Below are 72089 nucleotides of genomic sequence, written 5' to 3'. Positions count from 1 at the left end.
TTTCTGGCGCCGTTGCCAGGGAGAAAGAGGATTTCTGCAAGGGGAGTCTCTCATCTCCAATATTTTTACTTTGTTATAATTTGCTTAGTCTACTTTATTTTGTTTTATTTGCTTCATTATATCAAAAACACAAAAAAATAGCTTACTTTTATATATAGCTGTCTTTATATCTAAAACACAGAAAAATTAGTTACTATTATAGCTGTTATTTCTGTTGCTTAGTTTTAATTTTGCTAAAATGGGTTCCGCCGAAAATACTAAGTTGTGTGACTTTACTAGCACCAACAATAATGATTTTATTTGTACACCTATTGCTCCACCCGCTTCCGAAGCAACCTTCTATGAAATTAAACCTGCTTTGCTAAATATTGTTATGAAAGAGCAATTTTCTGGTGTTAGTACTGAAGATGTCGCTTCTCACCTTAATAATTTTGTTGAACTTTGTGAGATGCAAAAAATATAAGGATATACATGGTGACATTATTAAACTGAAATTGTTTCCTTTCTCTTTGAGAAGTAGAGCTAAAGATTGGTTGCTATCTTGGCCTAGAAATAGAATAGATTCTTGGGTTAAATGCAAAGATGCTTTTATTGGAAAATATTATCCTCCTGCTAAGATTATATCTTTGAGAAGCGACATAATGAAATTTGGACAATTTGATAATGAACATGTTGCTCAAACTTGGGAAAGAATGAAATCTTTGGTAAAGAATTGTTCCACTCATGGACTGACTACTTGGATGATCATAAAAACTTTTTATGCAGGACTAAATTTTCTTCAAGAAATATCCTGGATTCAGCTGATGGAGGTACCTTTATGTCCATTACTTTGGGGGCTGCAACTAAATTACTTGATGATATGATGATAATTTATTCTGAATGTCACACCGAGAGAGCTCCACAAGGTAAGAAGGTAAATTCTGTCGAAGAATCCTCCTCCTTGAGTGATAAGACTGATACTATTATGTCTACGCTTGTTAATGGTAAAGCACATGTTGATCCAATAATATTCCGTTAGCTTCTTTGGTTGCTCAAGAAGAGCATGTTGATGTGAATTTCATTAAAAACAACAATTTCAATAACAATGCTTATAGTAATAATTTTGGTAGCAACAATAATATGCCATATCCTTCTAATAATGGTAATGCTTATTTCAATTCTTATGGTAATTCCTACAACAATAATAAAAGTGCACCCTCTTATCTTGTAGTCATGCTCAAGGAATTTATTAGTAAACACATTGCTTTCAATAAAACTGTTGAGGAAAAGCTTGGCAAAATTGATATTCATGCTTCTAAAGTTGATAGCCTTGCTCATGATGTTGAATTTCTTAAACTAAAAGTGTTACCTCATGATTTTAAAGAAATTAAAACTTTGAATACCATTCAAGTTAGAATTGATGAAAATGTTAGGATGTTAGCAGAATTGCATGCTAGGTGGAAAAGAGAAGATGAAATTGCTAGAAATAATAATTTGACTAAAGTTTATACCATCACCACCACCAGTAGTAATGAAGTTTCAAATGCTAGCCACTCTCCTACTATTAATAATAAAGTAAATGGTGTAGGAAAAGTCCCCGTTCCTTCTACAAAATTGCCTAAAATCACTGAAACTGCTCCTGATAAGTGTGCTGAAATTTTTCGAAGTATGGGAGACAAGATTCATTTTACCTTTGATAAAAATGAGTTTGATTTTGATGATTGCAATATCTCTGAGGTAATTAAGTTCTTACAAAAGCTTGCTAGAAGTCCTAATGCTAGTGCTATAAATATGGCTTTTACAAAGCACATTACAAATGATCTTATGCAAATGAGAGAGGACAAATTAAAACGCGAAGCCTCTATTCCTAAAAATTTAGAAGATGGCTGGGAGCCCATCATTAAGATGAAAATAGATGGTTTTGATTGCAATGTTTTATGTGACCTTGGTGCAAGTATTTCTCTTATTCCTAGAAAAATCTATGATATGCTTCAATTGCCACCGTTGAAAAAATGTTATTTGGATGTTCATCTTGTTGATATTGCTGCAAAGAAACCTTTGAGGAAAGTTGGTAATGTTCTTATTATGGTTAACAATAACTTGGTCCTGTTTATTTTGTTGTTTTAGATATTGAATGCAATGTTTCTTGTCCGATAATATTGGGAAGACCGTTTCTTAGAACTGTTGGTGCTGCTATTGATATGAGAGATGGGATTATTAAATATAAATTCCCACTCAAGGAAGGTATGGAACACTTACCTAGAAAAATAAAGAAGTCATCTTATGACTCTATCATTAGAAAAAAATATGATGTTGATGTTTCTTTACTTGATAAAACTTGATGCTCGCATTTTTACTGCGCCTAGCTGAAATGCGTCAAAGAAAAGTGCTTATGGGAGACAACCCATATTTTATTTACAGTAATTTTTCTTTTTGTTGAGTCTTGGAAGTTATTACTACTGTAATGACCGCTCCTTATCATTTTTATTTCCTTTTTGTGCCAAGAATAGCCTCTAATAGGAAGAAAGTAATGTTTGGGGAAGTTGCTGTCCTGAGAACAGATTCTGTGCTGTTACCATAAAATTTCGTATAAATAGCCAGAGCGGAATTTCGAGCTGTCATTTTTATGCATATGCGCCAGCTTATTATCTAACTTTCATTAGTTGACCACTTTTCGAGATAATAATCAAAGGATTTTCAAATAAATCGATCTTTACCTGTTGTTCTGTGTAGACAGATTTCTGCACTATTTGCATTTGCCTCTTTAAATCTCTTTCTTTTTTTAGTTCTTTTGGTCAAAGAAATTTTTGAAATGTTGCTACAGTATCTTATGTTTTAATAGATGTTTGATATATGTTAGTACTGCACACAAATGGATTTGTTTATTTTGATTGTATTAATGCTGCTAATGAAGAATTGTGTGAAGTTTTTGTATGAAGGAAGTTTTCAAGTGTAGGGAAAGAAGAATGATGTGATGGAATGAAGAATGGAAAAAAGCTCAATCTTGGGGATGCCCCTTTACCCCCAAGACATATTCAAGAGGTACAAGCTTCAAAGCTTGGGGATGCCCAAAGTATCCCCTCTTCATCAACAAAGCAACAGGTCATCTCTCTATACGCTATATTTTTATTGCTTCATACGCTATGTGTTGTTCTTGGAGAAATTTTATTTTTGTTTTTAGTTTAGTTTAGTTTTATTTGCTATATCATATGTTGGATCCCGGCACATTTGTTTTGGAGAAAGACCCGCTCCTTTTTAATTGCATAGAACGCTCTAGTTTTCACTGTTATTGTTCTGCGAATGTTCTAGTTTTTCGGTACTGCGTTTAGCTCTTGTTCTTTCACTTGAATTTTATTCAGAGCACGTTAGTATTATTTATTTGTGTATGATTATCTCTCTGGTCCATATTATATTTCATCTGTAAGAGTTATTTTAAATAAGTTGATTGGTGTTGGATCCGAGTAAAATATTTCATGACTATAGTGATGGAAATGGAAGCTTGTCTAGACTGTGGCATAGACTTTGGCATGTCATATTGGATGTTATTCTTATCATATTCTTAGTATTTATTGTTTTAGCATGACTTGTTTCAAATGGCTGAGAGTGCATAATGTGCCATTGAAAGAATCATGTGTTGTTTCTATCATAAGCATAATATTGTGGTATTCTCCTTTGATGTTTTATTGGGCTGACTTGGCGCATGCTTATACCATGTTATGACTATAACCAGTCAACTAAAGCCTCTATGATCATTTAGTTTTTGATTTGTAATATCACTTTATGCTTTGATTGATAATGTTTTGTTGCTATGCATGATTATGGCCATTATTGCTCTCTTTGTTAGTCGCTTCCAGTCTTTTTGCTAGCCTTCACCTGTACTGAGTATGAGTTCTACTCGTGCATCCAACCACCAAAAACCAAAGTGCCAATTGTGTCCACCATATATACCTATATGTGGTATTTCACCGCCACTCCAAAGTAAATTGCTTTTGTGCTACCTTTAAACTTTCAAAAATAATCACCTGTTTTGTGTAAATTATAGCTCATGGGAAAGTAGTCTAAAAACTATTGTGGTAGGTATTATGTCCTATGCATTTTTAGTTCTTATAAGTTGCTTGTTGTGTGATAACCATGCTATCATGGGGAACACCATCAATATGCTTTTGTTGAATATCATGTGAATTACTATGCATGCTCATCATGTTTGAAGTAAGGGAGATTTACCATGAGTTGCAAAAATTTAAGTATGCATATTGTTAGAGAAGAACATTGGGCCACCAACTAAAGCCATGTTCACATGGTGGAAGTTTCAGCTGGGCAAAAGTCCAAATATATGTTGTCCTTGATTTCCCGGTATGGATGTCCAAAAATTTAAGATACATCAAAATTGAGAAATCAAATGAGATTCATCTCCTAGGACCTTTGTACAGGAGGCAAGGAGGTACCCCTTTGTGACACTTGGTTAAAACATATGTATGTGATGAAAATCCATGGAAATCCAAACTAATTAGGACAAGGTGTGACCACTATTGGTATATTATGCATGAGGCAAGTAAACTTATAGGAAGTAATTATGCATAAGCCATACTATTTATCACTACCGTTGGCATGAGTAGCACCTCTCAAAATAAATATTTTCAACACTCCCATTGCTTTCAAAATAAAAAGCTCTAGCACATGGGTAATCCCTGCTTCCCTCTGCGAAGGGCCTTTCTTTTACTTTCATGTCGAGTCTTCATCTTCTACCTTATGCACCGATTAAGAGAGCATAGTTGTCATTCTTAGTGCAATGTCCATAGTACCAAAATTATTATTGATTGATTCATGATTGTGCTATTGCTTGCTCTCAAATTAATTGTATCTAATCACCCTTTAAACTTTGAAGGTGTTCTTGCATTTATGTTTTGCTATTCCATAAGGACATGTTGAGTACTACTTTATTATGTTTACTCTATGATCATAAACACACAGTTGCTTTCAATGCACTACTATTCATGATCCTTTGTTTGAGTTACTCTTCATGTTATAACATAATTGCTAAATTCAAATGAATCATATATATCATGCCTATGTTAGAGTACTTAGATCCCAGCTCACAATGCTTTACATGCTTGATCAAGATTGTGTTGGCTTCATGTCACCTTAAAAATTATCTTTGTTATCACTTACCTACTCGAGGATGAGCAGGAGTTAAGCTTGGGGATACTGATACGTCTCAAACGTATCTATAATTTTTTATGCTCCATGCTTGTTTTACACCAATTCATATGTGTTTTTTACACTTCGTTGCACTTTTACATGATTTTCGGTACTAACCTATTAACAAGATGCTGCAGTGCCAGTCCCTGTTTTCTGCTATTTTTGTATTTCAAAAAAGTTGTACAGGAAATATTCTCGAAATTGGACGAAACAAAAGCCGAAGTCAATATTTTATCGAAACAAAGACGAAGTCCAGAGGGGGGACGAAGAGGCGCATTAGGTCGGCCAGACCTATCCTAGGTGCGGCCTAGGCCTAGCCCGCGCCTAGGGGTGGTCTGGGCCCACCAGGTGACATAGGCATCCCCAATGGGCCTGCCGATAATAGTACCCGGGGTTTACTGAAGGCCCACTACCCGAAGAATAAGAAGACTCGGAAGCCCAAGATATTGTTAAGGAAAGCTAGAGTTGTAATAGGAAGCATTATTTGTAATCTTGCGGGAGGAGTTAGAAACTTTACCGGACTCTGTAACTTGTACAATACGAATCCCTCGGCTCCGCCTCCTATATAAGGGGGAGCCGAGGGACACAAAAAGCATCGAATCATTGTTTCTCAAACCCTAGTTTTCATATTCGTCGAGTACTTTTCAGCTGAAACCTTCGAGATCTACTTGCCCTCTACATCCAACTAAACCCTAGTCTACAATCCGTAGGCATTGACAAGTTGATACCTTGTCAATTGGCGCCGTCTGTGGGGTTTAGAGGCGACAAGGAGCTGATCTCGATGGCACGTTCAAGATCGTCGACTTCATCAGTAGCAAGCAACATCATGGACAGAGGTAAACAGATCGAAACTGGTCTCGTTGATTTTCTTCCTCACCGCCCTCCCGTTTGGATGCATACGCGTATCTGGAGGAGCCCATGAAGATGACGTTTGGAAAATTCCACTTCCACGTCGAGAAGAAAGGATCGTATCGTCTCGAAGTTCCGATCTCGTCGGGATTACCAGCGGTTGGTCCTAATTTCTCAAACTCAGTATCATCCGTCGAGTCAAGCAACAAGGAGATTTCGTCGCCACGCTTCATCGGCAGCAGGGCAAGTGAAAAACTCGCCAAAATCTTCAGCGACATGTCCTTCGAGTCATCGGCGGACTCCTATATAAGCGATGATTCGAGCGACACCGATAGCTTCGACTTCATCGACAAATCCATCTCTATTGGGAAGGTCTTCACCAATCTCTATGATGGTGTCACCAAACCAAACAAAGCAAAAACTCCAAAATATCACCAAGTTTATGCCATTGGAGAAGCAAGTCGCGATCAAGAGGAAACATCAGAGGCTTTCGACGATTTGGGAAACCCCTATGTCGATCCCTCAGATCTAAGGAGAGGTTTGGGCACTAAATATGTCGGGCCCACACCACGTGCCAGAGTTCAACTTCCACAAGCAGCCTAGGATAGAGCTGCGAAAGCTTTGGATGGCTCTGAACCAATGGAGACAACTGCTACAGTCGAATAACTGCAAGCTTATCAATATAGACTCGCCCGAGCTGGAAGAGAGTTGGAAAAACAGACAGCTGCTTTGAACAGAAGAAGGGAGGCAGCTTCTGCATCAAGCAGGCGACGAGCGGAATTAAGTCGACACTCAGAAACTTCGGGAGATAGTCACAGAGAAGCTCGGAGGAGAGCAAGATCTCGGCTGCAAAATATACCGGAAGCCTAAAGAGAGACTCTAATCCAAAACCTCGACATGTCCTTTATGTCAATCGACACGAGGGGGAATATCATCCCAAAAACACCGGAAGCAGGGTACATGGCGACACAAGCTTTCATCTTAGCGTCCAGGCCACCTCCCGGAGATCCAAGAGAAGCGTTGTACAACATGGCCATGGCAGGATGTGGAGCCATGGGAGCAGCGTTCACAGCCACACCTCCCGAAGGAACTGCAAGGCAAAATAGTCCGAGACCTACCGCAAAGACCTTTGCAAGATCCACCAAGAGCAAGTGGAGCCAGGGACACAACAACTCAGGCCAGAGTTGATAGAGCGCGACAAGAAAGAAGGGAACGTCGGCATTCACCAGAACTTGCTGAAGAGGACATGTGTGGACTTCCATGTTTCACACGACGGGTCCGAAAAACTCGAGTTCCATCAGGATTCAAGCTACCCGATAGTTTCAAGAAATTCGATGGCCTGCAAGACCCCGAGGATTGGCTTGTGGATTACCTCGAGACAGTAAAATTGATAGGCGGGACCAGAGCGACAGCCATGCAGAGCATCCAGATACATCTGAGCGGAGCCGCCAGATCATGGATAAAAAAGCTTCCCCCAGGTTCCATCGACAGCTGGGAAAGTTTCGAGGACGTATTTATCAAGAATTTCCGGTCAACCTGCAAGAAACCTGCGACACTAGAGGAGTTGAGGTCATGTCGACAAAAGCATGATGAATCAATGAGGAAGTACATCCAAAGGTGGAACATCATCAAAAACTCGGCAGAAAATATATCTGACGAAAGAGCGATAGATGCATTTGTTGCAGGAGTTCGACGAGGAGATTTCGTGGAGGACTTGGGGAGGACAAACCCAAGAACAGTATCAGCTTTAATGGAGATAGCAAACAGATGGGCATATGGCGAAGATGCGGTACATAACAAACGACATAGGTCCCCAGAGGAAGATCGCAGTCGAAATTTTCAAAATAGACGTCGATTCCCCCGTCAATTTTCAAGTTACGATGCACCTGGCCAAATATCGGCTGGCTTTCGGGGAAACAATGGAGGAAACAGTAGAGATGACTACCAGAGAAGTAATGCACAGCAAGGCGACAATAGAGATAACAGGCAAAATAGCGGGCCAAGGTTCCAGAGACCTTTTGTGTCTCCCGAAGAGATGATGAACGGGCCGTGTCAGATGCATTTCTTTCTCAATAACAATGGAAAAAGACAGTCGGGACACTTGCAAAAGGATTGCTGAAATTTCCAGGCAATGCTAAGATGGGCAGGACATGCAAATGCTCAGGCAGCACACAGAAACCCTCAAGGACCTAGGAGTGAGATTCACTTGCCACCTCCTCCCGCGGTTACAGACGAAAATCGACATCAACTCAGAATAGCGGCAGCACCTGCTCCACCACCCTACGTCGATCCTAACTCTAACGGAGCGGTCTCGGTGATTCAGAAAGGCAGGCCATCCAATAGAGCTCAGAAAGTAATCTCGCGACAGGTGTTTATGGCAGAGAAGATGCCACCACCAACAGTCGAGTACCTTAACTGGTCAGGGCAAGATATTGGCTTCACAATAGCTGATCATCCACAGCAAGTTCCTCGACCAGGGCAGTCAGCACTGATCTTACCACCAGTAATTGCGGGATTCGATGTATCTTGAGTATTCATAGATGGCGGCAGCAGTCTAAACCTTATGTACGCAGATACGGTAAGGAAGATGAATATTTCCCTCGCAAATTTGAAACCAACCGACACACGTTTCCACGGCATCACACCAGAGAAGCCAAGTTACCCACTGGGGAAGATCAATCTCGACGTTCAGTTTGGGACCCGAGAAAACTACAGGATCGAGAGGTTGGAATTCGAAGTTGTGGATTTCCCGTCGCAGTATCACGCTCTGTTGGGGCGACCAGCATATGCCAGGTTTATGGCGGTACCACATTACACGTACTTGCTTTGGAGGTTACCTGGACCTAAGGGACCAATCACAGTCAAAGGAAGCTTCGCGCTAGCCGATAAATGCGACAAAGATTTTCATCGACTAGCAGAAAATTTCGGGATGCAGGCAGAGTACGCAGCGTCAAGGCTCATGACTGATTATGATGTGCTGCCAGACGTAGGGAGGCCCAACAAGGAATCAACTTTCAATACAGCAAAAGATTCTAAGGAAGTGCAGATTCACCCGATAGATCCGAAGAAAACAACATCCATCGCAACAAACATGGACCTCGCATAGGAAAGCGTGCTCGTCGAGTTCCTCCGTGAGCACTGGAAAATCTTCTCATGGTGTCCAGCTGACATGCCAGGAGTACCCAGGGAACTTGCCGAGCACCACCTAAACTTGGATCCTATTGCGAGACCAATCAAGCAACCTTTGCGGCGTTTTTTGGAACCAAACCGCAAAGCCATGCTGTCAGAAATTGATCGACTTAGAGAAGCTGGTTTCATCAAAGAGATATCTACTGAGGCCACTTGGGTAGCTAACCCAGTGATGGTGCCGAAGAAAAACACGAAAGTCCTTCGCATGTGTGTCGACTTTACGTGCCTCAATAAACATTATCCAAAGGATCACTTTCCCCTCCCAAGGATCGATCAGATTATCGACTCCACAGCAGGATGTGAACGTATTTCCTTCTTGGACGCATATTCTAGTTACAATCAGATCAGATTAAAAGAAGACGACGAAGCCAAAACAGCGTTCATCACACCGTATGGCGTATTTTGTTAGAAAACAATGCCCTTCGGGTTGAAAAACGCGGGAGCAACATATCAACGGATGATGCAGAAGTGCCTAGCAACACAGATTGGGAAAAATGTACAAGTGTACATCGATGATGTCGTCATCACATCAAAAAAGGGGGCAACATTAATCGAGGACTTGAAGGAAACTTTCGACAACCTTGACAAATTTTGTCTCAAGTTGAATCCGACGAAATGTTCTTTCGGCGTCCCTGCAGGAGAACTTCTCGGGTTCCTAGTTTCAGCAAGAGGGATTGAAGCAAATCCCGAAAAAATCCAAGCTATCGTAACAATGAGGAAGCCAACAAAGTTGAAGGAAATACAGCAGTTAACTGGGCGAGTCGCAGCTTTAAGTAGATTCATCGCCAGGCTGGGAGAAAAGGCGCTACCATTCTACGCCCTAATCAAACAAGGAGAGAAGTTCCAGTGGAACGAAGAGGCAGATAGGGCCTTCGAGGACCTCAAACGGAAAATTTCGACACCACCAATTCTAGTGGCGCCAAAAGAGAAAGAACCGCTCCTGTTATATATTGCGGCTACACCTCAGGTGGTCAGCACGGCACTAGTTGTCGAAAGAGAAGAAGAAGGAAAACTCCATGGCGTGCAGAGGCCAGTATATTTCATCAGCGAAGTATTATCGCCTTCAAAATAGAGGTACCCGCAGTACCAAAAGCTAGCATATGGAGTATTTACAACCGCAAGAAAATTGCGCCACTATTTTTCGGCGCATCCGATAATAGTGGTCAATGAGGCGCCTTTATCCAACATACTCAATAATCCAGAAGCTACAGGCCGTGTCTCCCTTTGGGGAATAGAACTTTCTCCTCGGGACATCACGTATGAAAAAAGAAAGGCAATAAAGTCACAAATTCTACCAGACTTCATCGCAGAGTGGATGGAGTTGCAAAACACAGGACCTCCGGATTTATCGAGAACCTGGACTATGAACTTCGACGGGTCCAAAAGGTTAGAAGGAGCTGGAGCAGGGGTAATACTCATATCACCTGAAGGCGACAAATTGAAATACGTCCTGCGGATGATGTTCCCAAACGCATCTAATAATGAGGCAGAATATGAAGCCCTTATACATGGGATGAAGATGGCGAAAGCCTGTGGCGCAACTCGACTAAAAATATTTGGCGACTCACAATTAGTAGCTCAGCAAGTCATGAACCAATGTGATGCGGTCAATAATAGCATGGTGGCGTACAAAGAGATGTATAATGAGCTGGAGAAGCTGTTTGACGGATGCGAAGTAAACCATATCAGTAGGCTGAGCAATGATGAAGCCGATGTTCTTGCAAACATCGGGTCGCAGTGCCTCGCAATTCCCCCAGGTGTGTTCTGGGAAGAAATAACAGAGAGGTCCACGAAGCCGAAGAAACCAACAAAGAAAGAGAAGAGCGAGAAACCCTCGGGGGCTGTGAAAGAAGCATTGGAAGAAGAAGACGAGGAACAGGATCTAGTACTGATGGTACAAATCCCATGGATGCAAGCGTACATATCATACATCCTAAGAAAGACAATACCCGATGATCCAGTTGAAGCAAGGCGAGTTATTAGGCGATCCAAAGCTTTCACGGTGGTCAAAGGGGAGTTGTACAAACGCAGTATTTCGGGTGTGTTACAAAGGTGCGTCACACCTGAAGAAGGAAGGATAATTCTGAAGGACGTACATGAAGGAGTATGTGGCCACCACGCGAGCAGTCGAGCTATTGCAGCCAAAGTTTTTCGAGCAGGATTCTACTGGTTGACAGCAATTGAGGACGCGAAGGAGATAGTGCGAACTTGCGATGCATGTCAAAGATTTGCCGCAAAACCTCACTCTCCGGCAGCAGAATTAATGCCAATACCCTTATCTTGGCCTTTTTCTCAATGGGGTCTCGATATGGTGGGAAAATTACACAAAGCTTCGCCAGGAGGATACGAGTACATGTTGGTTGCTGTTGACAAATTCACCAAGTGGATAGAAGCAAAGCCGATAAATTCACCAGATGCAGCATCAGCAATAAAGTTCGTGAAGGGCATCGTTTTTCGATTTGGAGTACCTCACAGCATCGTCACAGACAATGGCAGCAACTTTACGTCAAAGGAGTTCAAGGCGTACTGTGCAGAGGTAGGCATCAAATTGCACTTCGCGTCAGTTGCACATCCTCAAACCAATGGTCAAGTCGAGAAAGCCAATGGCATCATCTGCAATGGCATCAAGAAACGCTTGTTAGGACCACTGGAAAAAGCTCGACATACCTGGCCAGAAGAGTTACCAAGTGTGTTATGGAGCATCCGAACAACACCGAATACAACAACATAGGAGACCCCGTTCTTCCTAGTCCACGGAGCAGAGGCAGTACTACCGATAGAGATAGAGCACGACTCCCCCAGAGTCACAGAGTACAATGAAGAAGTATCCAGGACAGCTTTGGAAGACGACGTCGATGCACTCGACGAAGCTCGAGATGAAGTATTGTCAAGGGTAACTAAATATCAGCAGGACCTGAAAAATTACCACAGTCGACGTTTGCGACCAAGATCCTTTCAAGTTGGAGACCTAGTTTTGCGACTCAATCAAGAGCGTACTGAAAAACTCGAGTCACCATGGCTTGGCCCTTACGTCATTACGGAAGTAATCGAAGGAGGAGCGTACAGGATAAAAGACAAGAAGACAGGGGTTCCCGAGAAAAACCCCTGGAACGTGGCACAGCTAAGGCGTTTTTACGCTTAGCGTCAAAATATAGTCCTCCTTGTAAAAATAAATGTACTGAAATGCCCGCGAGTTTTCAGACGCACTCTTTTCCTTTTTCGGGGCACCGAGTGGGGCCGAGAAAGGTTTTTAATGAGGCGGGCTCGCGGTGCTGCAATATAATAAAGATAGTGGAGATACACTTCTTATTCTTCGACACGCCCGGGGGCTCAATGCCTTCAAGTTACAAAATATATACAATATAGATAAACTAGACTTACCGAAATATTTCGCCTTGGTACAAGAATACCTCGCCAAATAGAACATCGGAAGCTAACAACCGTAAATATAGCGTACTCATCAAAATATTATTGCTTTGGTCTGAAAACCTCGCAACAAAAATATAGAACGTCACCACCAAGACACTCGGAGGCTCATGCCCATTGATAGCAAAATATATATACCTTCTCGCAATAAGAGAAAAATCTTTGGGATAACAAAATAGTACAAGCTCCAGCCAAAGGCTCGGGGGCTAGACGATCAAAAATAGAAACAATACATACTTACAGAGCTGACAGTTTTACAATATAGATCATGTGTACAAAGACGTATCAATGGTGAAACTACAGCAAGAAAAAAGGAAAAACCCTCAATGGATACCTAGCACATGGTCTATGGTTATTCGTTCATTGGAAGGACGAGTACTGTGCTCGGCATAGCTACCCTTCACGAAGAACTTAGCATCCATCCGAAGAAGTTCATCCATCAAATCTTCGGCTACAGGAGTCACCAGATCATCAATCTTGCTCATGTTTCTCTTTTTCTTCGACATTTTAGCCAAGCACATGGGAACGATTTGATTCATAGGAAATTTTGGATAGCAAATCTTTATCATCATCATAGCAAATCTTGCGCCAGCAGAAAGTTGAGCCCGCACAAAGCCATGGATTCGAGGAGCATCTCGAAATTTTTCCATTAATGCAGGAAGAGTTTCTGGCATCTTGTTGCGAGGAAACATGGTTCCATAAACTAAAAATAAAGTCTTCGTACAGAAGTCAAGGAAGTCACGGACCTGAGCCGCGCGATCTTGGAATCTGACAATTTGGCGGGTACGCTCAGGAGTAACCCAAAAGTTAGAACCATGTTGTGCAGCCAGTCTGAGCAGAACATCGGCTCGAGCTTCAACACGTTGATCTTCGGCAGCAGTATCCAAAAATGAGCCTGGTACAGCAAATAAATTGATAAGGAAGGAAAATAGCAAATATAACATCCAGCATGGTTATGAACAAGAAACATACCTGTCATGTCCAGGCTGGCGTCAGTCATTAGCTGAAGCATATAATTTTCTCGAGAGGAAGCTTCGGTAGCCTCAGCAACAGCAGCATCCTTTGCAGCAATGGCTTCTTTTGCTTGTTGAAGGGCAATTTTTTCTCTCTCGGATGCTTGTCGAGATTGTTCCATCATTGCAAGAGTTTGTTTCTTCATGGATTGGAGTTGCTGGCGCAATTCTTCCAAATCTTGCGACAAATGTTGTCTTGAAGAACCTTCGATAAGGTTATCATTGACTAGTGTTTTCTTCGAGAAGGAGGAAGCAGGAGAAGTATCGGCAGAATAAGGATTGACAGAGTAGTTATCAAATATCAACTGGAAAAGAAAACACCAATATCAAAGGATTGCACAAGACAGAATTCCATTGATCTTCAAGAAATTTACATGGATATTACAGAAGGAGTTCTTCAAAAGGACTACTAACGAAACCGTCGCCAAAGCTAATATGGCGACAATAGCTAAAGAAACAGGAAAAATAAAAAGAAGGGGCATTCAACTAGACCTCCGGATTTGATGAGCTAGGAGTTGAAGATGGCTTGATCCCGAGATAGGACAGGATTTTCTTCGTGTTGGGCTTTGCCGCCTTGATCAACGATCGCCATTTTGTCTGCTCTATTTGTTCTGTGTCACCTACTTTCGCCCAGTCGATAGTTTGTTGGCTATGTTGTCGTCAGAAACCCACCGGCGGGCAGCGACGGGCAACACCGTAGAGCCGGGAACAACCTAGAGCTGCGGCTGGCTGAGGTCCCTCCGAGCGACGGCCCGCAAAGCCTTCTGGTCACACGTCCGATGCTGATGCAAGGGCGTGCCACCTGACCTATACCTGGTCAGGGAGGTGATGGAGATGCCTCGCTTAGTTTCCTGCATGGCATACACGTAAACATTAAATACGAGCCTCGATCGGCTCTCAGGTTATCCTGTGAATCGGCTCAAGGAGCCGATCCACCCATGATTCGTACGGGGTGCACGAATATATGGTGGTCCTGCTTGATCAAGATAAAGCTAATGAGATCTACGACGATTTAGGGTTTTCACCGCATAATCGGATCATCCTACTCCAGGTTGGGCCTCGCGGCCACGCACGGTGATCGTAAGCCGATCCTAAACAAGGCCTAAAAACCAACACGAAGTTGATCCCCGGAACATCCTGTTTAGGACTAGCGAACGACACCCTACGCGCCGCTGGATCCTCCCCCCCCTTTGTAAGGCCTAACTATTGCAGATATTAAACTAATCCTTGTAGAACAAGGAGCAATCGTAACGGATCAGATCTACTAAATAATGATCAAGCGGGGTGCCGCCCCCACACCTAAGATAGGTGTGAGGGCGGCTAGACATGCAAGGGTCGCACTACGATAGCATGTTACGCGAAGAACTATGCTAACCCTAACACATCTATGATAACTACGTTGCTCGCCATCAACAAGGCTTCGATCGAGCAACGCATGAACAACGTGGAGCTTGTGCTGCCTAGATCGCAAGATGCGATCTAGGCAGCATGTCGCTTACCGGTAGAAACCCTCGAGACGAAGGAGTTGGCGATGCGCCGAGATTGATTTGTTTGGTTGAACGTTGGTTGTTGTTTATTCCATAAACCCTAGATACATATTTATAGTCCAAGGGACTTTCTAACTTTAGACGTGCACCTAACCGTGCACGGGCAAAACTCTAACTAATCGACACGTAACCTAATATATTACAGATACAAGGGCAAACTAGCCCAAACTCAGCATAACAGGCCGATTCACGTAATTCTTCCATGTATATTTCCTTAAGTCCATCTTGATCGCGGCCCACCTCTTGACTCGGTCAAATTCTGGTGATAACACATGCCCCCCTGGTTTTGGAATTGGTAATTCCAAAATCACTCTGCTTTCCTTCGTCGGGTCATGTCGTGGCAGAACCGTTGCAGTATCCTTCATCATGATGCCTTGCCTTCTCAACTTCTCCGCGTGACCTGGCAGTTTTTTTTTTCTTTAGGCACCACTTCCTCGGAAACTGCTGTGGCATTGAATTTCCACTATATCCCCTTTTATTTAACCGCTATGAACAGTTCTCCTCTGCATCTCCTTCGCATTAGCACTCCAAAAGCCCTCCTGCGCCACCATGTCTTCTTCCTCCTCTGCTCCATCGGATCTTTCCAGCCAGTCCTCCCCTTCCTGTGAGCCGACGCCAGAGCCGACCCAGGAGGAAGTCCACGCGGCGAACACCCGCCGCGCCGTCGAAGCTGGGGAGGAGTCCAGCCACGACTTCTCCGTCTGGTCCGAGGACGATAAGTCCTCGACCGACGGGGAAGGCGACCTCCGCTTCCTCGCCGTCGGGGAAACGGAGGAGGAGAGCGATGACGATCGCTTCTCCTACGACTTCACCTCTTCCGAGGAGGAGGAGGAGGAGCAGGAAGAGGAGGAGGATGACACCTCCTCCGACGAGCCGCCAGCCAAGCGGTTCTGCCCCTGGCCGGGCAACCTCAGCGACTTCGACAGCGACGATGATGCTGACGAAGAAGATGAGGACAATGAGGGCCCGGTCGGCGGCCACTGGAGCGACGACGAGCCCGTCGGGAGCAGCGCCGACAGCGGCGACGACGGCGACGATGAGGGCAGCGACGGCCCGTAGATAGGACCTCTAGTGTAGGGCCAGTAGCAGTAGATGGGGCAATGTATCCCCTAGTATTTCCTTTTGAGAGCAATCAGCTCTTTATGTAAGAAATCTCGCCTATCAATGAAGAACTTTTCCCCAATTTGATTTTGCCGATTTCCTTTGAGCTTAATTTAGCCGATTCCCTCTCATACTGACCTTGCCGATTCGCCCCCTTTGCCAATGCGTAATGAGCCGATAGCAACGCATCAGTCCTTTACAATTCTCCCTTCAAATGATGATTTTGAAATCTGGTGGATAATGTAGAATCTTCAGGGAAGCTTTTGAATTCTCCCAACCAAACCTCATGGTCTTCTTTAGCACTCATCATTTGTGAAGAAGGTTGCAACGAAAGATCAGCCGATGGTATCCCAATCGGCTTCTGAACAAAGCAAAACAGAGTATCCACCAGGCCTGCTGCCCCCCGAGCCTTACTCGAGGCGAGAATGTCAGAGAGGATGCGCCAAAACCGATCACCTTTCTTCCTCAGACAGCCGATACACCCTTTTTGTCAACACGGCTGAACTAGTATCAAAGATTGGAAATCCTCGACAAGAAGGTTCAGGAACCCGGATCGGCTCAAAACAGCTGAAGAAGTTCTCATTGTTTTACTCCACGAAGAAGCAGAAGGCCCCCACAGCTCAACTGGATTTGGTGGAGATCCGGTAAACCTCGCATAATTGCACTAGAGTCGATGGCCGCGCATCGGCTGTCCCAAATTTTTTTTTTTACTGGCCAATTTTCTCCTATCGGCCCCAATATTTCGCTGCACACATGTTTACACACGTTTATCTGCACATGTTCATCTGACTGTATGCCCCCCGAGCCGATTCTGTCAGGGAATGGCAGATATCGGCTCTGTAATTCGCACGTCGGCTCCTGATAGGATCAAGGACGAACACAAGCAGAACATGTGGTGAGGATAATTTTGGCCGATCGCTAGAATCGGCCTCCATATCTATTGAAGTGTTGACTGAAGGTTCTGTAATGCTCCTTCATAATTTTTTGGGGCCGATCACAAGGATCAGCCTCGCCCCGTTTGCTCATTGGTTTAATCTTGCTACTCGGTCAGGCTGGTGGAAACCAGCCCAACCTTTGACTTGATGCGCCTGCTGTCGTCCACCTTGAGTGCATCGTAGAATCGTGGTGCACTAAGCTCCGTCGGAAGGACGAGCACCATGTTCGTACCAGCCGATGTTTCATCATCGGCTTTCCTTTGCTTGGGGCGCCACTCCATTTTCCGTGGACGACCCTCTTCGTCCAGGGTTCGCTGAACTTTCACAGCCAGATCAGGTCGTGCCTTCCTTAACGTATGCAAGTATAACCTTTCGGCTTCCTCCAGGCCGCGCAATCGCTGAACCCTGCGCTTTTGTGAACGGCTGAGTCCGTCAGGGCACCACCTTGGCCGGTGGTACCTGTCTTCTTCTTCTTGTCCCTCGTCTTCGGAATCCTCGAGATCTGCCCACCGAGGGGACTCAGCACGTTTGCTTTGTGGCGGGAGAGGCCCTAAGCGCCTGAACACAGACACGTTGGCTGCCTCCTTCTTCTTCTGGTTGCATTCTGGGCAATTGCCGATTGTGGGCAATCGGCTCATTCCTGAATCCCAGCAGTGTCTGAAGAAGGGGCAGTCCCAGTGCCTGGCGGTGTCATCTTGCTCCCTTGATTTTTCTATGGCACGGCGCTCGTGCTCCTCCTCCTCATGATCATGCCGACGATATCTTCTGGCTTCTCTAGCCAGACGATCTCCTTCATCATCATAGCTGGACCGTCGGCGTTGGTCATACTGACTTACATACTTGTTGAGGAGGTGATCAGAGAGGGGTCGCTGATATCTCATGTTCTTCACTTCTCCCTCCGTGACGTAGCGCTTGCCATCATGACGGAGCCGATCGCGTGGAGCGGCCTCCTCTGTGTCCTTGCTATGAGAGCAGCTGCCCTCGTCTCCATCTTTGCCAGAGTGGTTCCCAGGTCCTACCATGTTGATGCTGAACGAGGATCCTGGCTGGCAACCTTCAGGGTAAGTGCACTCCACCATGTTAACGGCAGGAAAGGGCTGGGTGTCGACCTTCATGGCGTACTGGTTGAAAATTAGACGCCCTTTTTCTATCGCTGCTTGGATGTGCTGACGCCATACCCTGCAGTCGTTGGTGGCATGGGAGAGCGAGTTGTGCCATTTGCAGTATGGCTTTCCGTTCAGCTCTTGCACCGTGGGGAATTTGAGACCTTCAGGAATCGTCAACTGTTTCTCCTTGAGCAGGAGGTCGAAGATTTGCTCAGTCTTGGTCACGTCAAAATCAAATCCCCTGGGTGGGCCTGGTGGCTTTACCCATTTGCAGGACACGGGGGTTCCTCCCCGAGTCCATTCAGCCATCGCTACCTCTTGGTCTCCGCAGAACTTCGTCTTCCTCTCGCATCGACCAGGACTATCGCACGCTTGAACTTGTCTTGGTACAGGTCCGGGTGGCGCTGTTCATATGCCGATAGTTTCGAACCATGTGCGCCATGAGGGATATTCTGCTTGGGAGGCCATGTCCTTGAGCTGTGTTGCAAGGCCTGCTACCGCCAACTCGATCGCTTCTTTTTCAGCTTATACGAACCGAATAACATCGGTTCCTAAGATTCCTAAAGCGCTGGATGTATTCTCGTCACAGTTTCTCCGCGCTTCGACGTAGTTGTGCTAGATCGGCAATGCCGGACTCGGAAGCCTCGAATGGTACCGCATATGGAACTGCTCTTCCAATCGCTTCCAAGTCCGGATGGAGTCTGGTGGCAAAGAGGTATACCATCCGAAAGCCGATCCCGTGAGGGACCGGCAGAGGAGCCTCACGCGTAGTTGATCCGACACCGAAGCCGGTCCTAGTTGCGCCAAATATCGGCCGACGTGCTCGATGGAGCTGGAACCATCGATCCATCGAATTTGGAGAAATCAGGGAGCCGATATTTAGGTGGCAGCGGGATCATCTCGTAGTCGTCGGGGTACGGCTTGGAATAGCCGATTGCCCTCCTTTTCGGCACCATGCCGAACTGGTCTCTCAGTATGGTACTGATCTGATCCGCTGTGCTGGCTGCAGGAGTTGAATTCTGAAGATTCGCCGGGGTGGCGTACTTAGCCAGCCATGTTTGCTTTTCTAACTCTGAGCCAACTGCAGGAGCTGAGCTCTGGAGGTTCGTCGGGGTGGCGTACTTAGTTAGCCACGTCTGCTTCTCAAGCTCTGTCGCTGACGTCCCTCCTGTTTTCCCGTAAGTCCCTGATGTTGTGGCCTGGTTTGTGAGTGCCCAGTTGCCACAATCTGGCACATACGTGCACGTGTACCCGTGAGGGATCTCCTTAGGCGCCTCGGGCAAGAACTGGTAGTCACTAGGGTCACCACCAATCTTGTAGACGACGAATGCCGGTGTAGCCGGCACTTCTGGTGCTGCCAACGCATATGGCAGCGGTGGACGGGACTGGAGTGGCAACTCTCCTTGATGCGTCCCGAGAGCTGGTCCTGACGGCGAGTACTGGTGCCTCATGATCTCCTGGATCACGCGAAGAGCGACACGCTCCAACGTGTTGACCAGGTTCTCAGAGTGACGGTGTAGCGAGTGAGCCACCAAGTAGTTGATCTCCGCCGCAGGGACTGGTGCGTTCCTCCGACGGGGCAGAGAGGTCTATCCCATCGAGTGCACCTTGCGGTGAGAACCCCTTCCATCTCGATGCCATGTGAACGGGTTCTCTGAAAAGAGCCGATGAGGTCGGCTTCGAGGGTGACTTTGATCTCGTCATACCTCTTCTTGAGCTCGTCGGGCAGCTCCTCGTAGGTGACTGGCGTGCCGTCCGCCATCTCAGATGTAGATGGCGATGTGGTTGATGTAGAAGCTTGTCCCACCGGGCGTGCCAGAATGTGTTGTCGTCAGAAACCCACCGGCGGGCAGCGACGGGCAACACCGTAGAGCCGGGAACAACCTAGAGCTGCGGCTGGCTGAGGTCCCTCCGAGCGACGGCCCGCAAAGCCTTCTGGTCACACGTCCGATGCTGATGCAAGGGCGTGCCACCTGACCTATACCTGGTCAGGGAGGTGATGGAGATGCCTCGCTTAGTTTCCTGCATGGCATACACGTAAACATTAAATACGAGCCTCGATCGGCTCTCAGGTTATCCTGTGAATCGGCTCAAGGAGCCGATCCACCCATGATTCGTACGGGGTGCACGAATATATGGTGGTCCTGCTTGATCAAGATAAAGCTAATGAGATCTACGACGATTTAGGGTTTTCACCGCATAATCGGATCATCCTACTCCAGGTTGGGCCTCGCGGCCACGCACGGTGATCGTAAGCCGATCCTAAACAAGGCCTAAAAACCAACACGAAGTTGATCCCCGGAACATCCTGTTTAGGACTAGCGAACGACACCCTACGCGCCGCTGGATCCTCCCCCCCTTTGTAAGGCCTAACTATTGCAGATATTAAACTAATCCTTGTAGAACAAGGAGCAATCGTAACGGATCAGATCTACTAAATAATGATCAAGCGGGGTGCCGCCCCCACACCTAAGATAGGTGTGAGGGCGGCTAGACATGCAAGGGTCGCACTACGATAGCATGTTACGCGAAGAACTATGCTAACCCTAACACATCTATGATAACTACGTTGCTCGCCATCAACAAGGCTTCAGTACGAGCAACGCATGAACAACGTGGAGCTTGTGCTGCCTAGATCGCAAGATGCGATCTAGGCAGCATGTCGCTTACTGGTAGAAACCCTCGAGACGAAGGAGTTGGCGATGCGCCGAGATTGATTTGTTTGGTTGAACGTTGGTTGTTGTTTATTCCATAAACCCTAGATACATATTTATAGTCCAAGGGACTTTCTAACTTTAGACGTGCACCTAACCGTGCACGGGCAAAACTCTAACTAATCGACACGTAACCTAATATATTATAGATACAAGGGCAAACTAGCCCAAACTCAGCATAACAGGCCGATTCACGTAATTCTTCCATGTATATTTCCTTAAGTCCATCTTGATCGCGGCCCACCTCTTGACTCGGTCAAATTCTGGTGATAACAGGCTATCAGTGACCAAGGCAACAGTGCTTTCAACAGCAATCTTCATGTTCTCCTGGCGCATCTTCAGTCCAAGATCTTCTGGTGGATTAAAGCACTTGGCAAGAGCAAGGAAAGTTGCGGGTTCCTCTTTCTTCGGGAAGAAATAGGGGAAGAGTCGCGACAACTCTGCTTTAGCTTGATCAATGCCCTCGCGTGCTTCGGTTCCATGAAATTCAAGGAACGAAATGGTGTCAAGAAGAGGATCGTTGTCGGGATCTTCAAGTTCAAATTCTTGAGATGTTTTACCTGTCAAGATAAAAACTTATTGATCAACAAACGAGTGAAGGAAAGAAAGCCGAAAGAATGTGAAGTGGTTCAGATACTTGCTGACAAAGCGACGGTTTTGCGACCTTACGCGCTTAATGATCGCTTCCTCGCGAGCAGATTGTGCGGCTACATGCTCGCTCAGCGAAGTCTCGGCATCGTGAAGTTTCTTCTTAAGATCTTCGACACCAGCAGCATCGGTCCCTTGGCCTTGTCAGCCTCTTCTCTAGCTTGAATAGCATCTGATTCGGCCTTCTTACGAGCCTCTTCACTTTGCTCTAATTTTTGAGCAAGTGCATTGGCACGCTCGTTGGCCTCCGCCAGTTTTTCTGCCAAGGAAAAATTAAACTTAGTTAAAAACATCGACAACGAAGGAGTAAGAAGGCAAGGGCAAAAATAAGCAGCAAGGCATTACCTTCAGTCTTACTAGCATACTCACGGTACCCAATGAATTGGGCACCGATGCGAATAAGCTCTTTGATCATAGGCTGTCAAAGAAGGACAAAGAAAAAATGTCGATATGGGAAAAAATATGATGGCACAAAGAAGCAAACAGAAGAAATATAGACAGTGACAAGAAAATTAAGAACTTACATCATCCAAGAGAGGGTTAGAGGAGCTACTCAATTGGAGAGTAGGATCCGGGATTGTTTCAATCCTTGCCCTTTTTGGTGAAGGGACAAGGGGGCTTGAAGGAGGAGTAGAAGCGCCGACGTTTTGTTGAGGAGGCGAGGATTCCTCTCCATCAACTGGCGTCTCCGAAACAACTAAAGTATGTGACGTACTCGTTCGAGCAGCCACATCAAAAGCTGGTACTTCTTCCGCATCATCACTGCGATTAAATGTTGGCAGCATAAAAAGCAAGATAGACAAAAATCTTCGAGTACAAAAATAAAAATAAAAATAAAAATAAAAAGAGGTGACTTACGAACTGATGAGGGCCTCAAGGTATGGATCATAAGCTGCCTTCTGATGTGAAGGAACAGCTTCTTCGGCTTTGGAGGTGCCGGAATCTTCGACATCACTCCTTTTCCTCTTGTTCTTTGGAGAAACAGCAGGAGGAGGAGATTGTGCTGATGCAGTACCTTCAGAGGCAGCCTCCTTTTCAACAGATCCCGCAGATTTTCGAGAATCTGCGGGTTCATTCACAAAAGAGGGGGCATCTTGGTTGTCATCGGTGACAACGGCCCTTTCCTCGACTTCTCCACCTTCAGGAAGGGGAGGAAGCGAGACAAGATTTGGATGGTTCTATATAAAAACAGGTTAAGATGTCAAAAAAGGAGTTACAAAAAGATAGCAAGGCAATAATAAATCAATCGACAAAGTTTATCTTGGGAATCGCATTGGTGGCGCTGTACGGTTTTACACGACAAGAAGAAGGGACAGAATCTTTTTTGCTGAGAGAGGAGATTTTTCGGACAAGCTTTTCTAAATCCTTGACCTCCAAATCCACTGACAACCGATCTGCGTCCTCGTCGCCAGCATACTTCCAGAGAGGGTTTTTGCGAGCCTGAAGAGGCTGCACTCTAGTTTTAAGAAAATACGCTGTGATTTGGATACCTGACAATTCTTTGCCGCGAGTATTTTGCAACTCATGGATGCGAGTCATCAAGGCCTCTGTCGATGTTTTTTCTTCCTCGGTAGCCTCTGCATCCCAGGAGCGGCGGCGAAGGATTTTCTCGGCACCATCGAAAGGAGGGATGTTGTCTTCAGCGCATCCATGGTTCTCCTCCTGAATGTACAACCACTTCTTGCGCCACCCTTGAACTGAGTCAGGGAGTTTGACGTCGAAGTAATCGACTGTGGGGCGAACAGAAATAACAACGCCGCCTATATTATAGGCGACGTTGGGGGAGCCATTGCGGCGACAAAAGAAAATGCGCTTCCATAGCGCCCAGTTAGGCTGGACGCCAAGGAAGGCCTCACAGAGGGTGATGAAAATGGAGATATGGAGGATTGAGTTGGGCGTGAGGTGGTGAAGTTGAAGACCATAAACAAAAAGCAATCCACGGAGAAAAGGATGAATGGGGGCGGAAAGACCGCGGATGAGATGGTCAACAAAACTTACCCGATACCCCATTGGAGGGGTTGGGTAGCTTTCTTCACTAGGGAAGCACATCGCTTTGGGCTTCTTGCTAATCCCTAGCTTCTTCAAGAGATTGATGTCCTGAGAGGAAATTTTGGACCTTTCCCACTCCGCGCTTCCTAGATCTACGGCAGCCATTGACGATTCAGGCGTGCTGCGCTTGATCAACCGACACGGTGGCATCAACAATGGCGCAGGAATACAGCTTGGAGAAGATGAGCTTAGGGTATTGTGGGGCGCAGGAGGAGGTTTTGCAGAGGAGAGTAGGAGAACGGCGCGAGCGGAAGTGCTCGAGGAAGAAGAAGGAGATCTTATATAGAGGTGCGGTGAAGCGGCGGACCGTTGGATGGAAAAAATGTGTGACAGATGATAACCACGTAGAAACAAGGGTAAAAAAGTATTTTAACACTGGAGAAGTTACGGTACATGCGCCAGGAAAAGCGGAGGACGTGTGTCCCCCACCTACACGACGTGTCAAGATAATGGATAATTTGGGCCCGCAAGGCAGCGGGAGAAAATTTCTCGCAATTTTCGGATTTGCAATCGTGGCTATCGTCAACAACAACGTCACCTTGTCAGAAAGAAAAAATCGACTCAACAGCGATATAAAAAGGCGACATGAAAAAATATTGGAGAGCCTTTGATCAAATACAAGTTTTTGATCAAATGCTCGGGGGCTACTCTGAAAAAATGAAAAGATCAAGAAAGACAAAATAGAAATGGCATGAGCCTATGATCAAATACAAATATTTGTTCATAGCCTCGGGGACTACTCCCATCGGGAGCGCTGTTCGCGCACCCGAGAAATTATAAAACTTCGGGAGAGAAAGAAAATATAGAGGCATAAGGCGTGGAGCCTACAACCAAGCACAAGTCCTTGGCTGTAGCCTCGGGGGCTACTCCCATCGGGAACGCTGTTCGCTTGCCCGATGAAATTATACAAAAGAAAGATAGAAGAGCAAAAGAGTATATTTCGAGTTATAAATAACTCTGCATATACTCCCATCGGGAGAGCAATATAAGTCATCTTCAACTCAATAAAATGTGCCATTCCAACAGCCGAATAAGCACTCGACAATTGATACGTCTCCGACGTATCGATAATTTCTTATGTTCCATGCCACATTATTGATGTTATCTACATGTTTTATGCACACTTTATGTCATATTCGTGCATTTTCTGGAACTAACCTATTAACAAGATGCCGAAGTGCCAGTTCCTGTTTTCTGCTGTTTTTGGTTTCAGAAATCCTAGTAACGAAATATTCTCGGAATCGGACGAAATCAACGCCCAGGTTCCTATTTTGCCCGGAAGCATCCAGAACACCCGAGAGCCGCCAGAGGGAAGCCCTGGGGGCCCCACACCACACCCTGGCGCGGCCAGAGGGGGGCCGCGCCGCCCTATAGTGTGGGCCCCCAGGCCCCCTCCGAGGCTACCCTTCCGCCTATTTAAAGCCTCCGTCGCGAAAACCCTACCACGTTCGACGAAAACCACAGAAACCTTCCAGAGCCGCCGCCATCGCGAAGCCAAGATCTGGGGGACAGGAGTCTCTGTTCCGGCACGCCGCCGGAACGGGGAAGTGCCCCCGGAAGGCTTCTCCATCGACACCGCTGCCATCTCCACCGCCATCTTCATCACCGCTGCTGCTCCCATGAGGAGGGAGTAGTTCTCCATCGAGGCTCGGGGCTGTACCGGTAGCTATGTGGTTAATCTCTCTCCTATGTACTTCAATACAATGATCTCATGAGCTGCTTTACATGATTGAGATCCATATGATGAGCTTTGTATCGCTACTAGTTGTGTGCTACTCATGTGATGTTATTAAAGTAGTCTATTCCTCCTGCATGGTGTAAAGGTGACTAGTGTGTGCACCGTGTGGTTCTTGTCGTAGGCTATGATCATGATCTCTTGTAGATTGTGGAGTTAATTATCATTATGATAGTATTGATGTGATCTATTCCTCCTTCATAGTGTAATGTGGGCAGTGTGTGCACTATGTTAGTTCTTGGTTTATTTTGCAATGATCTATTATGCTCTAAGGTTATTTAAATATGAACATTGAATTGTGGAGCTTGTTAACTCCGGCATTGAGGGTTCGTGTAATCCTACGCAATGTGTTCATCATCCAACAAAAGAGTGTATGTAGCACATATGAGAAAGAGTTATTTATTATGCGATCCATGTTGAGAGTGTCCACTAGTGAAAGTATAATCCCTAGGCCTTGTTCCTAAATACTGCTATCGCTGCTTGTTTACTGTTTTACTGCGTTACTACTGCTGCAATACTACCACCATCAACTACATGCCAGCAAGCTATTTTTTGGCACTGTTGCTACTGCTCATATATATTCATACCACATGTATTTCACTATCTCTTCGCCGAACTAGTGCACCTATTAGTTGTGTTGGGGACACAAGAGACTTCTTGCTTTGTGGTTGCAGGGTTGCATGAGAGGGATATCTTTGACCTCTTCCTCCCTGAGTTCGATAAACCTTGGGTGATCCACTTAAGGGAAAACTTGCTGCTGCTCTACAAACCTCTGCTCTTGTAGGCCCAACACTGTCTACAGGAAAAGGAGGGGGCGTAGACATCAAGCTATTTTCTGGCGCCGTTGCCGGGGAGGAAAGGTAAAAGGTACTCACACTCCGGATCTCGGCTACTAAGCTATTTTCGCCGTTGTAAGTACTCGAAGCTATTTCCTTTAGATCCTGCAATTGCAACTTTTTGTTTCTTGTTTACACTAGTTTGGCATAATGGACAAAAATGAGCTTCTTATGCTATTTCCTGATTTAAAACATGGATTGTTTGATGCGAAAATTAAAAAACCTATGGAATCTTATTTGCATGCTGGTAGTAATATTAGTATGAACGCTTTGAACACCATTGTTGCTAATGATATGGAAAATTCTAAGCTTGGGGTAGCTGGCTTTGATGAGCATGATCTTTTTAGTCCCCCAAGCATTGAGGAGAAAATTTACTTTGATGATACTTTGCCTCCTATTTATGATGATTATAATGATAGTAGCCTTTTGGTGCCGCCTACTATGGAGAGTAAATTTGATTATGATTACAATATGCCTCCTATATTTGATAGCTACTTTGTTGAATTTGCTCCCACTACAACTGATAAAATTGATTATGCTTATGTTGGGAGTAGCAATAATTTTATGCATGAGACTCATGATAAGAATGCTTTATGTGATAGTTATATTGTTGAGTTTGCTCATGATGCTACTGAAAGTTATTATGAGAGAGGAAAATATGGTTGTAGAAATTTTCATGTTACTAAAACACCTCTCTATGTGCTTAAATTTTTCAAGCTACACTTGTTTTATCTTCCTATGCTTGTTACTTTGCTATTCATGAACTTGTTTATTTACAAGATTCCTATGCATAGGAAGCATGTTAGACTTAAATGTGTTTTGAATTTGCCTCTTGATGCTCTCTTTTGCTTCAAATACTATTTCTTGTGAGTGCATCATTAAAACTGCTGAGCCCATCTTAATGGCTATAAAGAAAGAACTTCTTGGGAGATAACCCATGTGTTATTTTGCTACAGTACTTTGTTTTATATTTGTGTCTTGGAAGTTGTTTACTACTGTAGCAACCTCTCCTTATCTTAGTTTTATGTTTTGTTGTGCCAAGTGAAGCCTCTAATCGAAGGTTGATACTAGATTTGGATTTCTGCGCAGAAACAGATTTCTATCTGTCACGAATCTGGGCTGTTTTCTCTGTAGAAAAATCAGAAAAATATGCCAATTTACGTGCGTGTTCCTCAGATATGTACGCAACTTTCATTAGTTTTGAGTTTTCTGATCTGAGCAACGGAAGTATTTATTAAAAATTCGTCTTTACGGACTGTTCTGTTTTGACAGATTCTGCCTTTTATTTCGCATTGTTTCTTTTGCTGTGTTGGGTGGATTTCTTTGTTCCATTACCTTCCAGTAGCTTTGAGCAATGTCCAGAAGTGTTAATAATGATTGTGTCACCTCTGAACATGTGAGTTTTTGATTATGTACTAACCCCTCTAATGAAGTTTATGAGAAGTTTGGTGTGAAGGAACTTTTCAAGGGTCAAGAGAGGAGGATGATATACTATGATCAAGAAGAGTGAAAGCTCTAAGCTTGGGGATGCCCCGGTGGTTCACCCCTGCATATATCAAGAAGACTCAAGCGTCTAAGCTTGGGGATGCCCAAGGCATCCCCTTCTTCATCGACAAATTATCAGGTTCCTTCTCTTGAAACTATATTTTTATTCGGTCACATCTTATGTGCTTTGCTTGGAGCATCTGTATGTTTCTTGTTTTTGTTTTTGTTTGAATAAATGATTGTGTGAGAGAGAGAGACACGCTCCGCTGGTTCATATGAACACATGTGTTCTTAGCTTTTAATTTTCATGGCGAAGGTTGAAACTGCTTCGTTAATTGTTATATGGTTGGAAACGGAAAATGCTACATGTAGTAATTGCTATAAATGTCTTGGGTAATGTGATACTTGGCAATTGTTGTGCTCATGTTTAAGCTCTTGCATCATATACTTTGCACCTATTAATGAAGAAATACATAGAGCATGCTAAAATTTGGTTTGCATATTTGGTCTCTCTAAGGTCTAGATAATTTCTAGTATTGAGTTTGAACAACAAGGAAGACGGTGTAGAGTCTTATAATGTTTACAATATGTCTTTTATGTGAGTTTTGCTGCACCGGTTCATCCTTGTGTTTGTTTCAAATAAGCCTTGCTAGCCTAAACCTTGTATCGAGAGGGAATACCTCTCATGCATCCAAAATACTTGAGCCAACCACTATGCCATTTGTGTCCACCATACCTACCTACTACATGGTATTTCTCCGCCATTCCAAAGTAAATTGCTTGAGTGCTACCTTTAAAATTCCATCATTCACCTTTGCAATATATAGCTCATGGGACAAATAGCTTAAAAACTATTGTGGTATTGAATATGTACTTATGCACTTTATCTCTTATTAAGTTGCTCGTTGTGCGATAACCATGTTCACTGGGGACGCCATCAACTACTCTTTGTTGAATTTCATGTGAGTTGCTATGCATGTTCGTCTTGTCTGAAGTAAGAGAGATCTACCACCTTATGGTTAAGCATGCATATTGTTAGAGAAGAACATTGGGCCGCTAACTAAAGCCATGATTCATGGTGGAAGTTTCAGTTTTGGACATATAACCTCAATCTCATATGAGAAAATTATTAATCGTTGTTACATGCTTATGCATAAAAGAGGAGTCCATTATCTGTTGTCTATGTTGTCCCGGTATGGATGTCTAAGTTGAGAATAATCAATAGCGAGAAATCCAATGCGAGCTTTCTCCTTAGACCTTTGTACAGGCGGCATAGAGGTACCCCTTTGTGACACTTGGTTAAAACATGTGCATTGTGATGATCCGGTAGTCCAAGCTAATTAGGACAAGGTGCGGGCACTATTAGTATACTATGCATGAGGCTTGCAACTTGTAAGATATAATTTACATGATACATATGCTTTATTACTACCGTTGACAAAATTGTTTCATGTTTTCAAAATCAAAGCTCTAGCACAAATATAGCAATCGATGCTTTTCCTCTATGGAGGACCATTCTTTTACTTTCATTGTTGAGTCAGTTCACCTATTTCTCTCCACCTCAAGAAGCAAACACTTGTGTGAACTGTGCATTGATTCCTACATACTTGCTTATTGCACTTGTTATATCGCTTTGCATTGACAATATCCATGAGATATACATGTTAGGAGTTGAAAGCAACCGCTGAAACTTAATCTTCCTTTGTATTGCTTCAATGCTTTTAATTTGAATTATTGCTTTATGAGTTAACTCTTATGCAAGACTTATTGATGCTTGTCTTGAAAGTACTATTCATGAAAAGTCTTTGCTATATGATTCAATTGTTTACTCATTGCATTTACATTGTTTTGATCGCTGCATTCACTACATATGCTTACAAATAGTATGATCAAGATTATGATGGCATGTCACTCCAGAAATTATCTTTGCTTATCGTTTACCTGCTCGGGACGAGCAGAAACTAAGCTTGGGGATGCTGATACGTCTCCGACGTATCGATAATTTCTTATGTTCCATGCCACATTATTGATGTTATCTACATGTTTTATGCACACTTTATGTCATATTCGTGCATTTTCTGGAACTAACCTATTAACAAGATGCCGAAGTGCCAGTTCCTGTTTTCTGCTGTTTTTGGTTTCAGAAATCCTAGTAACGAAATATTCTCGGAATCGGACGAAATCAACGCCCAGGTTCCTATTTTGCCCGGAAGCATCCAGAACACCCGAGAGCCGCCAGAGGGAAGCCCTGGGGGCCCCACACCACACCCTGGCGCGGCCAGAGGGGGGGCCGCGCCGCCCTATAGTGTGGGCCCCCCAGGCCCCCTCCGAGGCTGCCCTTCCGCCTATTTAAAGCCTCCGTCGCGAAAACCCTACCACGTTCGACGAAAACCACAGAAACCTTCCAGAGCCGCCGCCATCGCGAAGCCAAGATCTGGGGGACAGGAGTCTCTATTCCGGCACGCCGCCGGAACGGGGAAGTGCCCCCGGAAGGCTTCTCCATCGACACCGCTGCCATCTCCACCGCCATCTTCATCACCGCTGCTGCTCCCATGAGGAGGGAGTAGTTCTCCATCGAGGCTCGGGGCTGTACCGGTAGCTATGTGGTTAATCTCTCTCCTATGTACTTCAATACAATGATCTCATGAGCTGCTTTACATGATTGAGATCCATATGATGAGCTTTGTATCGCTACTAGTTGTGTGCTACTCATGTGATGTTATTAAAGTAGTCTATTCCTCCTGCATGGTGTAAAGGTGACTAGTGTGTGCACCGTGTGGTTCTTGTCGTAGGCTATGATCATGATCTCTTGTAGATTGTGGAGTTAATTATCATTATGATAGTATTGATGTGATCTATTCCTCCTTCATAGTGTAATGTGGGCAGTGTGTGCACTATGTTAGTTCTTGGTTTATTTTGCAATGATCTATTATGCTCTAAGGTTATTTAAATATGAACATTGAATTGTGGAGCTTGTTAACTCCGGCATTGAGGGTTCGTGTAATCCTACGCAATGTGTTCATCATCCAACAAAAGAGTGTATGTAGCACATATGAGAAAGAGTTATTTATTATGCGATCCATGTTGAGAGTGTCCACTAGTGAAAGTATAATCCCTAGGCCTTGTTCCTAAATACTGCTATCGCTGCTTGTTTACTGTTTTACTGCGTTACTACTGCTGCAATACTACCACCATCAACTACACGCCAGCAAGCTATTTTCTGGCACCGTTGCTACTGCTCATATATATTCATACCACCTGTATTTCACTATCTCTTCGCCGAACTAGTGCACCTATTAGGTGTGTTGGGGACACAAGAGACTTCTTGCTTTGTGGTTGCAGGGTTGCATGAGAGGGATATCTTTGACCTCTTCCTCCCTGAGTTCGATAAACCTTGGGTGATCCACTTAAGGGAAAACTTGCTGCTGCTCTACAAACCTCTGCTCTTGGAGGCCCAACACTGTCTACAGGAAAAGGAGGGGGCGTAGACATCAACAATATATTCTCAGAATGCCAAAGTTGCGATCAATTTCTGAATGCCGCAAAACTTTGCGAAGGTAAGACCCCACATCCGTTCTGTGAGGCGTGGCACAGTCTCTGACGTCGGTCTGCTACTTTTATCCGTATCAACAGATACGAAGAAAAATCCTAACGGACGCGTTAGGTACCCGATAAATTTAACTGGGACTCGACAGAATGGTAAGACCTTAAGCGGCACCTGTCGAAGTTTACACCAGCATCCCGAGATCATGTCCAGGGACGTGATTTTGAAGTAGGTTTTTGCGGATTACCACTAGAGCAGTTAACTAGTACCTGATCCGTCAGATGAACTAGCCCCAACTACCATTATCCCTGTACAATATAGAAATTTATGTGAAGAAATATAGAAAGGTTTTAAGTTGTCGAGTAAAAAATAAACAGCGGAGATTTTCCCTGACTCTACGATTCAAGCAAAATCTCGGGGGCTACTGACATAGGCATCCCCAATGGGCCTGCCGATAATAGTACCCGGGGTTTACTGAAGGCCCACTACCCGAAGAATAAGAAGACTCGGAAGCCCAAGATATTGTTAAGGAAAGCTAGAGTTGTAATAGGAAGCATTATTTGTAATCTTGCGGGAGGAGTTAGAAACTTTACCGGACTCTGTAACTTGTACAATACGAATCCCTCGGCTCCGCCTCCTATATAAGGGGGAGCCGAGGGACACAGAAAGCATCGAATCATTGTTTCTCAAACCCTAGTTTTCATATTCGTCGAGTACTTTTCGGCTGAAACCTTCGAGATCTACTTGCCCTCTACATCCAACTAAACCCTAGTCTACAATCCGTAGGCATTGACAAGTTGATACCTTGTCACCAGGCGCCCAACCAACCTCAATCCTCCGCCTATTTATACATCTTCTTGGGGAACCCTGGATACCCGAGCCTCCATCTACGAAAAGTTCCATCGCGGCCGCCATCGCCGAACCCATCTCGGGGGGTTCTAAAGCTCTTCCCAGCACCCTGCCGGAGGGGGAAATCATCGCCGGAGGCATCTACATCGCCATGCCCGCCTCCAAAGTGATGCGTGAGTTGTTCATCCCTGAACTATGAGTCCATAGCAGTAGCTAGATGGTTGTCTTCTCCACTTTGTGCTTCATGTATCGATCTTGTGAGCTGCCCTACATGCATGATCAAGATCATCTTTATGTAATCTTATATGTTTGGTTTGCTGGAATCCGATGAATGTTGAATACTATGTTGAGATTGATTCCATATTCATGTCATATGTTATTTGTGATCTTGCATTCTCTCCGTTGCTAGTAGAAACTCTGACCAAGTGGACACTTGTGACTCCAAGAGAGGGTATTTATGCTCGATAATAGGTTCATGCCTCTAGTTTCCTGGGAGAGTGACTTTATAACTTCTAATGTTGTAGATGTGTTGTTGCTACTAGGGAGAAAACAACAATGTTTTATCCAAGGGTAATTCTATTGTTTACTTTTGAAAGTGCATGGAGCCCCCATGTGTGGTTTTGGTAATTAATGACAATCCCTATGGACTAATGTTTGCATTGAGTTATATTTGTAGGAGTTGTCCATAGGCAATTCTTGAACCATTTGTTGGCTTCAAGGTTGCAATAAGAAGAAATTGATGAAGGATATCAAGTGTCAAGTATGTCTTGAAGATGAAGATGAAGTGAGCCCTCAAGTTACTTCAAGACATCAATATGATGAAGAATGAAGAATGAAGTGCAAGTTCAAGATGAGCCAACTCGAAGAGTTCATAAGCTTGAAGCTTGCCATGGAGAAATGAAGTGCAAGTTCAAGATGAGCCATCTCAAAGAGATCATTTGCTTGAGTCTTGCCATCCATATGGTGATCATGGATATGTGAAGATGCGCCGAAGAAGAAGCTCTCCCATGGTGGATTATGGGGGAACAATCCACATGGTGGTCATGGTTATGTGAAGATGCGCCGTAGAAGAAGCTCTCCCATGGTGGATTATGGGGGAGCAATCCACAAGACTTCGTCAAGCAAGCACAAGCAAGAAAGGCGTTCCATCTTGTTGAGGTCAAGATCGTCGTCATCGAGCTCAAGTGGAATGTGCAAGTATAAGGTTTGCTCTTGATAGGGTTTCTTTCTCACCGGTCTCATAGTGTAGTTGGAGACCGGTTTATAGTTTAGTTGCCATACTATCAAGAGGGCTCTCGAGTGAGTAACTCGATCGTATCGTTCGGAGAGAGCTCAAACCTTTGCATCCTTGCATCATCTTTCTTGGTTGTTATTTGGACCTTATCCATGTGATGTTTTAGAGCTTGTGCTTATTCTCATGACAAGTTCTAGTTCATCGAAAACGGATTTCGCATAGATCACTTGTTGCGTTTTCGAGTTTGATTCATCATCTTTCTTGGTTGTTATTTGGATCTTATCCATGTGATGATTTAGAGCTTGTGATTATTCTCATGACAAGCTCTAGTTCATCAAGAATGGTTTTTGCACGGGCAACTTGTTGCATTTTCGAGATTGGAGGTTTTACCGGTATGTCTTTTTTAGATAGGTCAAACCTTTCATCATTTGTTTCTATCCTCCCTTGTTGGACTATGATGGTTTCCTGCATGATCTTGTAGAGCTTGTTCCTAGCTTCAAAACAAGCCCAAGATCATCAAAATCGGAGTCCGGATGCTAAAGTTATGCCTGTTTTAGTTTTGGTGTTTCTGCAGTTTGCGAGGCCGGATTTTCCGGGCCGGATTATCCGGGCCGGATATTTCAGAAATATCCAGCCCCCTCGAAATCGGCTAAGGACCAGAAGAAAAGCAGCTCTGGACAGGGGCCGGATTTTTACCAGGTTTTGTCCCTGAGGCCGGATTATCCGGGGGGGCGGATTATCCGGCCCTTACTTAGGCCGGATTATCCGGCCCTGTTTTTGCCCAACGGCTCGATTTTCTTGGGGGGTATAAATACCCCCCTTCTTCCTCCTTGGGTTGTGGCTTCTCTCACTCTCTCTCTCCTCCATTGTTGAACTAGAGAAGCTTGCACTATCTCTCAATCCCTCCATGATTCTTGCCCCCATTTGAGGGAAAAGAGAGAGGAGATCTAGATCTACATTTCTACCAATCAAATCCATCTCTTTGTGAGTGGAACTCTCTAGATCTTGATCTTGGTGTTCTTTGTGAATTCCTTTGTTCTTCCTCTCTTATTCCCCCAATAGCTTTTGTAGCTTTGTTGGAATTTGAGAGAGAAGGTCTTGAGCATCTTTGTGGTGTTCTTGCCATTGCATTTGGTGCATCGGTTTGAGTTCTTCACGGTGATTCGTGGAGGTGAAAGCAAGAAGGTTGTTACTCTTGGGTTCTTGGAACCCTAGACGGATTCTAGGCCTTTGTGGCATCTTAGTGGTGTTCTTGGGGACTCCAATTAAGTTGTGGAGAATCTTCAAGGGCAAGGCCTTTGTGGAAATTTATTGGGAGCCTCCAATTAAGTTGTGGAGATAGCCCCAAGCTTTGTGCGGGTTCGGTGACCTTCCTAAGGTCCCATAGTGGATCGAGGACATCCCTTTTGGTGGGAATTCTCGAGGAGAATACGGTGGCCCTCGTGCATTTGGAGTGACTTGTCCTCCACACCGCTCCAACGGAGAGTAGCACTCGCAAGAGTGTGAACTTTGGGCTACATCATTGTCTCCGCGTCACTTCGATTATTCCTATACCCGAGCTCTTTACTTATGCACTTTACTTTGTGATAGCCATCGTGTTTGAAGTTATATATATATCTTGCTATCACATAAGTTGCTTGTCTTGCTTAGCATAAGTTGTTGGTGCACATAGGTGAACCATTGCTTAGAATAAGTTGTTGGTGCACATAGGTGAACCATAGTTTATAGGCTTTGGGCTTGACAAAGTAAACGCTAGTTTTATTCCGCATTTGTTAAGCCCGTCTCGTAAAAGTTTTAAATCGCCTATTCACCCCCCCCCCCTCTAGGCGACATCCGTGTCCTTTCAATTGGTATCAGAGCAAGGTCTCTCATTCTTAGGCTTCACCGCCTTGAGAGTAAAGATGTCGGTTAGGGGATTAGCGCACAATAACTTGTTTATATTTGATGGCACAAATTATGATCTATGGAAATTTTATGTGCTTAAAATCTTACGGGGTATGTCCCCGGACATGGAGCAATATCTTGGCATGGGTTTTTCTTCTCCTAAGGATCCTCAAAATTTATCTCTTGAGGAGGAGAAAAACTCTTGCCTCGATGCTCTTGCTTCTCATGTGTTTTCCACTGTTGTGAGCAATGTAGTTACTTCGTCAATCATGCCTTTTGGGAGCTCTCATGAATTATGGACAAAGCTTCAAGATAAATATGATGTGTCCAATATTATTGAGGATGATTGTATTGCTTCCACTTCCGGCCGTGATGAGTTCTCATCTTCATCCACTTCACCAAAGTGTGTCAAGACACAAGGTAATGATATGGTGAGTGGTGATGAAAATTGCAATGTTGATATTGAGCTTACTATTGATGATTCGTCATCTCTATCTCATTGCAATGCTTCATCTACGGACTCAAACACATCTAGCACTAGAAATGATTTACATGCTTGTGTTGATAGTCCTTGCATATCATGTGTAAGTTGCTTGAATAAATCTAATGATGATATGCTTGCATTGTCTTGTGGCCATGATAAAAATGCTTCTATTTCCTCTAGTGGTTGTGTGTCTAACAATGTAGAGGAAACCAAAGATTCTATTGGTCAAGACAAGATCTTGAAAGGAGCCTCAAGTAACTCCTCATCTTTATCTCACGGTTCTCATATATGCCTTATGGCCAAGGGTTCCACGGTACCTCCTACCATGGAACCTAATATGTCTCGTGGTGATAAGGATGAGGATGAATATGAAGAAGAGGATTGGGTTGTCTCTCTACGCGATAAGGGTAAGAGCGTATTCAAGGTTATTTGCAAAGATAAAATTGCTAGCACTCACTTCTTTGAAATCTTGACTACCGCTATTGAGAGCCAAAAACTTATTTGGATGCATGAGAACACCATTGATAAAAAGGGTGCTCTTGAACGAGAGTATGCCAATGATGTGGCATCTCTAAAGGATGAACTTGAAGAAGAACAAACCACCAAGGAAGCTCTTGAGGAAACCTTTGCTCTAGAATTGTCTAGAGAAAAGGAAAACCATGATAGAGCTCTTGAGGTGGCAAATGAACTAAAGCTAAAAAATGATAAGCTTGTGTTTGTTAATGCTAAACTCCTTGAGGATTTTGAGCAACTCAAAAAGGGCTCAAGGGTTATTGAGAGTGCGCTCACCAAACTCACCGAGTCGCATGAGCAACTTAAAGCTTCTTAGCTAAAAGAGCATGACAACTTGCCTTCTTCCATTTCTATTAATAATGATTCTTGTGCTACTAACTCTACTTCTTGTGAAGCATCTATCTTGAAGGAGAATGATGAGCTAAGGGCTCATCTTAAATTGCTAACTAGCAATTATGGGAAATTGGAAGAAAATCATGGAAAGCTTTCTAGCTCCTATGAGGGTCTTCTAGCCTCTCATGATAGGCTAAAGTTAGCTCATGAGGCTATAATATCTAAGGCAACACCTTGTGAGCCTCATGTGGGTACTAGCACTACTACTCAAAATGTTATATTGCCATGTGCTAGTCCTAGTAATTCATCCACTCATAATATTGCTAAATCTTGTGATGAATTATCTTCCTTGCCTTGTTGCTCTAACAATGAAGGTTCTACTTCCTCTAGTACTTGTGTTGTTACTAACCATGTAGAGGAAATCAAAGAGCTCAAGGCCCAAGTCTCTTCTTTGAAGAACGACTTGGTAAAGGGTCATGAAGGGAAATGCAAACTTGATAAGATGTTAAGTGTGCAACAATCCCCCAATGGCAAGAGTGGACTTGGATTCAACTCCAACAACAAGATCAAGTCCAAGAACAACAAGATTAAGAAGGGTCAATTACAAGTCAAAGACCCGGCCAAGATTGTTTGCTTCAAGTGCAAAATTGAAGGGCATCATGTTAGATCTTGCCCTTTGAAGAAGAAGCAAAAAGGGGAGCGGCCTCAAGCTCAAACTCATATTCAACCTCAAGTTGAAGAAATGTCACTTCCCAAGAAGAATCAAGCCAATGCTCCCATTGTGGAGAAATCTAGTGATAAGAAGGAGAAGAAAATAACTTGCTACATATGCCGCGAGAAGGGCCACATCTCCTCCTTTTGCACTATTGGTACCTCATCCAACTCTATCACCGTTGATGATGTTTATTCTCTTCGTAAGGATGAGGGTGGCAATGTGTTTGCCAAATTTGTTGGTGCTCAAAGTGGTGTCAAGAAAAGAACCATTTGGGTTGCCAAGCCTATTGTGACTAACCTCTTAGGACCCAACTTAGTTGGGGACCAACAATCCAAAACTTGATCAATAGGTGCTTGTTGGAAGGCATTGGAGACTTGGCTACATCATGAAGAATTAAGGGATCTTCATCATTTATATTATATCAAGCCAAGTCTTTTGATTATCTTGCTACTATCATATATCCAATGTTCCTCCTTGCGGTAACATATTCTCAACTCATTTATATTGAAAGTTACTCACCCCTTTGCATGTGTTAGTTTTGTTCCTAACATGTGTTTGTATATGTTGTGCTTCCTAATAGTTTTGCTTGAGAAATCAAGTCTATGCATGTTGGGTTGCACACCATGTATTTGTGTTTGTGTTGGAGCCTCTTTGCATCTTGTTGTATCTTATATGACTCTTATGAGCGATTAATGGACAATCCCATTTTGGGGGAGTGATATTCCTTTGGGAATTTCATGATCCTAAACAATGTGTGTACATGAGGAATATCACTTAGAATTGATATTGCGAGATTATCTAGTCGCTATGTGGTATGTCATCTTCATGAGAAATTCAAATTCTAATGTCCATTAATATCTCGACTTGGATCTTATTTGCCTCTTGTGAAAATAAATTCCTTTTCACATTATGGGGGAGTAATAAACTCTGTGCATATTACAAGCCTAGAAAATGTGAACATTTGAGGTTGTGTCACATAGAATTGATACTGTAAATTATCTCTCTTCTATGTGGCATGTTTGCTCAAACAAGCTCCAATTTGCTTAAATGACTTCATTGCTAATATCTTTGTGGATCTTATTTGTGAAAGTTTTTCTTGGCATGGTTTTTCACAACGTGTCCCTCAATACATTTTTTGGAAAACCATGTGCTTCAAGTTATACTATTAATTGCTTTGCATGTTGGTATGAATACTATTAATTGCCTTGCATGTTGGTATGACTAAATGAAGCTATCAAGAAACTATCTTTGCATGATGGTTAACTCTTATCTTTTACCATATGCTTTGTTCGTTGTAAATATGATCTTATGTATACTTACAAACTACCACCAGGAAATATTTCCTAATACCTCTTGTCCTAGGACAATTGGTAATCAATTATTAGGTAGATATTTGTTGATCATATCTACATTGGCTCTTGTATTTATATTGCCTTATTTATTGCCATGAATTTGTTGTGCTTTGACTCCCATGTGTCTTCCTTGCATCTTATGGATCTAAGTTGTATATTCAAACTTTCTTAGCATTGAGATATAGGTAGCGTGATGATCCTAGTTTTGTGCATTTTGTATTCATATAAAAAATCCTAGATAATGCACCAAACTTGGGGGAGCTCTTCTATATTATTAGAATGCTTAACATCTCTTGATCTTTATCAAAAATTTGGTTTTGGGAGACATAAAATTTTCTTTTTGGTACTTTGTGCCATCATAAAAAGTTTCGAGGGTTTGGTTTATTTGTTAGAACCTTGCTCTCTTGGGAGTTGGTTATCTCATTCCTTTGTGTTTAGGTTTAATTAGCTTCTTATAATGAGATAAGTCTTTGGAGTCAATCTTGTGTTGATTTGATTCTTTGATATAATTTGGACAACCATTGTCTCTTGGTTTATTTGGTGTTTTGTCCAAATTGTATCTTCCTTTGGTTTTTGAAAGTATTGTGCATGCATATTTAATATATGTATATCTTATGGCATGTGTCACTTTCTTTGATCCAATATATAGGGTAAACTCCATCAAATCCTAATTTGGCTAAGATGTGCATGAAATTCAATTTCATATCTATATGCACATAGAATTGTGGAGTTTGTCCTATATGTTGTAGTGTGTCTAACTACTTCGGACCCAATTAGTTTGGGGACCATTTTGCACTTACCTTTGTGTTAGGTACAATGGATATGCATTGAATGCTTGTCTCACTCTTGGAAAGAAGTGGTGACTCAATGGTAACTTGAGGCAAGCTAGGATGGTCAACGAACACATATCTACTACATCCACACCAATGCTATCTTGGTAACAAGTATCTTCTCATGCATATTTTTCTTGTATCCAACCTTATGGTTGCATCTTGGCATGAATCTCTTGATTTCAAATGTTGTGCTTCTTGCCAAAGTCTTAATGAAACCTCTTTATTGTGAATGTGAGTAATTTGAGATGAGTGCATTTGTTGGGAAGTATTTTAAATCATGCTCATGATTCATCCATCCCAACTATGCCTATCTAGCAATTTTGTTGCATATCAATTCCTCAAGGCTCTCACATGTGCAATATAGATGAAAGTGCAAATTTAGTTACTTCTTTTGGTATTCCCGTTTGTGATACTTGTTGCCTTTCTCAAATGCATCCCAACTATCTTCTATCCCTTGTTGATATTTGTGATGTATTTTAGTTGTTTGTGGTTGAAGTTCATGAATGTACAATAAGATAAAATTGAGCCTTTGGCCATGCTATTAAGCAAAAATTCTTATTGGTATATTGCATGACTTCGCCTTGGATATCATACTATTTTTTTTGCGTATCTATTTTATGTGTGCATGTTTCTTTGTGGATAAATATCTTTGTGATATTGCCCACTTAGAGAAACTTATACACATAAGAGATGATACATCTCCTTTTGATATCTTATTTATTTATTGTGTGTTGATTGGTCATGCTAAGCAATATAATTCATTGAAGACTATGATGATGCTTTTTGCTCATCCTTGTAATAGTCTTATATGCTTTATCATGCCTTTCACATATCCTCTTGGTTGAGCCTTTTTATTATGGTGCCTCTTACTTGTTGCTCAACTATTTGTTTGTTGCAAGTGTTTAGCTTACTTTTCTATCTATGATCTATTACAAATGTTTGTGTTTTAAATGAGGGAGTGAGGATTCCATGTTATGCATATTGTATTCAAATGCAACATTTTATTTTATGCATGTACCTTGGGGAGCTTCCTCATTTGATTTAGAACACTATATTGTGGTGATCATTAGAGTTTGATTCACTTGGTATCTTTTGTTTTTGAATGATATTATGGGAGTGATGATTCCATGTTTGTGCACTTTATACTCCAATGCAAATTGTCTAGTTTTGTGCACAAATCTTGGGGAGCTTCCTCATATTATTTAGAGCAATCTTCTTGATCTTATCATAATATCTATCTTTCTTTTGGTATCTTCCTTGTGGTTCATTTGGTTGCTTGCTTCATTTGTTGAAGCTTCTTGACTTTGTTATCTTTTTGCAATCTTTGATCCTATCTATAGTGTGTTTCCTTCCGAATATTCGTCATTGGATATGTGCATTTGATTCCACTCAAATTATGAGAAATGCACACGCTATGGAGGAACTCTCACTATATTGGCCTTCTAAATTTTTCACCCATTTCGGCAATTGGTGCCAATGGGGGAGAAGTTTGGAGGGTTTAAGGGAATTTGGTTATGTCTTTGCTTTGTGCTTAATCATGTGCCTTTATTTCATTGCATCTTGTTGCTTTGCATAGTTGAATATTTAGAGGAAACTCCACTAGGCTTTGAATGCCAATATATGCAATGAAAGTCAAGATCATTCACACATGCATATATTATGGGGGAGTTTGCTCTATATATTCAACTTATTTGTTACTTAAATTCCTTATATAAACCCTCTCAAAGAGATTGTCATCAATTACCAAAATGGGGGAGATTGAAAGTGCATGGAGCCCCCATGTGTGGTTTTGGTAATTAATGACAATCCCTATGGACTAATGTTTGCATTGAGTTATATTTTTTGGAGTTGTCCATAGGCAATTCTTGAACCATTTGTTGGCTTCAAGGTTGCAATAAGAAGAAATTGATGAAGGATATCAAGTGTCAAGTATGTCTTGAAGATGAAGATGAAGTGAGCCCTCAAGTTACTTCAAGACATCAATATGATGAAGAATGAAGAATGAAGTGCAAGTTCAAGATGAGCCAACTCGAAGAGTTCATAAGCTTGAAGCTTGCCATGGAGAAATGAAGTGCAAGTTCAAGATGAGCCATCTCGAAGAGATCATTTGCTTGAGTCTTGCCATCCATATGGTGATCATGGATATGTGAAGATGCGCCGAAGAAGAAGCTCTCCCATGGTGGATTATGGTGGAGCAATCCACAAGACTTCGTCAAGCAAGCACAAGCAAGAAAGGCGTTCCATCTTGTTGAGGTCAAGATCGTCGTCATCGAGCTCAAGTGGAATGCGCAAGTATAAGGTTTGCTCTTGATAGGGTTTCTTTCTCACCGGTCTCATAGTGTAGTTGGAGACCGGTTTATAGTTTAGTTACCGTACTATCAAGAGGGCTCTCGAGTGAGTAACTCGATCGTATCGTTCGGAGAGAGCTCAAACCTTTGCATCCTTGCATCATCTTTCTTGGTTGTTATTTGGACCTTATCCATGTGATGTTTTAGAGCTTGTGCTTATTCTCATGACAAGTTCTAGTTCATCGAAAACGGATTTCGCATAGATCACTTGTTGCGTTTTCGAGTTTGATTCATCATCTTTCTTGGTTGTTATTTGGATCTTATCCATGTGATGATTTAGAGCTTGTGCTTATTCTCATGACAAGCTCTAGTTCATCAAGAATGGTTTTTGCACGGGCAACTTGTTGCATTTTCGAGATTGGAGGTTTTACCGGTATGTCTTTTTTAGATAGGTCAAACCTTTCATCATTTGTTTCTATCCTCCCTTGTTGGACTATGATGGTTTCCTGCATGATCTTGTAGATCTTGTTCCTAGCTTCAAAACAAGCCCAAGATCATCAAAATCGGAGTCCGGATGCTAAAGTTATGCCCGTTTTAGTTTTGGTGTTTGTGCAGTTTGCCAGGCCGGATTTTTCGGGCCGGATTATCCGGGCCGGATATTTCGGAAATATCCGCCCCCCCTCGAAATCGGCTAAGGACCAGAAGAAAAGCAGCTCTGGACAGGGGCCGGACTTTTGGCCGGATTTTTACCAGGTTTTGTCCCTGAGGCCGGATTATCCGGGGGGGCGGATTATCCGGCCCTGTTTTTGCCCAACGGCTCGATTTTCTTGGGGGGTATAAATACCCCCCTTCTTCCTCCTTGGGCTGTGGCTTCTCTCACTCTCTCTCTCCTCCATTGTTGAACTAGAGAAGCTTGCACTATCTCTCAATCCCTCCATGATTCTTGCCCCCATTTGAGGGAAAAGAGAGAGGAGATCTAGATCTACATTTCTACCAATCAAATTCATCTCTTTGTGAGTGGAACTCTCTAGATCTTGATCTTGGTGTTCTTTGTGAATTCCTTTGTTCTTCCTCTCTTATTCCCCCAATAGCTTTTGTAGCTTTGTTGGAATTTGAGAGAGAAGGTCTTGAGCATCTTTGTGGTGTTCTTGCCATTGCATTTGGTGCATCGGTTTGAGTTCTCCACGGTGATTCGTGGAGGTGAAAGCAAGAAGGTTGTTACTCTTGGGTTCTTGGAACCCTAGACGGATTCTAGGCCTTTGTGGCATCTTAGTGGTGTTCTTGGGGACTCCAATTAAGTTGTGGAGAATCTTCAAGGGCAAGGCCTTTGTGGCAATTTATTGGGAGCCTCCAATTAAGTTGTGGAGATAGCCCCAAGCTTTGTGCGGGTTCGGTGACCTTCCTAAGGTCCCATAGTGGATCGAGGACATCCCTTTTGGTGGGAATTCTCGAGGAGAATACGGTGGCCCTCGTGCATTTGGAGTGACTTGTCCTCCACACCGCTCCAACGGAGAGTAGCACTCGCAAGAGTGTGAACTTCGGGCTACATCATTGTCTCCGCGTCACTTCGGTTATTCCTATACCCGAGCTCTTTACTTATGCACTTTACTTTGTGATAGCCATCGTGCTTGAAGTTATATATATATATCTTGCTATCACATAAGTTGCTTGTCTTGCTTAGCATAAGTTGTTGGTGCACATAGGTGAACCATTGCTTAGAATAAGTTGTTGGTGCACATAGGTGAACCATAGTTTATAGGCTTTGGGCTTGACAAAGTAAACGCTAGTTTTATTCCGCATTTGTTAAGCTCATCTCGTAAAAGTTTTAAATCGCCTATTCACCCCCCCCCCCCCTCTAGGCGACATCCGTGTCCTTTCAACTTTACACACATTGGTTAATGCGATAGTTTGTTGCTTGCAACTTTATCCTGGAAGGGGTGCGGACGCTAACCTGGAGGTAGATTATTAGTCATAGACGCAGTTGGATTACGGTCTATGTATTATGTTGTAATGCCCAATACCAGATATCATAGTAATCATCTTGTCATGTATGATCGATATTCTGTCAATTGCCCAGTTGTAATTTGTTTATTCAATATGTTATTTCTTTATGGAGAGACACCTCTTGTGAACTGTGGACCCCGTTCCTATTTTCTTTACTAATAAATTTAACTGCAATCCTAGACGGAGACCACGTAACAAAAACATTGTGTTATTGTAGCAAAATAGATTTGTTGTTGTAGCAAAACCAACCTCATCAGAGACCTCGCCAGAGACAACGCCACCGGAGACCTTGCCAGAGACCTCAACGGAGATATTGTAGCAAAAAGAATTTACTAATGTAGCAAGAAAGCGGAACAAATGTAGCAACGCCTAATTTCGACGCAGACTCGTCAGAGACATTGTATCAAAATAATTAAAATATTATAGCAAAACCACATAACAAATGTAGCAAAATAGATTTCGCCGAAGATTTCGCCGAAGACATTGTAGCGAACAATTTACGCTATATTAGCATAACCTCGGAACAATTGTAATGGAAAAAACTACTATTGCAGCATCATATTTTTTGTAGTAAGATCCTTCTTGTATCTCCAACGAAAGTACAACTATTGTTCGGGCCTCTACCATGGCCGGCACTTCGGCGCTCCCAGGATAGGCGGCCATGGTGCACATGTGGGAGGCATGGCTAAGGGAGGTGTACCCGTGGGGGGGCGTGTGCTCGCGGAGCTAGTGGCCGGCGGCGGGAGGCTCGCGGAGGTGGAGGCCATGGCGCGCTCGTGGTGGTGGAGGTGACGGGGCGGCTCGCAGAGGTGGAGGCCATGGCGGCTATGCATCCCTGCTCCTCACCGAAATATTCCGCCGAAATTTAGCATCCATGGTGTGCGACCGTGCGATCGAAATTCGTGTGAAAATTTAGCTTCCATGACCATGGGAGGCCATGGTGCTCCGGGTGATAAACTCCCAGCCGTAACCACAAGTACCTCCGTCGGCCGCTCGGCTCTCTGCCTGCCCCATAGGTTCGCCCGTCAGCCCCTACACACACATGCCGACTCCTTTTTGTATTTTCTTTCTCAATTTGTTCAACATTTTTCAGCCGGCCAAAGTCAAAATCGGAGCAAGCACACCAACATAAAAGAAACACCCTTGGACACTTTGCAGGTAATATAAGGATGTTGTGAGCACATTGTTTCCTTCTTGATCATAGCATCATACTAACCGCTTCCTCCTGTTCCGCTTCCGTTTCAGTCACGCCGGTCAGCTCCCACTATGGTCCTGATCAAGCTGTCTTGCGATACTTGGGTCGTCTCCATGGTTCTGTGGAACTTGGACCAGCAAGTAAATTTTGGAAGGCAATCTTCAGTACCCACTCGTCTTCTCTGGCTCTATCTTACCAGCCCTGTCTCCTTCCACCACGGAGTAGAAACTAGCAGCTAGCACAGCAGTGTGTCTGCGTCGGTTGGGAAGGAGGCAGATAGAAGAAGCATCAGTTACTAGCATCGAGCAATTACTAGGCCAAGGCACAAGAGGGCCGAACCTAGGAACCTTAGGTTCAGCAACTACAATGTTAGTTGTCTTGGCCGGCCCTTCCCCAGCGAACTACAAACATACCTGGAGATTCAGGCCACCTATGAGCTAGCAAAATGATGTGGAGTCTCCTCTGCAACAAAATTTGATGTGGAATCAAACTGCAAATTGACTAACCAGCGGCTTACTTCAGGACATTTGCTCAAGATTTTTTTTTTGCTGGGACAAAACATTGAAGAGATTAAAGATGTCATAATCAAGACAAAAAGGCAAAGTGACGATTTTAAAAGTATAGACAATTTTTCTGTGCCGTCTATTGCCCATATGAAACAACTTTGCCACTTTGCGAATAATAAATTACATGGAACAAGTTAACAATATTCGTAATCAGGGTAAAAGGAATCAGCACAGTACAAACAACATGGTGGATTTCTAAGTGTTCTTCTTTTATATACAAAGCATTCTGAAAAATTTAATACCATTCCATAGTTCCTCAATATGAGCGTACAACTGTGTGAACAAGTTTCAAGGAATCCAATAGAACATGACATTTTTTCCCGGAAAAATGAAAGCTCTACAAATATAAGCAGAATGCTATGATTAAATCAAGCAAACGACTTGATCTTTATAGCGGATTATGTAACACGGAGAAAAGAGTAAAAAACGAGTAAGCATAAATGTATAGATGTTGATGTGATCATAATAAAAACCATGGAGTTAATTGAAACTTTACCTTTAGGACAAAGAAGGCTGCTTGCATGGTTGCTGCCTAATAGCAGTGCCAGTCTGTTGGTTTGAAGAAAATAATGTGGTAGCGAAGCAATGAAATCCCGTTGCACGAAATGATGGATTGGAAGAACTCTACATCAGCAGTGGAACTCTTAGATCAAAAATAAAATCAGACTGTGAGCAGTCTAAATAAAATCTAAGGTAACAAATTAGAAACCAGAGTAACATCCGAGATGTCCACACCCAGGGAAATTGTTATGAGCAGACAGCTAGAAATTTTCAAAGCCACTAAATAAAAAGATAATTCCAGCTCTATGGCTCATACCTATTCCCTAATAAGTACAACCTCCGGTCCATAATAAGTGTCTCAGATTTGTCTAGATTCGCATGTATCGATCTTTCAAAAAAAGATTTGCTTGTATCTACACACTAAAACGCATCTGTGTATCTAGACAAATCTGTGACCCTTATTATGGAACGGAGGGAGTAGTAGCTAGTACAACATACATATTTGGTAGCTGCTGTGGCCCTTGGGTGCCTTGGGTTGCACAATTCATCTCAAGCACCATAGGTGGCATACCTGATAATACGAATGTCACAGCTTGAGCTCTCAATTCCACTGTAAAATGTAAGATAATTCATTCCATCCAATAAAATGGTCAATACACTAACATCACTGGAAGGGGATAATGCCAGGGACATTTGCAAAAGTGTACCGATGTATATGTATTCAGCAGACAGCCAAACCTGTGGAATTCAGGAGTGTCAGCACCATCCAGGACAAGGCCCGTGGTGTATGTACAGGTGGTGGCCGAGGATCAGCAAACACATGACCAACATGATCAGGACAAACAGAACTTAGATTTGCAATCATAAATAATAGGTGTTTCATATTAGAGTATATAGTATATTATGGTAATACCAGCTTCAGTCATCATAATAACTTGGCACAGTACAAACCTGGCAATGACTTCATATATTGCTGATGATAGACTAGATGCATCCTTATAGATTAACTTTTTTGTCCAATGTGACAAGGCTTTCATATGCTTTGGCAGATACCAGAGATGATGAAGCTAAAATTAGGCCAACACAAGAGCATAACTGACAGCATTAATACTTGCTAAACATAGTATTACAATCTAATCAGTAATCAACTGTCAAACAAATACTCTCAGTTCTACAACTAAATGACGAAAGGGTGGAAATTACACGGCAGATTCAATATCCGGCTGAGCAGGATGAGCATTTGGACTATCTGTCTTGTACGCATCATAAGCCCTCTCATAATTCTGCTTGAGCTCCTCATGGCGCTTCAGTGAAGCCTCGGAAAACTTTGTCAGACGATCAAGGACCGTAGTCAGTTTTGAATGTAACCCTTCCACCGCTGCTACCCCTCCACTTGCTTCCTGCTCATTGTTTTCCAGCATCCCACATTCCTGAGACTCACTCAAGGAATGCGGCTCGTTTCCCATTTTAGTTTGATCAGTCTGATGCTCAATTGAGTCACGCAATAGCTGCATTGCTTCTTTAATGGACTTGCATAACTCATCAGTGGGGAGTGACTCCATCATGGCAAGCCAGCCACTGCATAGGACGAAAATCGGAGGGGAGAGTGCCTGGCGGGGAGGAAATGAGACCTTCCGCTTCCGCCTGCGTCGGTCCTGTGGTGGTTGCAGGATGCACTTCTGGAGCCATGCGTTGAGGGCCTCCACATATGACTTCTGAGCCGTGACCCAGATCCTGAAGGTGGACGAAAAGCAATCCATCTCGTTCAAGAGATGCACTGTCGCCTGACGGTGATGCTCTCCTTGTGGCATCGAGGTTGAACTTTTGACATGGTACGCCAGTGAGATTGTAATGAATTGTTTGTGGTGGCATTCCAGCATTGCTTTCCACATCCTGATTAATCTGCGAAAGGAATGTATGGAATTTCAGTGTTCATGTTAATGTGGATAAGAAAAATAAACCAAAGTATTGCAAATCAATGTGTCCATAAAACATTTTATCAGCCAGATTAAAGTTAAATGTCAGGCATCAGATAGCTTAGCAAAACAGAGGTTCTTCAGAGAATAACTAGTGAATGATGTAAAAAAATTATGCCGTTCTCCTGATTTTCAGTATTGTACTACCAAAAAAAAATCTGGACTAGCGCTGACAGTTTAAACACTTGCATATTTTACACTAAAAAGGTAATATCAAGCATCAACAAGGAACTGCAATTAATAAATCTCCCCAAAATCAATGTAAGGCCATACATATCTGAAAACAAAGTTTGCTACTCCCTTCCTATCACAAATAGATATCGTTTTGGACAATGACATGGTCTTCAAGATGCAACTTTGACCACTAACTTCTATTAAATATATGTATAAAAGCAAAAAAAAATAGCAATATTCTAGAAATACTTCTGGGCACACATTTATACTAGTAAACTTCATGTGCTTTGCACGTTAAGACATTTAACAAAGAAAACGACTTTTAGAAAGTTAAAATGTATCCATATGAATAACTTGAGTATTGGACATTCCTTGATTCATTTACATATCCAATTGTTGGGGTACATGACATGTGTAGGCAATTTCTTACTAAAAGGAAATTAGGGGTATAAGGAAACCTAAGTAGCTCTGTTTGGAAAATCAGTTTTTTCAAAAAGAAAGTATTTACTTCAATACCATAATATTCTAGTGCCCATCCAAGCAATACTGCAGTTTTTCTCCTTTCTTGTTTTTTTTATTAAAAAAAGGATTAGGCCTATTTTTCTAATACTTAAAAAATATAGTTTTGAGGCTACCACGGTATTCAAAACTACAACATTTGTTAAAGCCAGACACCTCAAACTATATTAAACCATCATATTTTATAAACCACATTATTCTCACAAAATATTAAACTTGTTGACTCAAGTAACCAACTCATTTCATTTTCCTTGTCATCTCGTAGATAAAATGTAAGGAAAAAGAGTGAGATGATATTTCCAATATTTAATAAATTTACATAATTGTATCAAAAGTTTTTTTCATGCTTCTATCATGTCAGAAGATATGTTAATTTCTAGGGTTTTGAAAATATTGATTGATGGGGTAAAATGTGGAGTGGACTGTTTAAATGGGTTAGCCTGAAGTTTTTTCGTAAAAAGGTGAAAAAGAGACTATCAGAGAGTTTATAAATATAATATATCGTATGTATGCGGTGGATTATTTTCACCTATAAGACACACTTCCAAAGAACTAAAGTTATGGCATACGAAACCTTCATAAAGACATGAGATGAGATAGGCAGTGCTGGAACCTACCATGTACCACAACCTATCAAGGCTCAACTTTCTCTTTCAGATCTTCCCTATCCATGCCTTGTTACTAGTCTAGTCCAAATTGCTCTAGTCTAGTTCAAATTATCCACAGAAGATCCTAGAGAATAGAAAGTTAACAGAGACCAGGCAATTCAGGTTCACGTGTCGGGTAGTCTGCCGCTTTCTAGAAAAATTGCTTGCCCCTAGATGTAGGTTTTGCACATGCTGAGCCACGCATATGCAGGAGCGAATCCAGCTCATGCTGGCCGTTAGATTCTTCTCGGTGGTCTCTGATGAACGGCAGATGTCGATCCATTCCGCAAAATCAATGGTGGTAGTCGCTCTAGGGATGTTTTGGCGGGAGAACCAAGAAGGAAGTGGTAAATCCAAATTTTGAACTGCTACACTATAGTAGTAAAGATAGAGAAATATGATTTTTGAAATTCCGATTTTTATAATTAAAATGATACATAGTGAAAGCTTTAGAAGTTTGACTGAACTAGTGAAGGCATGACCAAAACAACATGTGCTTTTTTTAACAAGAACAACATGTATATTTTATATGGAAAAAGGGGGTATAAGTGTATAACTTAGGTAAAAATACCCTTGAATGAGCTCGACAAGTTGTGGCTGCAGTTCTCCATCCCTTATTTTCTCAATTCTTTTTGAGATTACATCAACAGCCTGGATTGCAACAGATACCCTGGAATGCAGATCCTTCACAACAGCCCGAGTCTTATCAATCAGTTTTGCATTCAGACCTTGTGCAAATTGGTTCCGGAGAAGCTTACATTTCTCGTCATAAGTCTTTCTGACATTTTCACTTGCCTGAATAAAAAAAAAAGCAGTTTCAACGACTCATTAAACAAATATCAGACATATTTAATGAGCAACCTTCATTTCACAAATATCAGCCTTTATTCTATTACTCGATAGTTAGCATACAGCATGTAATATACAAAGTAAACTTCAACTATTAAACAAATCATTTTTTTACGATTTGTACGGATGAAGTAGTATGTATGCTACATTTTATCAACTCTTCTTCCAAGAGACAGGAGTTGCCAATTAAACCTAGTCTTGCGAACTGCAAGATTAATACGCAAAAAAAAAAAAAAAAATCACTAGAGATCTACAAAACACCAGCCATTTGTGTAGAGAAATCATGAATTCATGATAGCTAGCTGAGAGTTAAGATTGGCAAGTCATACTAGAAGAGCTTCCTTAAATACTGCAAATTTACCTTGATTTCATCATATAGTTTTCTCTCCCATGCATGTAGCCTATCCAATGTAGAGGAATGGCTTCCAGACACCATGGCAAATTCCTCAACAAAATCATTATTGCTATCATCAACATCATCTTGTATCATTGAAGTTGTAAGTCGACTTCTAGATGACGATGATAGCGATGAGACTGAACGTTTCCAAGTAACAACATTTGAAACATGTTGTGCAGTTTCTACAGAAACATAACAAAGAGTATTTCCTCAGGCACATGTTATTGTAGCAATGACGAGAAAATGTCAGTTATACATACATCTTGCTTACCCTGGTTGAGATGAATTTGACGATTGCAGCAGACTCGAAGCGCTGATGCAAATCGGGCAGTAGATTTTCCTGGGGAACCTAGGGTTAAGGGGGAAAAAGATTCATCAAACAATCATAAATACCTCACATAAAAAAAGTGAAAAAATCGTCTTGTCTTTTTGGGAACACTTTGGTTCGAGAGCCCACCAAATGGTAGCTGGTCTTTTTGGCCAAGCCAAATTTTGATATAACCAAGAAACGCCCAAAAATACAAGATCATGTATGATTATCACCTGGTACTTTAGCACATATATCAAGTCTGATCTTCTTTGTCTCAAGCATTCTCGAAACCTCATTCCCAGCTTCCGCTGCACGTATAAAGCGCATTTCAATTTCCTTCATGCTTGACACAAAATCTTTTGCTCGATGAGTGATGAACTCGGAAGGATCTTCCGTGTCTGTGTGTGACTCTTTTTTCTTGCCGCCTTCATCTGCCTTTGCCACAACCTGCTCAGAAGAAGCTCCTTTGTTAGAAGCATCGGCCAACCCACTTGTTTGACCGATCTCTCTTTTTGTTGCTTTGGTTTCCTGCTTCTGCACCGCACTATCATCAACAATATCTGCATCCGAATGCATTCTAACAGACCTGTTTTCTGGTTCTTCACTCAGTGGCACCAGGTCGGCTTCCCATGACTCTCTCAAACCCTTCAACCTATTAAAGTCCAGGGTCAGCCCATCCACATTGTTTGGCGCGGCACTACCAGCACCATCGAAGAAATCCCACTCCGATGGCAGCGGCGGCGGCATCGGTACAAAGGCAGAGACAGGGGATCCCTGCCCCACAAATTCAGCAGCGGACGGATCGACCGTGAATGTCAAAGGAGTAGTTCCCGCAGCTTTCATGCAGTGTACCCTTGCCAGCGGAGAAGCTCGATGCTGCATCGGGGAGCCGGTGCTCTCCGCCGCCGCGCGAGACGGCGACGGCGACGCCATGGAGGAGTGCGACGGCGACCTGCCGGCCTCCGAAATGGAGAGCGAGGACTCGGGCGTGGAGATGCTGGAGGACTCGGCGTGCCGCCGCAGCGCCGTCCCCACGCTGCGCAGGGAGTGGGTGTAGGAGAGGTGCGCCGCCGAGAGCGCGTCCCTGGAGTCGATTGCCCGCTTGATGCGGCGCAGCCGCTCCTTGCACATGACCAGGGCATCTTCGCCGCCGGCCTTGGAGGGCGAGGAGCCCATCGAGGTGAGCTCCGCAAATCTCCTCCCTGCAGACTGTAGGGTACACACACAGTATGAAATCGAGGAAGGTCGCAGTGGGATTTCAGTAGACAATCGATGAATGAGAACAGGCTCGTACCTCGAACCCCAATGCCGGAAGATTTGCGCGCAGGGGTGGAGACAGCAGCTAAGGGACGCAATATCGCGATGACGGGAAAACGGCAATGCCGGAGACAAGCGCGAGAGGCGGAGGAGTCGGGGGTAGTCCGGGCTAACTGTATCCAAGAGCTAATCTACCACTCCGCGGTGGCGCCGCGGCGGAGGAGGAAGTGAGCTCCGGCGTGTCTCCGATTTGGGAAGGGGAAGACGAGGGCATTTCGATTTGCAGCAGCAGCAGCAGGAACAACTTACTGGGCTCACCAAGCCGGCCCACTATGTCCATGTTTGGTGCGGCCTGCCCATTTCAGGTCCAACCATGCATACCATGCATCGAATCCAGTGAGGCGGTGATGCTTTTTTTTCTGAAAAAATAAACACACACACACACACTAACTATATTCTTCCTAGAAAAACAAACATACACAGTTACACACACTATATTCGGATGTTGGAATGCTGTAAGCTAGCTAGCCCCCATTTTTCATATTGATACATGAGATACCTATATAGATACAAATACAGGATGAAGCAATACGTACACTATATTTGGCATATTTTAATACTCTATCTCCCTATTTTCTACTCCCTTGTTTCTCGTGTATAGATCATGCATGTACCCTAAACCCTATATTTTTATAAACATGTATTATTAGTACTAGTAAGTAGTACGTGCTTTGTGTGTTGTGCCATATTAGTATAAGAGTACCCCTTTCTCTTAAAAAAAAGGTAGAAGGGTACTCCTACAACTTAAGAGAAACTCTATCGGATCCCTTAAAAGTTATTTCCGGTAAACCATTCACTACTTTTGCAGTATGGCGCCGGTTTGTAGGTGATGGTCTCCTAAACTGGTACCATAAAACGAAATATTCTTCGTCTTGTGATAGGTCGGCTTCTTCATAAAATTTGGCCTAGATGCCGCTGTTTTTGCCCACCTTCGAGACGGCACCGTCCCGGTAGAGAAAACAATGGTACCGCCAACATGGGAGATAGCCTGGATGATGCGGCTGCAATGTGGATCGCTGCATGTGAATTGTGATGATGCACTTCTAGGCGGCGCAAGCGCGATAGGATGCCCCAATTAGGCCCACACGACCTCTGAGCTGATGGGTGACGACACATAAAGCAAGGATATTGGCATTGGCACGGGGGTGGGAAACAAGTGGCTAAAATGTCCCTCACACCAAGCTCGGGTCGACTATGCGGGTCGGAAACATGGCCACATGTTATGCAGATTATTTCGGCCATTTTGAGTTTCCCGACAATAATATTTGTTGGTCGGGCCGTTATGCAGGATTTATTCGGCGTGCTTTTTTTACCCCAAACCACGAAATTGCGGGTATTTTGCGGTTTCGGCTGTTTTGCAGGATTAGCTTGAAATGCTCTAGAGAAACATATATGAATAGGATGTAAGGACATATGGTGCCATGAAAATATTAAAATTTTAGTATATATGAAATAGAAGTATAGTCTATTAAAGTTTAAATATAAAAGTGTCACAATTTTTTGTATGGAAAACTCAATATGAGTATGTAAATGTTTGCACTAAATGTGTGAAAATCTAAGGTCTTATTTTACTTGTACTAACACTTATTGAATTTAATTTCTTACGCTAGGTGAGTCTCAAATTGTAGATAAAAGGTGTCAATCACATTTATTTTTAAACGTTTCTGGATATAACCATGTCTAACGTAGACATTTAGATTATTCATAATGTCCGCCATTGAACATTTATATTTTGAAATTATAGATAGAGAGAAGAGGAACCTGATCGGGTACTTCATGGTGACACGGTCGTTGATCGTAGAACGTCTAGCAGGTCGTACTCCTGGCGCCTCAATAAAAAATAAAAAAAAAAAAAAAAAAAATCGGCCTAGAGAACCCATGCGCTGCAAGTTTGTACTGACTCCGTGCTCCTTCTTGAAGGCGACATCGAGGTTGTATCCCTCCCTCCCCTGCTCTGCTTATCTCGGGCGAAAGCCCAAAACTTCGGTTTGGACGGCGGCGGCGCTCTGGCGTCGTTCCCTCGTTGGAGGCGCTGGTCGGAGATAGCGGATACGGGTGGACGAGCTCGGCGGCGGTTGGTAGGCAATGTCTGTGCCTGCTCCTGGCAGCTTGGTCTAGTGTGTTGTGGTGCGGGCTGCGGGTGGCGGTGATGTTCGTGGGTGGCGGTGCGGCGAGGCGAGTGCTTGAAGTCCTTCTCCCCGGCAGTGACCTCCGATATCCATGCGTGCTCAGGGAGAGCAGTCTACCTCTGACAGGTCCGGCGCCTCTCGATCCGGGGCGAGAAAGCAGGGAGCTTTCTGCGGAGGTAGAAACGGATGGTGCTTGGGTTTGTGCGTGGCCTCTGGAGGTTGACTAGGGCGTGAGCTCTCAATGGCGGTCCTCTTCACCAGCTTCGTGCCTCTTGATCGGATCGCAAGGCTGGACAACGGACACGAAGCTCAAGCTGTGTTTCTTTTTCTTTCTTATATGCTTGTTGTTTTTCGTCTCCTGTTAGCTGTTCTTCAGCACCATGTAACAACTTGCCGGCAACGGCCTTATTAATTTAAGGCAGGGCTACGGCCTTCTCTTTAAAAAAAGTTTGTACTGACTCTTCTGTGGAAAATTCTTTTAGCTTCAAAAAGGCCTCACACGCGCACATTGATTTTTCTCTAGAAAATTCTTCAAGCTCCATGGAGGTCCGCGCGCGTGTGGGAAGGAGCGAATCCAGCACGTGGTGGCCGTCCGATTATTCCCATTGATATTTGATGGATCTCGTGGGATGGTAGTTTTGAATTGAAAATGAACGGCTACAATAGTTCCATAGCTAGCGGGAAGCTGGGAGGAGTGTGGTAAGTTTAAATTCAAAACTACCATATTATAGTAGTAGGAGATAGATGTTATACTTTCTAATGGTATATTTTTTATGTTATATAATTATTATATTTATTAAATTAATGATCTAGTGATACGTGGGGCGGAGGGAATACAGCATATTTGTATACCGGGTCAAAAGAGGGTATTGGCTCACTCAGATGTTAAAATTTGTGATGTTTGCCCCAAGAAGAAATGTACATACAAGAGTTGATGTATGGGGTAAGATGAACGAAACCATGTCAAAGAGTTAGAGGTAGTGAAGTTACTGCTGGGAGCTACTCCGACTTCACCTTTTCACTACCACCTATGAAGCCCTCACCCCAAATAAGCGTCGAATGTTGACTCATGCCAATGATAGACAACGACTTTGACTAGGAGCAACATATGAGAAATATATATGTAGGAATTGCGCTGGCTGAGCCTTTCCCAAAATTCCACTGGTTGGTCATTATCGTTACCGTCTGGACACGTTTTACCGCAGCTCCGAGTCCGCAACAACACAAGAAAAGCACACACCATTAGACACGTTAGGAAGACCGACTACCAAAACCCGAGCCGTGATGCAAACTATGCAACGCTCCCGGACAGCTGCCCCCGGCAACAAATCTCTCTATGTTAGAGTGCTTGTGGATCCATAGCAATAGTAGTAGTCGGCTCTAAGCCGGTTTCCCATTAATTAACCTGTCGATTCTCTCCCACTCACTACAGGGATCTGTAGAGGTACTGATGGTCACAGGCCCTCGGCGTAGCCTTAAAAGGCCGTCGGCGTAGTCTACGCCGAGGGCTACCATCGGCGTAGCTCCTCGGGCAATATCCGTCTCGGCAGAGCCACGTGTGCCGTCAGCGTAGACATGGCCCTCGGTGTACCTATGATACGCCGACGGTGGCCGTCGGCGCAGGCCACGCCGTCCCATCCGTTAACTTCAAGATTTAAATTTTTTTGACTTTTTTACAAAAAAATTTAATCTCTCCCATGAATTATTTTAATTCTAACACTACACTTAATCTTAGGCCAAATTACCCCTCATAGTCAAACTTCTCACCTAGGTCACCCATCATCACACTACTCCACCCCTAGCACGTTTAACATCTTGGTTCCTTCGGGTTGAGCTTCCACCTTCTTCACGAAATATTACTAGTAATACTACCATATCAATCCTATTTTTCTAAAAAAATTGATATATTATTTGTATTTTTCCGAATTATAATAATTTAGTTATGAGTTTTTGAAGATTAATGTGGTAAAATGGAAAATAGCTACGCCGACGGTGACCCTCCGCGTAGACGTGACGCCGTCACAGGGCCGTTAGGGCACGGTCGAGCAGGGCCAGCTACTCGTGGCTACGCCGATGGCCAGGTGTACCCCGATAGTGGCGTAGCAACTAGTACGCCGTGGGGTAAACCGAGGGGCTAGGCTGGCCGGCTTGTACACCGACGGACAAATAGCAAGGCCGTCGGCACCTCGTGCCATTCCTGTAGTGACTATTTTAAATAAAATGAGGCAATATTGTTAGTTGTGTTCAATAAAAAAAATAGTAGTAGCAGCAATTTTCAGAGGTTAAGGTAATGAAACCAGAATACACACTCGAATTAAAAGAAACAACGAACAGTACAAAGCACCTTAAGAAAAATAAAAATAACAACGAGATCCTTGAGAAGCCCTTCATCTTCAACCTTCAGACCGTGTCGACGGCACGCCACCGTTGCCGCTCCTTCCTGAGTCGGCCTGACGTTGTTGGTTGCGGACGGGAAGTCGCTGAACAGGTCAAAAAGGCGGCATCCGTTCCAGAGACGAAGAAGAAGGAAGAACTGCCGATGAAGCTCCTTAAGGATCCCCACAACCAGAGAAAATCTTCGAAGACCACACCACTCCCATCCTCTCTTTTCTGTGGCGGTTTTGGGTCGATGGCCCGTTGGTGTTAAAACGTGTGTTCTGTGTGGCATGAAAGAAAAAGGAAAAGAGTTGGCGTGCATGGGGGTGAGATGAGCGAAGCCATGACAAGGCACGGTCGAGCAGGGCCAGCTACTCGTGGCTACGCCGATGGCCAGGTGTACCCCGATAGTGGCGTAGCAACTAGTACGCCGTGGGGTAAACCGAGGGGCTAGGCTGGCCGGCTTGTACACCGACGGACAAATAGCAAGGCCGTCGGCACCTCGTGCCATTCCTGTAGTGACTATTTTAAATAAAATGAGGCAATATTGTTAGTTGTGTTCAATAAAAAAAATAGTAGTAGCAGCAATTTTCAGAGGTTAAGGTAATGAAACCAGAATACACACTCGAATTAAAAGAAACAACGAACAGTACAAAGCACCTTAAGAAAAATAAAAATAACAACGAGATCCTTGAGAAGCCCTTCATCTTCAACCTTCAGACCGTGTCGACGGCACGCCACCGTTGCCGCTCCTTCCTGAGTCGGCCTGACGTTGTTGGTTGCGGACGGGAAGTCGCTGAACAGGTCAAAAAGGCGGCATCCGTTCCAGAGACGAAGAAGAAGGAAGAACTGCCGATGAAGCTCCTTAAGGATCCCCACAACCAGAGAAAATCTTCGAAGACCACACCACTCCCATCCTCTCTTTTCTGTGGCGGTTTTGGGTCGATGGCCCGTTGGTGTTAAAACGTGTGTTCTGTGTGGCATGAAAGAAAAAGGAAAAGAGTTGGCGTGCATGGGGGTGAGATGAGCGAAGCCATGACAAGGCTTTAGAGGTACTCAGGTTTACGGCTGGGAGCTAACCCGCAGCGCAGCGCCCTCCGGCCGACGGCACCCGTCGGCGAACCGACGGGCCCGCAACATAACTCTTAGCTGTTGCCGTCACTGTGAACACACAGTTCATCTGATCTGGATCTGACTTATCCGACATGATATATATACGAGAGAGCAAGCTCGCTCGTAGTAGAAGCCACTGGAATCCAAGAGTCAGCTAATTCCAGGGCAGATCCCACTTGCCACGGCCTCCCAGCTCAACACCACCTCAAACGTGCCAACTCTCCGCCCTCCGTAGCTGGAGTCACAGGCGTGCACCACCACGCCCGGCTGGTGAACGTTACGGGTCGCACGCTTATGTACCGGTGCGCAGAGTGCTAGACTAGCGGTATGGTACTATTTATTTTTGTTGACACGGAAGCGATGTGGTATTTTTTGGCTTTAGGAACCACTCGGGCTAACGCTGGCACGCGGCCCGCTAATATAAAGGCCAGGCATTCACCAAAAGAGTAGCCCATTATTAGATCATCTTGAATTCTTGATCACGTAGGTGCAAATATACTCCATCTTACACACAAAAAAAAGTGCAACTATACATCACGTGGGGCTCGTGATGTAAAACGAGCGAATGGCAGCCACTTGTCTTTTCCTGCCCCCACCACCCACCCGCGACCAAATCAGGCCCGCCGCCACCGGGATTTGTTCCATCTTCACTTCCCCGTCGCACCTCGCCGAAATCGCCCGAGATAGCCGGAAACGAGCGTGATCAATGGGTCATCCGGTGCGGCCGTCTTCCCAACAAGACCGCGTCGCCCGCTTCATTGAGTAATATCACATGATTCGGGATGAAGATACCGGTGAAGATTTTCAGAAGGATCTCACGGAGGAGTGGTGGGCATGGTGGGGGCGACAGAAGAGTGGTGGTCGTCGTTGAATTGTGTGATGAACTATATGTGTTTGTGTCGAACTATGCCTATTTGTGAGCTGATTTTGTGTAATTTGATGATGAATTATTCGTGTAATAATGATGAACTATTTGTGTTGTGTACTATTTAGCATTATCTAGATTTTATTTGTGTTCTAAATCATTTATATATGAGTTTCAACTATGTGTTTGCAAATCTGAAATATGCACCACGTAAATATGCACCATCTGCTAGAGCACTTGGTGGTGTATTTTACACTGATGTAAAACCTAAAAAGGATCAAAAGTAAAATACTGTCGGTGGTGGTGGTGTATATTATACAGCATCTGATCAAGATGCACTTAGCTAGTTTATAGTTGTGGTGTTTGGAGTGGTAATTTGTTCCCTATACACCGATTAGGTCGGTGATTACCGGGTGCCGCACACCCCGCATGGTGCGATTGGCCTAGTTCATAGAATCTTGATTCGGCTTTTCACCAGTTTTGTTGTTTTTCTCTCCGGTTTTGGGTTTTGTTTCTAGGTTCATTTGATTTTCATCTGTTTTTTATTTTTATAAAATGATTTTTTTGAAAATTGTTTGATTTTAAAAAAGATCATTACAAAATTCAATATTGAAAATAATCAAATTTTGAAAAATGTTCAGATATTAAAAAGTTTCAAATTTTATATTTTAAAAATATTTACAAGGATTGTATGTGGCCTACACGAAAATGTCAAAATAACACTATAATGATTGGTTTTGTAAATAGGAAATCCCATTTTTACATTTATGTGTAGGTCACACGTAGTCGTTTTTTATGCCAAATTCTGCACAAGTAAGTGTCAACAAAATATATACATGCGTGTTTTTTTTCAAAATTTTCTGCACGTGCACCCAAATTCACGTCGTCCGCCTCCATATCCTATTCTGCTTTGTTAAGAACCATGGTTCGTAGTATGTTAGCGTGCTAGGTGTTTTGATGTGGTTGGCAACCTCACCACTGAAAAGGAAGTTTGCCATAGCGGCCGGTGTGCAGACAACCACAAACGACACAGTTGTATTAATCTCGCTCGAAATTGCAATGCATGTAACCACACAGCCGCACACAGCTTTTTTCAAAGGAGAAAACGTTGATGTGCAGGCGACCAAACAACTGTCGCTACATGCCTCACAGGCTATTTTCGTGAGGCTCTCGGAGCATCTTCAGCTGTTGGCGCTCCCACGATTGAATTCGGTGTTAATAGCGTCGGATTGAATGAAACTTTTGATCGGGAAGCGTCGAAGTTTTAGCTGTCTTCCCGTTAGACACCCGTGTTCGACGTTTTTCAGGAAAAACGTTCCCGAAAACGTCCATGGCTACCAAATTTCCAGCATAATTCGTCGAATTTGACCAGTTTTGCCAATATTTGACTTATTTTTACAAATAAATGTTACAATTCAATAAAACAAGATAAGTTTTCAAACAAATCAAATGGAAACTAGTTGGTGTTGCCTCGAAGCATCCATATGTGCTTCACCAGCCTGCAGCTGTTGATGTATTGTGGAGTCTCGAATCTCCTGACGCATAGCGATGAACGCAGTCCACGATGCCAGCACCTGGTGGTTAGGCTGTGCAAGAGACCCTCTCTTTCATATAGTGCAGCTTGTTCACTCAAAGGAATAATATACTTTCGCTCATTCTCGATAATCATGTTGTGTAAGAACACACAACAGTTCATCACCTCCCACATCTGATCTTTGGACCAAGTCAAAGCAGGGAACCGGACTACAGCAAATCTCTGCTGGAGGACACCAAATGCACGCTCGATGTTCTTTCGGCAACCTTCTTGTTCCTTGACAAACCCCACCTCCTTCTGGAGGGCTGGACTTGAGATAGTCTTCACAAATATTGCCCACTTTGGGTAGATACCGTCTGCAAGATAGTACCCCTTGTTGTAGTGCCGGTCATTGATCAGAAAGCTAATCGGGGAAGCATGACCCTCAACAAGCTTGGAGAAGATCGGCGAGCACTGCAAGACGTTGATGTCATTGTTGGATCCCGCCATACCAAAGAAGAAGTGCCAAATCTAGAGATCATGGGTAGCCATTGCCTCAAGTATCACAGTGCAACCTTTTTTGTGACCCAGGCAAACGGACAGTTCTTCTATTTCCAATGCATGTAGTCAATGCTTCCAAGCATCCCTGGAAATTCTCGAGCTTCATTTACAGCGAGGATCTTAGCAGTGTCTTCGACACTGGGTGATCTCAAGTAGATGTCCCCGAACACTGCTATCACCGCCTTGCATAACCGGTAGAAACAATCAAGGACGGTGGACTCCGCCATCCGAAGATAGTCATCAGCAGAATCACTAAGAGCTCCATATGCTAGCATCTGCATAGCCACCGTGCACTTTTGGAGGGCGGAAAACCCTGCCATGCCGGTGCAATCCAATTTGCATCTGAAATAAGAGTCATACTCTCGAAGGGCATACACAATTCTTAAGAAGAGCTTTCGGCTTATCCTGAAACAACGCCTAAAAACAGCCTCACCGTGCAATGGGTCGTCGGTGAAGTAGTCAGCGTAGAGCATGCAGTAGCCCTCCATTCGCTGCCTCTGCTTGCACTTGCGGCGACCTGGTGCCGACCCACCACGGCGACCAATGGCCGACTCGGCGTACAAGTCGGACATGCAAGCTAGGATCAACATGTGCTCCTCGTCTTGGGCGACGGCTGCCATTCTTTTTTTCAAAAAGCTCGGCGAACATCTGCTCATCCTCCTCGTCGGAGTCCATGTCCGGCCAGGCAATTGGACGAACACCTGTCGGGCGTGTCGACGAGGAGCGACGCGAGGGAGCTGCCCGACGGCGGATATAGGAAGAGGTCACAAGGGACGGCGAAACAGGCAACCGGCCGGCGGATTGGCGAGGGATGGTGTCGGCGGCGACAAAGCAACAAGAGGGGAGGGGGATTTACGTCGATAAAGTGGTGGGGTTCGTGTGTTCTCTCGGCGACATAGCGGGCCCGTCCCCACTTTTCTCTCGTCCCGAGTCCCCGAGCGCACCCCGGGAGGCCAGGGATGGCCTAGGCTTTCCGGATGGATTAAAGGCCAAATCTGGGGGAAACGAAGAACCGAGGACGCGGCTAGGCCGAATAACGCAGTCCGGATGTAAAAAAGGGCTACCAGGGGGCCTCATCGGGGAGACGGGCCCCGACAGCTGGAGGGGGCGTAAAATCATCCTAGGCAACCAATCGCCACAAAGGTCATTGTAAATGTTTATATTTACGCAGATGTATCATATTTATGTATGTCTGTATTTCCACTAGTCTATGTACTTTCTCCCTCTATCTTAAGATAGAATTAGACAAGTACAGAACAGCACATGTTAAAAAGAAGTAAAATCAGCCACTATCTTTATAAATGTGCAACTATCCAACTCCAAATATCGCAAAATCAAATTGAAAATTGTCAGTGAAGTTAGAAATAGACAGGCTCTTACTTTCCATATACAATAAAGAGCGCATTTTTTAGCTGACCAAAATAACAAGGATAGACTCAAGTCTCAACTGGCCTCTGGAAAGAATGGCAAATATGTAAATCCCTCCTAACAATTCCAAATTTCTTTTGCAAAATAAGTATTTCAATAGAGATCAGCTGAAGAGTAACACTGTTTTTCTTATTAAATGCTAGTAATAAAAAGTCTAGGCACATCATACACCAATAACTCACACAAGCAAGCATCGTATCCTCACCAGGTTCACAGGACACTGACCAGCAAGCAATGTATCCCTCCAGGTTCAAAGAAACTGAAAATTGTTTAGTCACTATCCGAGAGATGGCCAAAACAGCTTTTCATTACATTTAGATCGTTGTTTAAGCACCCAAAGATTATCAGAGTAGAATGTTTATACTATACTTTTGTCTGCTGAAGCATGAAGGTAGATATAGTTACTAGTTTCTGCCCAGCAGCTTCTCAAACTTAGCAAACAAACAAAATGCAATACAAAATGTCAATGCTTGTCCTGAAGCCCAAAATGTTCAAATCGTGTTGGATCTTTCTTGTCCTTCCTGGATGCACACTAACTGGGAGTTAGTTATATATTATGCCAGTCATATTCAAGGATAGTGACCTCATACTCAGGACAAAATGCTTAGTGCCCGAAAAACAAAATAGGCAAGAAGAAAGCATGCAAATGAAAGTTCCATGACAAGACTCCCATTTCATTTAACTGTAGGACTGTAGTTCAGCTCATACTCTTCAGGTATGAGAAGTATGGGCCAACATATTCACCCTTTTAATTATGTATGTTGACTACATTCTAGAGCTGTGCCAATTTAAATATCCCCATTGCAATGTGGTATTGAGAAATGCTACTAAGATGGATGCCAAAGATAACAGCTCCAAAATTTTAATTAAGACTCGACCAATCAACAATACAGAAAGACAAGGCTGGTTTCATAATCAGACTGACGATTTCCCTTCAAAAATGGCACTGACTGGTTCATTCAAATTTGATAAAATCACACCCGTAGTAACATAATTAAAGATATTGTATAACCAAATTGCAAACCTCCTTATTTCTACCTTGAGATAAACGATAATAACCTGAGCCAACCTTTACTGCAATTACCACACTGTATCAGCTTCAAGGGCGAAAACCCAAATCAACCTCCATCGATCAAAGTATTGCTACAAATTCTATGGCTGCTGCTTGGCGTCGCGGTACCCAGCATCCACAAGGACCTTCTCCTTCCTGGCAAGCTCAATGTCATTATCAACCATCATCTCAACTAGCTGCTGGAACCCAACCTTGGGCTTCCACCCAAGCTCTCTCCTCGACTTGGATGAATCCCCCTGGAGGCTGTCCACCTCTGCAGGGCGAAAGTACTTCTTGTCAATGACCACATGATCTTTCCAGTCCAGCCCGGCGTACCCAAAGGCAGCCTGCAAGAACTCCTCCACAGTATGGGACTCTTCTGTGGCGACAACGTAGTCACCAGGCTTGTCCTGCTGCAGCATCAGCCACATTGCCTCAACGTAATCCCCAGCGAAGCCCCAATCCCTGGCGGCGGAGAGGTTGCCGAGGAAGACCTTGGTCTGGAGGCCGACCTTGATGCGGCCGACAGCACGGGTGATCTTGCGGGTGACGAAGTTCTCGCCGCGGCGGGGGGACTCGTGGTTGAAGAGCACGCCGTTGCAGGCGAAGAGGCCGTAGGCCTCGCGGTAGTTGACGGTGTACCAGTGCGCGGCGACCTTGGCGGCGGCGTAGGGCGAGCGGGGGTGGAAGGGCGTGGTCTCGCTCTGCGGCGGCGGGGTGGAGCCGAACATTTCAGAGGAGCCGGCCTGGTAGTAGCGCATGGGCTTGGAGGAGAGGCGGACGGCCTCGAGGAGGCGGAGGGCGCCGGTGGCGGTGACGTCGGCGGTGTAGTCCGGGATCTCGTAGGAGACGGCGACGTGGGACTGCGCGGCGAGGTTGTAGACCTCGTCGGGCAGGACGTGGTCGAGCGCGCGGCGGAGGGAGGAGGCGTCCGAGAGGTCGGCGTAGTGGAGGCGCATCGGCGGCCGGTCCGCCGAAGGGGCGGCGTGAGGGTCGTGGTAGATGTGGTCGAGCCGCTGCGTGTTGAAGTTGGAGGAGCGGCGGATCAGGCCGTGCACCTCGTACCCCTTGGAGAGGAGCAGCTCCGTCAGGTAGCTCCCGTCCTGCCCCGTGATGCCCGTCACCAGCGCCACCTTCCGCGGAGGCGCCAGCGAACGGGGCACCGAGGGGCTCTCCTCGCCGGCGGCGCCGCCGTTGGAGTGCGGCGTTGAGGAGTCGGCCATTTTCTTGGTTAGATCTGGGAGGGTGGAGGGAAGGGGGATATGAGGTGAAGAAGAATTGAGCGGGCCCACGAGTATTTGTAGGGCCGGAAGACTTCTGGTCTGGGTCCGCTTCTGAAAAAATTGAACAGCCACAGAAATGGGAGAGGGAGGGAGGGCTGGAGGGGAATTGGGGTTAAACCCTAATTTGACTTTTAGATATAAGAGCATCTTTACTCGAAACTCCCATACAAGATCCGGCATTTGCTTGTATAGGGGCACATCGACGATTTTTTGATTATAGGGGGAGTATGCCCACTCATAGCCCTCATTTTCGCTTTTTGGGTGGTTCCGTAGAACATGTGGCATGTTTTCGTTGATCGCGGTGTTAGTTGGCACCCTCGGTTGCCTCCCTATAGGCTGGGTTGGCCTGAGGGAGCCATATAAAGAAAATTTTGCATCAGTGTAAAAGTTGTTTATATGGGACGAGGTTAGGAGCGTTTTCTCTCCCCGGCGTTCCCATTTTAGCTTTTTTTGCTGTTTGGGGAGGACGGGTGGAGATGCTCTAAGAGCATCTTCAACGGTGGGAGACAACTTCACTCCGCAAAACACTTTTTTTTGCAAAAGAGAGAGAAGCTGTTGACATTCCATAAAACTGTAAATGTAGCAAAAGGAGAAAACTGTAGCCCCAAAAAATTTATGTTGTCCAATTAACTACGAAATTTTGAACTTAATATTTTACCTTTGAAACAAACCATACATAATTAAAATAATTTTTGCAATTTAGTACATAAATAAGTTCCTCACAATACAAACAATGAACAAATAAGTTCGAATACAAGTTATAAGTTCAAATAAATAACCTAGTTCATCATAATACAACCATCAAACAAATAAGTTCAACAAACAAATCAATTGTTGCCACATATCTTCCAAAGCTCCTCAATCAAGTCATCCTAGAGTTGGGTATGCACCTCATAGTTATCGATCCACCTCGAGAAACTATTGGATTGTAGCTTCACCACTTCTTTTTGGCCGAATTCTTCTCCCCATACACTCATAAAGATATGACAAATGTTGGCCACACTCATCTTTTATAATCATGTTATGCATGATTATAGAGGCTAACATGATCATTCACAAAGTTTTCTCATCCTAGAACTTGGCCGATCCTTGCACAATGGTGAACCGAGATTGTAAAACCCTAAAGGCTCTCTCCACATCTTTCCTACATGCAAGTTGCATTTTAGTGAAGTGAACGTCCTTCTAACCTTGGGGGCTTGACATTGGCTTCACAAATGTCACCCACCGAGGGTAAATTCCATCAACAAGATAATAGCTCCATGTGTACTTGTGGTCATTAATCATTCAGAGGCGGATGCAGGGGGGGGCGAGCGGTGGCCAGGCCCCCCCTATGCTTCGGCCCCCCCCCAACGTCATGTAGCAGGGGCCACTAGGTATATACATGCATTAGGCTTAATATTTCGGCCATTAGCCGGCCTAATACTAATTTCTTAATCTAGCTCAGCCCAAACCAATTAGTCAATGGTTAAAGCCCACAATGGCACGTACGTACTAGCCTAGGGCCTAGGCAAAATAGAAGCGATCGCTTGATGCACGGTTGTACGTATTTCCGATCGATTCAGTTTCCCAGCTCGATCCAATCTACTCGTTTAGCCGCCGACGACGGACGACTTCCTCTTCGACGAGAACTCACCCTTCTGCCGTCCCCCGCGCCGCGTTGCCAGTTGCCACACCAACTCACCAAGGTATTGACGGTCTGTAGACTGTAGCTTGAACACCAACTCACCAAGTTGCAGTGCATGGATTGTGATGCGTATTGCAGTATTACTAGTCTACTGTGAAGTCAAGGCTAGTATTAACGTACTGCAAATCAGATAGGATCTTAACGTATTGCAGTATTAAGCCGCGTTCTAGTTTGATCACTAAATAAATCCAATCACTGCTATGTGCTACTGCTAGTATGTTTGCCAATTTTAATAGTTTACTAATTATTTTTACCAGTGGATCTGCCTGTCATGAAGAGGAAGACACCGCCAATTAGTAGTTTTTTCAAACCTGTTGGTTCGACTTGCAACTCTACAGCTGAAGATGCTAATCCACCCAAGGAGACGGAGATTACAGCAGTTGATGCGCAAACGCCGGATAAAAATATCGAGTCATCTGTCGTAGTCTCAGAACAAGCTAGAGTTGGAAGCACAGCATATGAGCGAGACCCGGGAAAGCGTCAACAGGTTTGGGATCTGCCTATTGATAAGCAAGTGGAAGCACGTCAGTTCTATGTTTCTGAGGGGCCATACCAGCCATATATGAGAGAGTATCCATATAACACTGATGAACCAAAACATCGTCGCCGGTTCCAATTTAGTTGGTTCAAGCAATTCCCTTGGCTAGAGTATTCACCTTATTCAAAGCGTGCATACTGCTTGCCTTGTTTTCTCTTTTCAAGAAAGCCAGTTGGGAAGAGTGGCTCAGATACTTTCACGGTTGTGGGCTTCGATAGGTGGAAGAAGGTAAATAGTGGAAAAGATTGTGCTTTCTTAACTCACATGGGTAAAGATGCTAGTTCAGCCCATAACTACTCAACTCGGTGTTTTGAGAATTTTAAAGATGGCACCACTCATATCGACAAGGTGATTGAGAAATCATCCGCAAAAACAATTGCAGATGCAAGACTAAGACTCAAAGTTACAATTGATTCCATCAGGTAAGCAATAAATTTATTTCATCTTCTATTACAATATTTACAGTATATGTTGTCGCATTTAACAAACTTTTTTGTGACATGATGCAGGTGGTTAACATTTCAGGCTTGTGCTTTTAGAGGCCATGATGAATCTTCAGGATCCATAAACCAGGGAAATTTCCTCGAACTAGTAAAGCTTCTGGCTTCTTACAATAAGGAGGTGAATGGTGTTGTCTTGGATAATGCTCCTGGAAATGCAAAATACATTGCTCATTCGGTTCAGCAGGAGATTCTTGATTTACTTTCTCGGAAGGTACAAAAATCAATTAGAGAAGAAATTGGTAATAGCAAATTTTGTATAATGGTTGATGAAGCCCGTGATGAATCTAAGAAGGAGCAAATGGCATTGGTACTGCGCTTTGTCAATAATGAAGGGATTATAATGGAGCGTTTCCTTGATGTCGTTCATGTGAGTGACACTGCTGCATTGACTCTCAAGCAGTCAATTTACGCTGTTCTAGCGGATAATAATTTAAGTGTGCAAGATATTAGAGGCCAAGGCTATGACGGGGCAAGTAATATGCGAGGGGAGTGGAATGGTCTGAAGGCTTTGATTTTGAAGGATTGCCCTTATGCATATTACGTTCACTGTATGGCTCATCAACTACAATTGGCTCTTGTTGCAGCATCAAGAGAGGTACATGAAGTGCATAATTTTTTTCAGCATGCAATTTTCATTATAAATGTTGTTAGTGCATCATCTAAACGAAATGATGAGTTGCTAGCAAATCAAGCAGCTGAAATTGCACGTGAAATTGAATTGGGGGATTTGGATACTGGAAAAGGGGCAAATCAGATAGGATCTTTACAGAGGCCAGGAGACACTAGATGGAGTTCCCACTTTAAGTCAATTCAGAGCTTGAAGAGGATGTTTGGTGCTACAATTTCTGTCTTGCGAAGTATAGCAACCGACCGTTCGGTCTCAAGATATTCCCGAGGAGATGCTGGAGGCGCGTTAAAGATAATCATCTCTTTTGATTTTGTATTTATTATGCACCTCATGGAGAAAATTATGAAAATCACCGATGTCTTGTGTCAGACACTCCAGAGGAAGTCATTGGATATTTTAAATGCATTAGAATCAGTTTCAAACACAAAAATACTATTGGGTAATCTGAGAGAAGATGGTTGGGAACCTCTTTTAGTGGAGGTTAACGCTTTTTGTGTGAAACATGAAATTGAGATCCCTGATATGACTCTCAAGTAAGTTCCTTCTTTCTATATTCTCTACAGTACAGTAATGCCTGATCAAAACTATTCTCTAACATGCATTATATTTTTAATATTTGTAGGTATGTTGATGTTACTAAGTCTCGGAACAAACATGATAACACCACAATGAATCATCATTATAAAGCAGATGTGTTCAATGTGGCGGTTGATCAACAATTGGTTGAGCTAAATGAGCGATTTGGTGTTCAAACTACAGAGCTTCTTACACTTTGTGCATCATTGGATCCAAGACATGAGTCATTTGACATGTCAAAGATTTGCACGCTTGCAGAAAAATTCTATCCGGCAGATTTTTCTAATCAAGAACGGGCTCAGTTGGAGTCAGAACTTCCACATTTCCAGTTAGATGTTTGCAACCATCCAGACCTGAAGTCGTTGCCATCACTTGCTGATTTGACAGCCGGACTAGTCAAGACGGGTAAAGTTTCTATGTATTCAATGGTTGATAGGTTGTTGCGTTTGGTCATCACTCTCCCAGTGTCAACTGCAACCACAGAGCGAGCATTTTCAGCAATGAAGCTTATCAAGACACGTCTTCGAAATAAAATGGGTGACGACTTTCTTCGGCACTACATGGTGGTATATATTGGAAAAGACATAGCTGCAAAAATTGATGTTAATGAGATTATTGATTTGTTTGATAGGCCCGGTCGTAGATCCACATTCAAACTAGTAGAAATGTAGTCAGACCCCTGAATGTAGTTCTCTTTTCAGTATATTGTTACATTTTAATATCCATAGTATACACTTATAAGAATTGCTATTTTCGTATTATTTTTATTTTATGGTCAATGTTTTCGACTTTTCGTCGCCCGGCCCCCCCTATGCTCAAATCCTGGATCCGCCCCTGATAATCATGAACTCAACATGGAGAGCCTCTCCATTATCTAACATGATAAAGAGTGGTGGTCGGTGCAAGACATAGATATCATTGCAAGATCCCACGACGCTAAAGAAAGCATGTTAAATCCACTAGTTCCTCCAAGGGTGGAAATTTCAGGGTGAATTGGTTGAGCCCACGCCTAGGCCAGCATTTTGCGACTAGTTCCTCAATGTGCATCATGAGATCCATGACCAGGACACTCACAATCAACTTCAAGCAGATTTGAGCATACAGGCTCACGAAAGAAACAATTAGTCGTCTCCTCTCTTTTTATTTAATTTTTTTTGAACACAAGTGGGGTCAGAAGACCCCGGTGGAGCTTTTATATATCACCAGGTGGCAGGTACAATTTATAGAAAGACCCCTTATCATCTCTTGCCCTAAGAAACCTAACATTTGAAGAAGAGGCCTTCCACTTTACAAAAAGCACCCTGAAAGATAACAAGAAAAAGCAATCGAGGATAGCAGTGCCTCTGCCACAGAACGCCAGCGAACTCGAGGCGTTTCCGCCGAGTTCCGAGCGCGGAGAGCTCGAACGCTCAACTCCGGCGAGAAGATCTAACCCCTGGCTACCGCTGGATGGTCGGGGACGAACCTCTTGACCCTCCACCGGCGTCGAGCTCCAGCAGTCGATCATCAGGGCCTCCGCCATGGAGGTTGAAGAAGGGCCACCATCTTGGCTGAAGATCGCGATGACGAGCTTGTTCATCGCGTGATGCGCACGAAGAAGATCTGCTCCAGTGTGCTGCTCAGAAGATGGAAGAAAAGCGGCTTCATCTAGCTTCCTTTCCACACCACCACCACCACGGTGGCATGGAAGAGGAGCAACCAGATCAAATCCGCCCAGATCTCGTGAGCAACGAGAGAGCTTTATTGAAGAGGCATCCGGAGATCTGACGCCGCCCGCCTCAGTCTCCGACCATTGGAGCACCACGAGCAGCATCAGCGCCACCACACGCTGCAGGGAGCAGCTCGAACTCCGCCGCCGCCTCAAAACGGGCATGACGCCAAGATCCACAAGGGTACACAGGGAAAACTAGACAAGAACTAGAACTATACTAACCCTAGACTACTTCGGCGCGTCACCGCAACCAACTCCGGCCGGCTAATCCGGCGGAGCGGCCTTGGATCGAACCGGTCGGAAGGAGGAGATGACCAGGTACTGTAGCGCGGTGGGAGGGAGAAAGGGGGAAAGTCGCGGCTCTTCTTTTTATTTAATTTGATTTTCTTGTGAACTATGTTTGATTGTGAACTATGTTATTTAATTGATTGTGAACTATTTAAATTTCTTTGATTGTAAACTAGATTATTGTGTTATTTTCAAAATGGGCAAAATGGCTGAACTAGGAAAAATGGGCATAAAAGGCATGCGTAGACCAAATGGGGTGCCCCGCTGGGTGCACCCCACCACCACCACCCACCAGCACCAGCACCACAAAACGGGCCACATGAGGAGACTGTTCTATGGTCTGTCCACAGATCCCATCCAAACGGACTAAAACGAATATCTTTGATCTCTAAAATGGGTCGACCTGCTGGAGATGTTCCATGGTTTGAAAAGGCTTTGGGAAAGCTTTGATTTCCAAAACATAGTTGAAGTAATAAATTTCTCAACCAACTAGGATACAAGGTATCGATTACCCCTAGTTTATTTGTGGTTGAACACATCAGTTTTACTTTCTATTTCTAATTACATATTTGACCAAATATGGTCCTTCGTGGCCTTAGCATGGCAATTTTTGTTTGTCTACTACGACAAGCATTGCCCAGTTCCGTTGATGGAGGGAGAGGATGGCGGCGGGTCTTGGACTCACGCCAGTGTATGTTGTCCTTGTGTGGTCTAAGGACCTACTTATATAATTTTTGTTGTGTTTTGAATGTGATACCTTACCTACGCAACTATTTGATGTCACATGAGCGTTCATAATGCCGAATCATCTGCATTTCGATCGGGTGGATGACTGATACGTCTCAAACGTATCTATAATTTCTTATGTTCCATGCTACTTTTATGATGATACTCACATGTTTTATACACACTTTATGTCATATTTATGCATTTTCCGGAACTAACCTATTAACAAGATGCCGAAGAGCCAGTTGCTGTTTTCTGCTGTTTTTGGTTTCAGAAATCCTAGTAAGGAAATATTCTCGGAATTGGACGAAGTCAACGCCCAGTATCTTATTTTTCCACGAAGCTTCCAGAACACCGGAGAGAGACCAGAGGGGAGCCAGGGGGGCCCACACGCCAGGGCGGCGCGGCCAAGGGGTGGGGCGCGCCCCCCTATTGTGTGGCCCCACCAGGGCCCCTCCGAGGCTGCCCTTCCGCCTACTTAAGGACTCCATCGCGAAAACCCTAGAGGAATAAGCCACGACACGGAAAACCTTCCAGAGCCGCCGCCATCGTGAAGCCAAGATTCGGGGGACAGAAGTCTCTGTTCCGGCACGCCGCCGGGACGGGGAATTGCCCCCGGAAGCCATCTCCACCGCCATCTTCACCGCCATCGCTGTCTCCATGATGAGGAGGGAGTAGTTCTCCCCCGGGGCTGAGGGCTCTACCGTAGCTATGTGGTTCATCTCTCTCTCTTTGTGATCTAGTTGAATATCATCTATGTGCTACTCTAGTGATGTTATTAAAGTAGTCTATTCCTCCTCCATGATGTAATGTTGACAGTG

At 43.9% G+C, this 72089-nt stretch overlaps 2 protein-coding genes across 2 annotated transcripts; both read right to left on the bottom strand.

Annotated features, from left to right (window-relative positions):
* Positions 1 to 47192: 47192 nt before the first annotated feature.
* On the bottom strand, positions 47193 to 52530 carry LOC127311388 (uncharacterized). The gene is made up of 6 exons (XM_051341812.1): positions 52273 to 52530; positions 51212 to 52187; positions 50940 to 51017; positions 50633 to 50850; positions 49994 to 50217; positions 47193 to 48008 (listed from the first exon to the last, which is right to left on the bottom strand). Exons 2-6 carry the CDS (start codon positions 52152 to 52154, stop codon positions 47306 to 47308), a joined length of 2166 nt encoding a protein of 721 aa, XP_051197772.1. The 5' UTR covers positions 52155 to 52187; positions 52273 to 52530; the 3' UTR covers positions 47193 to 47305.
* A 10683-nt stretch (positions 52531 to 63213) lies between these two features.
* Positions 63214 to 64610, bottom strand: LOC127311389 (GDP-mannose 4,6 dehydratase 1). The gene has a single exon (XM_051341813.2). The coding sequence runs from the start codon at positions 64552 to 64554 to the stop codon at positions 63433 to 63435; it is 1122 nt and encodes a 373-aa protein (XP_051197773.1). The 5' UTR covers positions 64555 to 64610; the 3' UTR covers positions 63214 to 63432.
* Positions 64611 to 72089: the final 7479 nt, after the last annotated feature.

The sequence above is a fragment of the Lolium perenne genome, chromosome 7 (assembly GCF_019359855.2).
Source record: "Lolium perenne isolate Kyuss_39 chromosome 7, Kyuss_2.0, whole genome shotgun sequence".
NCBI lineage: Eukaryota > Viridiplantae > Streptophyta > Magnoliopsida > Poales > Poaceae > Lolium > Lolium perenne.
The sequence above is the reverse complement of the archived record's forward strand: the minus strand, read 5'-3'. Positions and strand labels throughout refer to the sequence as shown.

Excerpts from the sequence above, each read along its gene's own strand:
- LOC127311389 (XM_051341813.2), bottom strand. The coding sequence starts at position 64,554 with ATGGCCGACTCCTCAACGCCGCACTCCAACGGCGGCGCCGCCGGCGAG.
- LOC127311388 (XM_051341812.1), bottom strand. The coding sequence starts at position 52,154 with ATGGGCTCCTCGCCCTCCAAGGCCGGCGGCGAAGATGCCCTGGTCATG. Across the intron at positions 50,851-50,939 it reads TCAAATTCATCTCAACCAGG|AAACTGCACAACATGTTTCA; the intron begins GTAAGCAAGATG and ends ATGTTTCTGTAG. Across the intron at positions 48,009-49,993 it reads CTTGTCGAGCTCATTCAAGG|ATTAATCAGGATGTGGAAAG; the intron begins GTATTTTTACCT and ends TTCCTTTCGCAG.